Here is a 70,392-nt window from a genome sequence, read left to right as displayed (position 1 = left end):
ACTGCCTCAGAATCAAAACCAGGTTGTAGGACACCAGGTGGTCTACAACGGCCACAACGAGAGCCGACGCTGGCGATCTAACCTGGAGCTCAGCCAAGATGAGGGGGAAGTCCAAGCAGGGCAGGTACACAGACGACCACCTCGAAAAGTTCGCCACGGCCCTTCTTGTTCCCATTCCCAACCCCAGAACTACCACCAACAGCAGCACGCCAAGCACTGGCAGCAGGACTTTCAGGAAAGCGCACCTCTCTGTCAGGGGGAGGAGAGCTATGGTGGTGCTGCCCCCGCAGAGTCCGAGTCTAGCATGAGCGAGGTATATTCTCCAGCCTCCAGCTCGCTATCCAGCGACTCAGATGAGAGCGGGGGGCTGGTGTGGCCCCAGCAGCTGCCACCCCGCCTTGCTTCTACCTCTTCTTCATCCTCTCCTTCACCACAAGCCACTGCCAATACCCCATCTCAACCAAAAGCCTTTGTCAAGATAAAAGCTTCCCACGCTCTGAAGAAGAAGATTCTCAGATTCCGCTCAGGGTCGCTTAAAGTCATGACTACTGTATGAGAAACTCGTCAAACTAGTTTTAAACACATACTCGTCAGTAACTTACTTGCCACCAAATCCTATGTCAAATATCACATCCCATCTTTATATTCAATCTACAGTATGTCATAGTGAGATGCCTTTACATGTATTGGCATGAATAATGATCTATTCAAAGATCTTTCATTTGTACTATCTGGTTACATTTATCTTCCAGTTGACAACCATCAGACACAAGACTAATGGGCAGTATACTGCTCTAATGGATGACAACTGATACCAAATGACATGTACCACCTAGAAGCGGAGTGACTGAATATGCTGGCAGTTTTTCCTCTGTTTCATTTGCTCTCATCAGATAATTGTGGTTAATCAATGTATTACTGATATTTTCACCAAGTCACATTATTAGTCTAAAAACTATATCAAATCTTTGTGATACGGGCCTTAAAACATACTAGGTAAATTTGCTGTGTTCAGATTTCATAATAACCTCTGATGGTCTTTTTTAAAGATTATGCTTTTTGCTGAAAGTCATAAAGTAAACAGGAATTTCTTTTAATTCTTTGTGCTAAACTGCATTCAAACGCAAGCAAAAATCGACATATTAGCAAAAAATCTACAACTAAACTTTGCAATGCACTTGAAATGTTGGAGTTAATCCACTAGAATTGTGCGAATTAATATCTCCCTATTCCTACAAATTCACAATCCTCTGTAAGAAAGTCAAGGGAATGATTTAGAAAAGGGTTAGGATACTTTTCTGAATGTGGTATGAGTGCTAAAACTTAACTGAATAACCATGTTTAAATTTGGTTTCCTGCAGACTCAAAAATCCTGCACCAACTGTGAGTCTCTCAGCAGGGCACACCTCTGCATATCCAGCTGTTACTGAGCTCCTCTTAGTATGTCCTGGATTCACTGCAGTGAACTTCTTACTACCTCCCCTCTGCAGCCAGTGAGCATAAAGAACCAGACATCCATGTGTCAGGGATGGATTTATTAGAGGCCACACTAAGGGGCCTGTGTACATTCATGCATGCATGTTTAAACTCACAGATTCCCTGAAACACTGGGACCTACACACTGTAAATAAATATGTGGACTTGTTTGGAACAACTGTAAATAAAGAAAGCATTTCACTCAGTTTTGATATTTTAGCACTTTTTTGTTTATTCTTAAATCAAAAAAGACAATGTGTTAACAAGCAAAATGAAGGTTAATATATTCTTAATATTTCATATAATGCAAAAATTAAGGTTCTGTTTTATATGTTAAAAGTTAGAAATGCAGAAATCCTGATTGAAAACTTTCAAGAATACATTTTCCCCCCATGTGATTCTAAGCTCTCTGCTTTAACCTTAACTGGTAATCCACTGTAGGATGAGTGGATGGATGGATTTGCAGCTCATGACCAACTCTCTCTGTTGAGTATAGTATCAAAGTATCTATACAGCCAATAGTGTGTATTGAGCCTTGATATGTAATAGCAAACTATATTAATAGTTATGTAATGATGGTCAAACCCCAGATTTGACTATTTATCGTAGCTCTTGTCTCTTTCCAGTCTCTTCGCCTCAAAATACCAACATCATATAGATAGAAATATAAGTACATATATGTACATTTTTTTTACATCAACTTTCAAGATAAACATCACAAGATAATTTTTTATCAGCTGTTGTTTGAAAGAGACCACCAAGTCATTGTGATGACCAAGAGGTAGAGAGTTACAGGATGTATGTAAAAGTTCACTAATGTATGCTGGTGCTTGTCCGTGGTCAAAATTTGAATCTTAAAGTGGAGACTGAATTGAATGATTATCCAGTGCAGCTGGGTCAGCAACAGTGGGACATGAGAGTACCTGGAAGATTTAGTCAGAAGCCTTGCAGCAGTGTTCAGAACAACCTGGAGTGTTCAGAAGTGAACAATGGATTTTAATAATCCACACATAATGAAATAAATGCATGAAAAACACATTTAGTTCAGAGCGTCACACAATGGGACTTCACTTGTTTCTTAAGCAGACATTTGAGATGAACATTCAAAGTGTAAACAAAAGTCAAAAACTACTCCAAGATTCCTGATTTTAGATTTAGCAAAATGTAGCAAAGGACCAACCACCAGCTATTAATAGAATCTAAGCACCTATGGCTCTGAAACTTACTGGGGCTTAAAAGAGATATATAACTGAAAATCATAACTGTTAATAGCAGTTATAACTGGTATTAATAGTTTTGATTTATTTTCAAAGAGTTCTACAGCAAATTGAGTGTCAGTCATTTAGAGTGTGTCTCCCTCTTGTGGTCTATGAAAACAGCATGTATACAAGAAGATGTAATCAGCATTTTTCTATAATCACTGCGAAAAAGTAATCAAATCTCTATGTATTTTATTTCTGCTACCAAACTATACTAAAACATGACAAAAAGTCAGAAAATGCATCATATACATAATGCTCTGAAGTAATTCTTCTGTAAAAGCCAATAATAGAACTTTCATGTGTTTTGTTGCGTAAGACATGGATTTTTATAGAAACCTTACAGTGTAACTATCAGTTCTGCTTTTGAAATCTTGAAATTTGACTTGACTTACCACCCAAATTCACTGGAAAAAAATCTTCATAACTTGTAAAAATGAATGCACTTTTGTGTATTTGTGTTCACAGACTTAAATCCAAGCCAAAGTCTTTTGCTAAACTTCATGACAGAACTGTTTATGTTACAGCAGTCCTCCATATGCAAGAGAGTTATATTGTTGTCATTTCTTTGCCATTACTGGTGCTCTTGGTGTCCACATTAGTGACACTCTTCTTGGTGGTCGGTTCCTCGCCCATGAAGCGGAAGATGTTACGCAGGGAGCGGTTCATGCTGTCTTTGAAGCTTTGACCCAGACACACATAGAGCAGAGGGTTGAGGCAGCTGTTGAAGTAAGCCAGGCAGAGCGCTATAACGTGTGCCAGGTGAAGTTTGGGACTCACATAAGTACCCCGAGGGGTGGTCAGTATGAGGAAATCCACGATGTGCAGAGGTATCCAGCACAAGAAGAAGCTCAGCACCACAGAGATGACGACCCTCAGGGTTTTCTTGGATCCAGTCCGACTACGTGTCATTCTCCTCTGTGTGTTACTGAAAACCACCAAGTGACAAACTAGAATAACCAGGAAAGGAATAATGAATCCAATCAGGAAGCGAAAAGCAGAGACAGGCCAGGCACTGTCTACAGTGTACTCCATCCTACACTCTCTCTTCTCGTCACCTGCCACAATCTGCTTGGCGTACACAAACTGTGGGATACTGCCTATCAGGGCCAGGATCCACACAGCAACACATCCATAAGCACCCTGTTTGGGTCGCCTGTGGTTCTGACACCAGATGGGTCTAATGACCAGCAACAAACGATCCACGCTGATCACAACCAGCTGCAGGATGCTGCAGTACATCACCAGGTAAAACAGGCCTCTGATGAGCATGCAGGCCAGCGGACCGAAGTGCCAGTGATCGTCATGGACCAGAGGGACCATAAGCAAGGGGATGGAGAGGCAGCACAGAAGATCAGCCAGAGCGAGGTTGAGGAACCAGAGGGAGGTGACAGAGCGGGACATGCAGAACCCCGTCACCCACACCACCACAGCATTTCCAGGCACACCCAGCAGGACCACAAGGCTGTACATGACCAGAGCCACTATCTGGATCGGCTGAATCTCAGGAGTCACAGACTCAATAATGTCAGGAAATGTGTAATTATCATCAGGAAATGTGTAATTATAGTCACCGTAATCCATGATTCCTTACAACTGTGAAGTATAAAAAACATTTTCATAACTCACTGAAATAATATAATTCAATCAAGAAAAAATATTTATTGACTTTTAAATTAATTTTAGTAGTAACAATGATCAATTTTAGACTTTAGTATTAACTCACCGATGTTCAGCCTCTCGTTATGTTGCTCTGTCACCACTGAGAGGAAGTTGTTGAGCTGGTTTGCTTCTCAGCTTTATACTCTCACCCCACCCCACACAGACACAGTTGCACATGATCTCTGTTGAGAGTCCTCATTGTAGGCGTGAAACTGCAGTCACAAAATTGGTGAATCTAAAAAAAAAATAGTTTTAATTGCAAAAAACTCATTTCACAAGAAATAATTAGGTCACAGGCCTAATGACCTAGGTCACTTCTGTGACCTAGGTCATTAGGTCACAGAAGTGATGAGACAATTTGTAATATTTACTTTATTCGTGTGTTTTGCACCTGCAAGTACGCACGATGTAAGAAAATAATATAAAAATATACAAATTAGAATTCAGTTATTTTGAGCTGAGACCTGAAATGAATCTGCCTGAGGTTAAAATACAGATCAACAGATGTGTTTGAAGGATGTGGTCAAAAGATCATGGCAGCACTCTAGCTGCCATTTCAGTAAATGTGGGAAATGTGCAAATCCCACAAACATGATAACCTCCCACTTATTTGAATGCAAAGACTAGTTTGCAATAATAAACTTTTGTGTTCTCGTGTTATTAATATTGAATTCAATTTGATTGAGTTTGATAGTAGATGTTTTTCACCAAACAGATTTAACTTTGTTCTAAGTTACAAAAAAGAACAGTTTCAATTTCATTTCTTTTCACTGGTTGCTTATGTGGGTTATAAAAGAGAGCGAGTCATCAATTTTAATTCCTAAGTACTTGTGCTGACTGAGTTACAAGCCCTGAACTGTTGTAATACCTGAAAGGTTCAGTGGTTTAGATTTTGAATTTGAGAACATCTTGATCTGTTTAGTTTTGTCAACATTTAAAACGTTTTAAATCACAGTTAATGCTGTACTGCACTGAATGCTGGCTGGAGATGACAGAGAGCCTGATTAAGTGTGGGTGCAGAGGAGTATATGAACATGTCATCAGCATAAAAATTAAACTTTGCTGTAGTGATATTATGATTATTCATATATAAAATAAATAACAGTGGCCCTAGAACAGAATCCAGGGGCACTCCTTTGTTTCATTAAGGAAGCTAGAAGTGTTTCCTTCTACCTGTACACACTGAGACCAGCCTCATAAATAATTTTAAATTGATCCAACTGTTTGTTTGTTTTTTTTCTTTTCAGACAACCCTGCATTGACAAGTCTTTGGCTTAGGCATTTATGATCAAATGTCTTGGCTTGATTGATAAAAAAAAAAAAAAAGGCTACATAGTGTTGCTTGTTATCCACTGAAACAATGAAATCATCAGATCCCTAGCTTTAAACAAAGGGAGAACTTATTATAAGGTTCAATAAAGTTACTTTACATTAAACCTGATGTTTTAGGCACCAGTCATCATTTTACTTGCTTCTCTCTTTCACTTCCACATGCACAAAAGTGTCTCATTCTTAATAAAGCAAACAACCTTTCCCAGTTTTGTAAATATACCTATTAGGATCCCTGGCTTTGAACCCAGTTCTTCAGTTTTGTGGGTTTTTGATTTGTTTCTAGATTTATAATGTGATTATGCTTTAGCTCTTCATTGCCTAGTCCTTTGGTGTTCAGTATTTTCCCATGTGCTTCCAAGCTTATTTATTTATGTTTCTAGTTCTTAGTTCCTTGGTCTAGTTAATTCCACTTTCGTTTCCAGTCTGTCTTGGTCTCATGTCTCTGTCTCCTTCCTATAGTGTCTCCTGTAGTGAATCAGTCTTGATCTTTGTGTTAGTTTACCTAGTCTGTGTCTAGTTTATGGTTTCATTCCAAGTTCGTAATCTGTTTATATTTTCATTTTTCTTCTTAGTTTGTAATACACTCAACAAAAATATAAACGCAACACCTTTGTTACTGCTCCCATTCCCCATGGGATGGACGTAGAGACCTAAAATTCATTCCAGATACACAATATAACCATCCCTCCCAAACAGTGGTCACAAATCAGTCCAAATGTGTGGTAGTGGGCTCATCTGCTATATTGAGATAATCCATCCCACCTCACAGGTGTGCCACATCAGGATGCTGATCTGACATCATGAGTAGTGCACAGGTGTACCTCAGACTGCCCACAACAAAAGGCCACCCTGGAATGTGCAGTTTTTTGTGCTATTGGGGGTCTGGGGACCCAGAACCGGTCAGTATCTGGTGTGACCACCATTTGCCTCATGCAGTGCAACACATCGTCGCATGGAGTCTATCAGATTGTCAATTGTGGCCTGTGGAATGTTGGTCCACTCCACTTCAATGGCTGTGCGAGGTTGTTGGATATTCGTGGGAACTGGTACACGCTGTCGTATACGCCGGTCAAGCACATCCCGAACATGCTCAATGGGTGACATGTCCGGTGAGTATGCTGGCCATGCAAGAACTGGGACATTCTCAGCTGCCATCTGCCCTGAACAATGTGAACCATGATTCATCCGTGAAGCGCACACCTCTCCAACGTGCCAGACGCCATCGAATGTGAGCATTTGCCCACACAAGTCTGTTACGGCGACGAGCTGGAGTCAGGTCAAGACCCCGATGAGGACGACGGGCATGCAGTTGAGCGTCCCTGAGACGGTTTCTGACAGTTTGTGCAGAAATTGTTTGGTTGTGCAAACCAATTGTTCCAGCAGCTGTCTGGGTGGCTGGTCTCAGACGATCTTGGAGGTGAACCTGCTGGATGTGGAGGTCCTGGGCTGGTGTGGTTACACGAGGTCTGCGGTTGTGAGGCCGGTTGGATGTGCTGCCATATTCTCTGAAACGCCTGTGGAGACGGCTTATGGTTGAGAAATGAACATTCAATGCACGGGCGACAGATCTGGTTGACATTCCTGCTGTCAGCATGCCAATTGCACGCTCCCTCATTGCTTGTGGCATCTGTGGCATTTTGCTGTGAGACAAAACTGCACATTCCAGGGTGGCCTTTTGTTGTGGGCAGTCTGAGGTACACCTGTGCACTACTCATGATGTCAGATCAGCATCCTGATGTGGCACACCTGTGAGGTGGGATGGATTATCTCAATATAGCAGATGTGCCCACTACCACACATTTGGACTGATTTGTGACCACTGTTTGGGAGGGATGGTTATATTGTGTATCTGGAATGAATTTTCGGTCTCTACGTCCATCCCATGGGGAATGGGAGCAGTAACAAAGGTGTTGCGTTTATATTTTTGTTGAGTGTATGTAGTTATCTTCATCTGTGGCCCTGATCACGTGTCTGTGTTTGTTTACTCTTCGAGTTTGTAAAAGTTGAGTCTCTGTCTCTGTTTGTTTCTGATCTTATTTTGATAGTCTCTTGTGCCATGTGCTTTTGTGCCATGTGCATGGGCTCATTCGTCAGAATTAGTTTGCCTGTGTTCCCAGGTATGTGCTCCGTTTACCTCCTGTGTGTATTTAAGCCCCTAGTTTTCATCTGTTCTTTGTTGTGATCGGTGTGTCCTGTCAATTTGGAGTTTTGTAGTTAAAATGCCAAGTTCTTTGTATTCAGTGTCCCTTAAGTCCAGAAATAAAACTTCCTTTGATTTCAGTTAAATGGTTTAAGATATTTTAGTAATAATTGTTATTTAATTGTTATTTTATTGGGGTGTATGTCAGGAGTTTGTGTATGAGTATGTGTCAGGGCAGCTAAAATGGCTTATTTCTGCCTTTGTTAATATTTTAACAAAATACCTCAACACCTGAAAATGAATGCAGTCCTGCATTTATAGGAAAAAAGAGTTTATTCTTAAACTCATAACAATAATTTGACAGTAACATAACATGTCTCTCATATTAGAATGTTATTCACAAATTAACCTACTCGGAAGCTACAGCACAGTTAAAGTGTTTTTAGTGATATCTAGCTCTTGTAATAAAAAGCCACTATTGCTGCCTCCCTTTGTGCCATGCTTCACAGTGCCTCTCAAAAGTGAACTACAACCTTGTGGTAACTGCTGCCATTAAGACCCCGTAGTTAATCAGCATCTTTCACTTCCACAACTGAGAGATCAGTTTCTCAATGGTGGAAGAAAAGAGAACAACAGTTGTCCATAAACAAGGAGGAGAAAAATAGCTTTGGCATGATTTCCCAGTTTAGCCTGGTGACATCACCAAGATTAGAAAAAAAAAATAAAAATCAGGAAATGAAACACAAAGTCATCAAAAAGTTCCAAAAAAGTTAAAATAAGACTCACATTGCATAATATAGCAATATCAGGAAGCTGGCTTTGTGAAAATGTGTTTTTGCTCAACATTTTCACAGCACTGAGTGCTCAGAAGTAATGCCATTTGAAGGGTGGAGCACTGCTGGGTGGAAGTGAAGGAGGTCATCTCTGAACTCAACTGAATAAAGGTCAGCAGAAAAACAATATGTTGAAAAACGCCCAAATACTTTTTGCAATACAAAATATAGTAAGACAATAAGACCCTAGTAGAGAGAAAAGTAGAAGTATTTTGGTTGAGGAGGTTGTGGGTGCTTGCATTATGACTACACTAAGTCTTCAGGGCAAAAAAGTTGAAACCCTATTAGAGCCACTGACCGAGATCTCCCAGCATCACTGAGCTGCTTCCTGTTATTCACATTCTCTTTTCACACATTACTATTCTAATAGATAAACAAAGCCAGCATTTTAACATTATAACAATGATCCAGTCTGCTATAGCTGAAGGTTTCCCAGTTGATCTTCTTAATTTAGTGTTAGCATGCAGGTTAATGGATGACGGCGATGGGAATGTTTTGCAAATGTCATAAATGAATCAAAGTATTCATCAAGTTAAAGAAAATTTCAAGCTTAACTGTACCCCATACAATAGTCTCATGGCCGTTTTCTCAGATCCTGTCAATGAGTCGTTACAGCCATAGCATTACTTAATGTATGAGAAATTTCTGTTTTTGTCAGTTTTACTTGGAGGCAAAACAGGACTTAAGCACAGGGTTCCTCCAATACAGGGAATTTATTTACAATGAAAATGTGCAATAACTACAGTCTTGCTACAACAGGCTTGTCCACAGATGCTTGAGCTGGGAGAAATGAAAAGTGTTATGGATCTTCATATTACAGAGCAAGAGTAGATGAGCAAACAAAGGGTTAATCATTGATTGAATCGTGAAAGAGCCAGTATAATTAGATGCACGTTTCTTAGATTCAGTTCGCAGTGGGATATTTTCTGCTGATAAATCTGACCTGTTTGATAAGGTGTAGCTGAGATCCTGTGACAGTCGCCAAGGTGTTTATTCTGTCCCTCGATTTGGAGCAGAGTGGCACGGGTGGACCTCATACATGGCGGCAATTGCGAAGGTGAGGCTTGATAGAGGCAACATAGTGCTCACCTTCTATCACTGGCAGGAATGCAGATTGTATTCCTTGCTCAGGTACCAATGGACACAGACCAGTGGCTGAAGAAGTCAGATTATTGGCATACTCTATTTAGGAACGAGTGGAAAACGTGAGTGAACAAGAAATCCTCAATGCATAATGGGAAGCCCCGAAAAGCCTAATTCTTTTGCAATGTAAATAAGCGTTAGGGGGATCTCTCACCTCAAGCCCAACTGATCACGGCAGATGGCTGCCCCTCACTGAGCCTGGTTCTGCCAGGTTTCTTCCTGTTAAAAGGGAGATTTTCCTTCCCACTGTGGTCAAGTGGTTGCTCATAGGGGGTCATCATACTAAATATTAGAGATGGACCGATCCGATATTACATATCGGTATCTGTCCGATACTGACGTAAATTACTGGATCGGATATCGGAGAAAAATAAAAAATGTAATCCGATCCATTAAATATGCTCACGTGATGGAGTGGCTGTGTGTATTTGTAGCCTTGCTACCAATCCGGCATTTCATCTCCGAGGAAGTGATCCCAGAGAGAAGTAAAGCAAGTGTGTAAGTTCATCTCTGAATGTTTGTAAAGCATTCCCGCGTTAAGCTTAACAAACGATATATGGAGCGACTGCCTCTTCCCTCCCCCTCCATCTCCTGCTGCTACTTCAATCATGAAACTGATCAGTGATCAGCTGATCGGCTTTTCTGTCGCGAGTCCGTCTCTCTTGTTTGTTTATCTCCCACTTTGCACCAGAAAGAGGAAACCAGCGGCTGAATAACAGCAGCACGTTTAAGCTTGATAATCTGTTGTTAGAATTTATTTAATATTACTTTCTAGACCAGGATCCCCTGCACAGTTACCAGCCGTAGCTGACGCTGGTAACTGTGCAGGGGCGGATCTAGCAAAGTTTAGCCAGGGGGGCCGATAGGGCATTAACAGGGAAAAGGGGGCACAAAGACATACTTTTCTTTCTTATTCTCATTTAAAATGTCTAGATTTTATTAAATAATTATCTGAATCTTACACCCAAAGTTTTAATCTGATGTAAAATGAATAGAAGTCCATTACTGTATATAGTAACTATTATGTCTAATATACCCTAGCAAGCTATAGTACTTTTTCCTTTGGGAAGGTACCATCTGTGCAGTCTGCAGTTCTGTTGAAGAAAGATGTTGAATCTATTTAATTATTCTTGAAAAATAATTTATTTCTGTGCATTTTTTTTCACACTGCATCAAATTAAAGTTGATTACGTCGATTAAGCAACATGAGGTGGAAGGTGGGGGGTGGTTCCTTATTTTTTCGTTTTTTTGTTTTTTTTTGCTGGGAATTTTAGAGCCCTATTAGTTAGGGTGCTTACTCTTTAAAATACCAGAATAGGGAGGATGGAGTAGGTTTAAGTTTATTAGATTGATCAGTATTGCTGAACTATGAAATATTTTGGGTGCAGTGCATTTTTTGCATACAGGTATAACAGAATAGCTTTAGTGGGGGGTTTTTTGGGGGGGGGTTTTTAACTTGAGTATGAACTTATACAAAAAGCAGCAAGATATTAAAAAAACTGTTTTATTGATTAAAAAAACACACTATATCGGATTCATATCGGTATCGGCCGATATCCAAATTTATGATATCAGTATCGGACATAAAAAGTGGTATCGTGCCATCTCTACTAAATATCACATTTTCATAAATCTAGAGCATCAACATAATGGTAAAAAAATTCTTAATAGTATAAACCAGTATAGCTGAGCATCACAAATTTTCACAAATCAAATCAATAAAGCAAATCAACCAAAGTGGCCAGACCAACACACACATCAAGAAATTCAGTGACTGAACATAACAATTCCCACAAAGCAAGAATTTATTGCAAGCCTGTTGTATTACACCGCATTAGTTTTATTAGATTGGTAGAGCAGATTCTAAAAGCATCCTGTCAGAATTCATTTATCCCACCGTCCACACATGTTAACTCTCGTGTGTTTAGTTACCAAAGTAAATGAACTATATTCTCCACATTTAATTACATCTATTTAGTCTACTGTGCCATGTGACAGTGTAATTGAGCTCAGTTATCTTTCAGTTGTTGATGACAGGTCAATTTCCTCCTGCCAGACTAAACCTTAACATGTTCCCAACTGTAAGACACAGTGCTACAGCAGATCTCATATTCATGACAACATAAAACTATCAAACGTAACAATGATTCAGATAAGGGAAATGTTTCTCCTTTGAACACCCTTTTGAGTGTTAATGTTCAAGTTAACAAATGTTACTATGCTATAACTAGTCAATACATGTGTTGTATTTGTTCTCAATGTTAGAGGAGAATATGATGTCACACAGTCTTCCAGTCTATATTCGAGTTTTTAAATGTGTTTCAATAATTGTTGAAGCTGTTATAGCTGAAAATCCTCCCAAGACAGATCTTTTTCTTCTAATTTTGTGTTTCTGATATATCTAGAATAGAATAGAATAGGCTTTGTCAATGTGCAATACAATAGTGCACAATAGTACAAATCCAATATCACATCCACAAGTCCAATAACAGTTACTTTTATTGATGTTGACATGGCAATATGCTTCATATTTAATCTTTTCAGTCTATATATTCTCAGAACAACCCTTTCATGGCCTGGTGAGTCTCTTTTAATTGCATTTCTTGCCCAACCAAAAGTTTGTTTTCTTGTCCTTAAGACTTTTTAGTTAATACATTATTTGTAAATTACTCTAATGATCTAAGTCTTTTATTTGCAACCTCACTTAAATTTAATCCAAGCTATAAATTAAAAAAAAAATACAGTTTTGTATTGCTAATAGAACAGCAGGTGTGCAGACAATCTGAAGTATATACAGTAATTCAATAGAAAATGTTGTTGTTCATGCATTTTTTTAAACTATTCTCTGAATGGTGTTTCCATTTTAAACATTATTTCAGGATATTGGTCGCACAGTCTTCATTCGTGTTTTTATAAGTTTGACAAAAACTGATAAAAACATCTCTTAAGCAATGGCATTTATCCACCACACACCAGGTTTTATATATTAGTTAAATCTAATCATGGATAAACCCCCCATAGATTGACCCTGTACAATGTATGCAACACAGGTGTCGAACTCAAGGCCTCAAAGGCCGGTGTCCTGCAGGTTTTTGATGTCCTTGATACAGCACAGCTGATTTAAATGGCTAAATTGCCTCCTCCACATGTCTTGAAGTTCTTCAGAGGCCTAGTAATGAACTAATCATTTGATTCAGGTGTGTAGACCCAGGGTGTTATCTAAAAACTGCAGGACACCGAACCTCGAGGCCTGGAGTTTGACACCCCTGCTGTAAAACGACAAAAGAAAACCTAAACTGTGACACCTAAATTGTCAAGACCCTGTGGATGTACTTGAGTGAATTACATTTGTGGCTTTACTTGTAAAAGTCAAAGTAGGTGGTTCCACAAAGTAAATTTAACCTGGAAGTGTATTACGTTATACCAGGAAGAAAAAAAAAACTGTGTATATATTAACTTCACATATTGCTAAATGCCTGACAGGTCCCCAGAAGAGTCTTTCTAGCACAGTCTGCGAACTCTTTGTCTGATCATTTGACAACACTGCTTAGGTCTTTTACACAACTTCTTTCAGCTGCTTGCTTTAGAGGTCACCGGAGCAGAGGTCTACCACCATCTCACCATATTCCAAGCATCCGCTTCTGTCACACAAGCCCTCTTGTCCTCCTTTATCCATGAATTTGCTAGGCCTTCCGCTTCTCTTCCTGCTAGGCACTCCATATTCCACATCCTTTGTCCAGTGTATCCACTGTCCCTCCTCTGCACATGTCCAGACCATTTCAGTCTTGCCTCTCCTCCAGTCTCATTGTCACAACACACCACCATCAGAATATCTTCCCAAGGGTAACAGGCCTGAAATATAAAAGATCCTCAAGAGGGAACCAAGTAGGCTTTGAAAGGGGAAAGAGTTAAGCAACTGAGCATCAGAAGAGTGTTTCGCCCTCTTGTGATTAATGAAAAGAACACTTGCACAACTGGACGTTACTGCATTGTTTTGTAATTATTTGAAATAAGTTTAAACCTTAAAACATTCTTGAAAACATATTTACTTACCACCCAACTTAACCAGAAAAAAAATCTTATTGACTCAAAAAGTAAAGGCAGAGTATTTGCATCCACAGACCTTTTTTACTTATACACAAGCGATTTATTTTACTGTCAAATATAAGGGCTCATATCCAAGCCAAGGTCAGCAGAAATTACTTATTCTTTTGCGAAACGATTATTCTATTGCAAAAGTATTACAGTCAGTGCACAGTCATATTGTTGTCATCTCCTTGCCATTGGTGCTCTTGGTGTCCACATTAGTGATACTCTTCTTGGTAGTCGGATCCTCGCTGATAAAGTGGAGGATGTTACGCAGGGAGCGGTTCATGCTGTCTTTGAAGCTTTGACCCAGACACACATAGAGCAGAGGGTTGAGGCAGCTGTTGAAGTAAGCCAGGAAGAGCTCTACAACATGTGCCAGGTGAAGTTTGGGGCTCGCAGAGGAAACCCGAGAGGTGGTCAGCATGAGGAAAACCACAATGTGCAGAGGTATCCAGCACAAGAAGAAGCTCAGCACCACAGCGATGATGACCCTCAGGGTTTTCTTGGATCCAGTCCGACCTCGTGTCATTCTCCTCTGTGTCTTGTTGAAAACCACCAAGTGACAAACTAGAATAACCAGGAAAGGAATAATGAATCCAATCAGGAAGCGAAAAGCAGAGATAGGCCAGGCACTGTCTACAGTGTACTCCATCCTACACTCTCTCTTCTCGTCACCTGCCACAATCTGCTTGGCGTACACAAACTGTGGGATACTGCCTATCAGGGCCAGGACCCACACAGCAACACATCCATAAGCACCCTGTTTGGGGCGCCTGTGGTTCTGACACCAGATGGGTCTAATGACCAGCAACAAACGATCCACGCTGATCACAACCAGCTGCAGGATGCTGCAGTACATCACCAGGTAAAACAGGCCTCTGATGAGCATGCAGGCCAGCGGACCGAAGTGCCAGTGATCGTCATGGACCAAAGGGACCATAAGCAAGGGGATGGAGAGGCAGCACAGAAGATCAGCCAGAGCGAGGTTGAGGAACCAGAGGGAGGTGACAGAGCGGGACATGCAGAACCCCGTCACCCACACCACCACAGCATTTCCAGGCACACCCAGCAGGACCACAAGGCTGTACATGACCAGAGCCACTATCTGGATCGGCTGAATCTCAGGAGTCACAGACTCAATAATCTCAGGAAATGTGTTATTATCATCAGGAAATGTGTAATTATAGTCACCGTAATCCATGATTCCTTACAACTGTGAAGTATAGGGTATAGATTAGTGTCGTGCATAAAATTAACATTAGAATGAGAGAATGATTCATTCAACAATATCTGAACGTGAAAGTTCTAACCTACCGCCTACTGTGACGTCACAGCACGTTTTCCTTTGAAGTGTAAGATTAAAGGCATGTGAGGGCTTAAATACTCCTCAGGTAACAACCACTGCACCAACTGCACCTTCTAAAAGTCGCCTAAAGGTTTCACTATAGGTTCTTTATCATTAGGCAAGGCAACAACTGCACCTAGCGTTGAAAACAAATTTTAACAAAATTTATTGATTCAATAGGCTTCTACGAATCTCCAACCCAAACTCTCTGTAGAAATGCGGCGCTCAGTATTCAGCCGCACAACTTCTTCAGACACTGATGGCTTTGAGGAGCTTGACAGCTGTTATGTTGAGCCTGATGGGTTCCTTTTACCGATTTTCGATTCCAGAGATGAACAGTTACCCACCTCTGAAACACCTAAGGTTCCCGAAAATCCCCAACCAAATGACCAGTACAGTCATACAATTCCTTCAGATACTGATGTCTTTGATTGTACAGAATATTATTTTGAAGATGATGGGCCCGTTTTCCCGATTATTGATTCCAGAGATGAACAGTTACCCACCTCTGAAACAACTGAGGTTCCTACAAGTAGTGATGTCTGTGATAATCCCGACCCAGGAGACCAGTACAGTCATACAAGTCCTTCAGATACTGATGTCTTTGATTGAACAGAATATTATTTTGAAGATGATGGGCCCGTTTTCCCGATTATTGATTCCAGAGATGAACAGCTAGACACCTCTGAAACAACAAAGGTTCCCACAAGCAGTGAATTTGATGGATCTGAGGACAATGATAATGTTGTTAGAGGAAGTCTTCAAGAAGAGGAAGGAGAAACAATTTTTTCCCGAGCTCAAACAAGCCTTTCAGCTCTTTCTTCCTTTATTATGGTTCCAGTTGAGTCTGTGAGCTGAGGAGTAACTTATGTCACCGGCCAAATCCTTAATATTGGTCGAGCACCATTTACCTCCCCCACTAGTGAAACTGAACTGCCACCCACTTCTGAAACAGCTGAGGTTCCCACACCCAGTGTTTCTCTAAACACAGATGAAAAAGAACAATCACCCACATCAAAACAATTTGTAGATTCGAGGGACCGGTATGATACACCCGGCTGGGCATTCTTGTTTGAACCTGAAAACACAACAAGGGAACAAAGATTAAATTTGATACCTGAAAGTGAGGAAAGAAACGAACAGTCCCCTCTCTGAAACAGCTGAGGTTCCCATAACCAGTGTTCATATGAACAACTCTGAAGATGAACAGTCTCCCACCAGTGAAACACAGGTTCCTACAGACAGTGTTTCTGTAGATATAACTGAAAATGAACAGTCACCTTCTGAAACAGCTGAGGTTCCTACAACCACTGTTTAAATGAACAACTCTGATGAAGACACGTCAACTAGTGACAGTTACAGCACTGATTTATTCAATGTTTACCCTCCAGAACCTTCAGCTATTAACAGATCTGAGGAGAATGAACAAACGAGCAATGCAAGTATTTTTTCCAGAGTTTACAGAAACCTTTCAGCTTTGTATTCATTTATTAGAGCTCCAGTTGAGTCTCTGGGACAAGGAGTACTTTTCGTCATCAGGTTCATCCTTAATATTTGTGGAGTACCGTTTACCTTATTGTTCAATATGTGTTCGGCAATTACTCGGCGTATGTTTCCCCAGACCCACAGACGAATTTCATCCCTAATTCCTACACTGAGAAGATTCTTACGTGCACATTGTTGTGCAATTGTTATAATTTTTTTCTTCCATGTATTGACAATTGCACTTATAATATTCTTCGGCATGAAAAGATCTAATTAGTTCAATCACTAATTTTAGCAAACAAACACCAATTGCTATAGCAACATTTTCACATGAAATTCAATATCCTTAACATATAATGACATCACAACTATCCCCCAGCCAGTCGCAGCAGATGGCTGCTCCTATGAGTCTGGTTCTGCTGGAGGTTTCTCTCTGTTAAAAGTGAGTTTATCCTCCCCACTGTCGCCTTAGTGCTTACTCATAGGAGATCATTTGATTGCTGGGGGTTTCTCTTTAATACTGTGCGGTTTTAACCTTACAGTATAAAGAGCTTTGAAGTGCCTGTTGTAACTTGGCACTATTAGATAGACTTCAATTGGCTTCAACTGACAAAACATTGAAAAAAAACAAAAAAAAAACCAATCAATAAATAAATAATGGTGTGTGTGTGTGTGTGTGTGTGTGTGTGTGTGTGTGTGTGTGTGTGTGTGTGTGTGTGTGTGTGTGTGTGTGTGTGTTTTTAATTTTTCTATACCAGGGTAAGTGCTAAAGCTTAATGGGTTACAATTATAGCCCATAATTGTAAGAATAATATGTGGCTTTTAACAGATTATTCTTGTAACAAATGTGAATGTGCTGAGTGGCTGTGGCACTGTGCACAGGATAAAACCTCTTGATTTTAGTGTCATGTAGAACTAGATTCAGGCCAAAGATTGCATTTAAGTAACATTGGTGATTAGAAGCCAGTCTTTTGATCTTTTTGTTTTTGTTTTTTTAAAGTCTTTCTGATAAGGTTATTTTAAAGTTTGTTTTTTTAAGTCATAGACCTATTTATATTGGTTTCCCTGGTTTTAAACAGAAAATTTAAGCTCTTCATTAAAACAAATGCAGTGTTTACCTGTACGGGCACTGACAGCCACTAGAGGTCCCTTTACTCAACGTTTACATTCATCAGTAACTTCCTTCTCAAATGCTAATGCTTGCCAGATTAAATAGGCTTGTTAAGGGACAATATGTTTTGTTCTTAATATCAGATTATGTTATCTGTCTTTTTCATCATTCATATTTTATTGATGAGACTTTCGATGGAGGAGTAGCAAATACGCAAAGATTAACTGGTGATTTCTACAGGGTTTTTGCTGGCTGCATGTACAAAAACTCAGAAAGCCTTTCAAGAAGACAGAGTAAAGATGAATTTATAATACCTTCATTTAGACTGCGTATTTATCAGATTTTTGCTGACATTGACTCTACTTCAGAATATTTATATATTTTTGCGTTCAACGTTTGATAATGTGTCACGCGCAAAAGCATCAGGTCTAAGAGCCGTGCTTAGAGAATGCTTTGTAGTAAATCAGAAGAGTCGACTCCCATTGAGCGAGAGCCGGCTCCTCACTTTATTTCCTTTCGCTGCTCAGCTCCCACACAGTGGCTCAGCTATGCTCCAATCCCTCCATTTTGTGGCCAATCACATGCGAGGATATAGGATAATATCATTATCTGAAAAACAGAGAGGGTGAGAGACGCGGCAGTCAAGTGGAGTGTGCGTCTGTCCTCTCAGTAAGTGAGTGAGACAGACAGCGGTGAGGAGGGCTGTGCGAGTGCATCACAAAAACACATAAATATGCCTGACACCCGTAAACGAAGCAGCATCTGGCTGCAGTTTAAAGACTTTTTTGTCTCGGTCTCGTCTCAACTTTGTCTTGGTCTCGATACCATCTGGTCTTGGTATTGTCTTGGTCTTGGTTTAGGCGGTCTTGACTACAAGTCTAATGATCTCATCCACTTGCATATCTGGTGTGATCAGAGGTGGCAAAAGTACAGCTATTCGGTACAAGTCGTTCAGTTATTAGTGTTAAGAAATACTCCAGTAAAAGTTGAAGTATTAAACAGATTAAACTTCTTTACTCTTTGAGTACATTTCAGAGCCTCTTAAAAAGTACAGCATCTGAAATGCACTTAAAGAAAGTAAATGGGTCTAGTTTATGTTGCCTACATTGTTGAGGATGACTTTGCATCTAAACAGGAAAATGAGCACAGTCAGGGGTTAAAGTTGCATTCAGCAGGTGGGGGAACCCTAAATTTGGTTGTAATGGCTCAGTGTGGGGAAACACGACTCGTGATACGAAAAACATAATGCCACATCCAGTATCTGATTTAAAAACATAAGGACTTACATGCAAGCTTTAAATTTCCAGTTTATCAAATACCACCGAGAAGTCATTACCTTTAAATATAACCGCTCTTCTTCCTCTCCTGACCTCTTTCTTATCTTGCTCCATCTCTGAGTGAATTTAGCTCTTTCTATTTTCTTCCTGTGAAATACAGCAGCTGGAGCTTTAGCTAGCAACACACTGTGAGACAAACAGCACGCAAACAGTTTGTGTGTTTGCTGAGCTGATAGAAATGCTATCTGTTCCGATAGTAATAACTTAAAAGTAGGGCTGTCAGCGTTAAAGCGTTAATGCCCTGTTAAAGCATTAATGCTGACAGCCCTACTTAAAAGTGGAAATAAATAAATAAATTATAAAGATCAATCAATTGGACCAGTATGGCAAAGCTGTAATGTTCCACTTGGGAAAATAAATCTGTTGCACATTTTTATTGGCCTTCAGACAGGCCTTCTGATTGCTACAGTGCCGAACAACACAGGCCAAAGGAAAAAAAACTGTTGTGAGGAAGGCAAGGGAAGAGCAGGGAGGAAAGGATAACTGGAAAACCATACTATGTTGTGCCATGTTTTGATTTTCTTTAAAGGGTAGAAAACATGTTGGATCACACTACATTCAAATCTACCACAGAAATGTAAATAGCATGTTGTTCTTTACCACTGATATTAACTAAAATGACCAGTTTGCCTGCTGACCCTGTAAAGTTTACACCTGCACAGGTGCATTGTCAAGCCCTGCCTGCTGGCAGAACGCAAGTTCTGAGAAATTACCATTTCAGGTCCTCCATAAACCCATCATGGTGCCTCTTCAAAGTGATGTCTGCAGCTCTACAGAAAAATTCTGCCAGTCACCCAAACCATGACAGTACCCCCCGTCACCATGGGCTAGTATACCGTGGTGAAAGTTTGCATGACTCAGTCCTGAGTGGAATGTCCTTGCCCGCCAGCCATACGTTTTGTCCCCCCGTGTAAACTGGAGCAATTGAACAGCGTTGATAGGCATACTGGTGTTGGCAGTTGACTGACCTGAGTAGTGCTTGCCTAGTCTGATCCCAAGCTCGTCGACAACGCTGTAGATGGTGTTGAATGGAAAGCTACTCAAGTTGCAGAGGATGTGAGTGAATTACGAGCGTATTCTGCCCAGTGCAGACAGGTGGACCATGCAAGGTCATGCAGCGGAGTATGGTTTCTAATTCTTGATTTAACCGTTCAGTCTGACCGTTTGTTTGGGGATGATAACCAGAACTAAGACAAGGTTTGGCTCTGAGAGCGGTGCAGAAAGCCTTCCAGGCTCATGAGGTGAACTGCAGGACGTGGTCGGAGACTATTTCTACAGGTAGTCCTCTGAAAATGAAAATGTCCTCTGAAAAACCAGAATTTGAGTAGTTTCAGTGGTAGTGGGAAGCTTATCTAAGGCGCCAAAGTGGGCGGCTTTGGAGGACCTGTCAATGATGGTGAGTATGTAGTAGTTTTTGTCAGCTGACAGGTGACGAGCATGATACGTGACCATGGCACAGGGAGCAGTTGTAAAAGCTTAGCTGGGTGTTAAGTGTTAGACTTGTTGCGTGCACATACTGGACAGACAGCCACATACTCTCAGACATCCTTTTCCAGGGTGTCCCAATAGAAATGTCTTTTAATTAGGGAACTAGTCCTACCTCTTCCTGGGTGGCATGCAAACTTCGCCTTATGAATCCAGGACCTTAGAGTGAGCTGCAGCTGGAATGAATTGTCAGGTCCTGTGCCTGGGTCAGGCTCCATCTCCAAAATCCAATTGATTTCCTCCTCCACCTCCCACATGACTGCCCCCACCTTGCAGTTGGCAGGAAGGATGGAAGGAGCCTCTTCCGGTTCCGTGCTGTAGGCAAACTGCAGAGAGAGCGCATCCGGTTTGATGTAACGGGAAACTGGTCGATATGAAATGGAAACATTGAAAGAATAAAGATGTGCCTGATGAGCATTTACCCTCTTGGCTGAGTGAAGATACATGAGATTCTTATGATCTATCCAAATTACAACGGGATGCTCAGCACCCTCCAGCAAGTGCCACGACTCCTCCAATGCAAGTTTCACAGCCAGGAGCTCCAAGCAGGATTTGAACCTGGCCCTCCTGGTCTAAAGGTAGCTATTTAGCTCACTGAGCCAACCTCTTTCTCAGCCAGGAGCCAGGAGCTCCCTGTCCCCCACATCATAATTTTGTTTTTGTGGGACAAGGGCAGCGAGAGAAAAAGGCAAATGGTTTTAGCTTGGAGGGTGTTTTGTAAAAGCACTACTCCAACCCCAACATCAGAACCATCAACTTCTATGATAAATGGTTAATGGACATCTGGGTGAATCAGGACTGGAGCCTTGGAAAATAGTTTTTGAGTTATGCAAAAGCGACTCAACTACCTGGTTCCCCAGAAAACGGCTCTGGCTCAGGGGAAGCAGCGTCCCGGAAACAGGGCGTAAACGAAAACATGGCTGAGCCTTGGGGAATAGGAGTGGCTCTCTCTAGAAGAGGTGGCGGTATAGGTGCAGCTGCAGCAGCTTCCAATGTGGGAGCTCCACTGGGCTGGGATTCTTGGATGGCCGTAAGAATCTTAGCCTGGCTGTCACTGAGGGATTTTCACTGAGCTAAAAGGTACTGGATTGATTGCTTTTGGCTACCAAGTATCGCACCCTGCATCGTGACAGCCGTCCGGGTTGGATCTGCAGGGTCCATAGTCCATAGCCAGATCGTGTTGTCACAGCTATTTGCAAGCTTTGCAAGCTCCTTTGACTACGATGACCTGGATGACTGAGAACCTTCACAGTCACAGCTATTATTTCATACTATTTAATTATCAATAAATTTTTACAGAGAAATAGACAAAAGACAGTCTCCCTTCAGCGGAAGAATAAAATGATATGGTTTGAAAATGCCATAAATAAACCTAGGTGCAACTGGAGAGACTATTGTTGGCATTGCTGTGATTCTTATACCTGGTGCACTAATTTGTTGAGAAAACGTTTACTCTTATTCAAACTGTTTTTGCGCCTTCTCTCAGTTTAGCACTAGGTTTATGAACTTGCTAGCTACTAGATAAGAGCCAAGGCTAAACTTTTCCGGAAGGTTTAGCCGTTAGGGGGCGGGGCTTTTTTCAGTCCTTGTGAACTTTTGTAACATATGAACTGTATATTCTCTACCCCTGTATTTATTCTAATCGTTTGTGGCAGTTTTTGAACATCAGTGGCATCTGTTAATGCCAAATCTAGGCAAGGGGTTGGAGGTGTGGTGTGCTCAAAATATAGCTATTCCCCCCCCAAGTAATTCTAACATTTTTGGGGGTGCAGAAAAGGGAAAATAAGAATTTATCAGGGTTGGCTGAAGGAGAACCCAAATGCTGGACTTTTAGAATGGAGAAAACGAGTTTATTTACACAGAAAACAGTGCCAACAGTCCACAGTGTGTGCTTTCCCAATTCCCCGTGCCGTGATTCCTCTCCGTGATGCGTGGTTGTGCTTTGTCCTCCTCGATGCCTGTGTTCAACTGTGTACTGCTCCCTCCACACGTTTCCGTAATCACCCTGGAAACAAGAGATGCCACAATGAGTACTGCCCCATCCACTGGCCGACTAAACACGTTAACCATTCCAACAAGAAAGTATTGAAAACCCGAGCTCCGCACTAACTGTATTTCTAGTTTAATGATCCCGTGCCGACTGCTGCTCCACTGCTCTCTTAAGTAGAGCCCCTTGATTAGCAGATCAGCAACAGGTGAGTTATTATCACAGGTGTGGCTGGCTCCAAGGCAGGGACTCTCCAGACCTGGTGGGGCAGCAAAACTGACACAACAACACACAGGGAAACGAGGAACGAGGAGCAGATCACACCACAACCATAAATGATTAAGAAAGACGAATAAAACTCATAATATTCATTAAACTCAAAAAATAACACATGATCCCCAGGTCACAGACCCAGGCCCATGACAGAATTAATTGTTTTACTATGTGCACAAATTATAATCGTGCATTTTATCATTACTTCTATGAAATTATGGAAGCATTATGGAAGCTGGCAGCTTGGTGCTACTTGCTGTTAGAGAGGCTGGATGTTTGGATGGTTAGAGGTCAATCAACCCTGAATTAGACAAGTGGAAGAACATGGATGGCATCTTATTTTTATGTACTGGACATTTTAATAATAAGTTCCACTTTCTTTCCTAAGAGGGTCCTCTACACTTCTACACTGTAAAAAATCAAACTTGCAGTTGTTGAGCTTACAGTCATTTCTTTCACAATTCAACAATAAAAGTTCAGTTGGCCCATAAACTCAAATACATTAAGGGTTTCAACTAATCATTTAACGTTTTGGAGCAAAAGTTGGTCTCAGATGAAATTTATTGCTGGCAAAATGAATGAATTCAAGTTTTACATGAGTTGAAGCTGTTGGCGCCTTTCTGTGCCTGAGTACGCATGCGCATCTCATATTTTTGGATGCTACGGGGTCTACTTTGCGCTTTTGCAAGGACTGAAAGCCACCTGCCCGTCTGCCTTAATGAGAACGTGAGGCTAGGAGCTGGATAGATCGTTCATCTCAAGTTTCTAAAGGCAAGTAATGTTTCTTTTATTATATCAGACAGTATATGTTTGAACAGTCTCAATTTGTCTGTTAGAAATATCACAACTGAAGTTCTTCGTATTTTTCCGAAACTTAGCATAGCATTACTTTCTTGGCTAAGAAGCCTTGTGGCTTATGGGTATGTGTTTACTATATCATTTAAGATTCCATGTCACAAACTACGTGCCATGTCACAAAGCAATGAAAATCCGACAAACTTCGCTACTAAAGAGGCGCGCTCATATCACTGGTGTCAAGCCAGCCTCCAATTCGAGACTTGCAGTCAAGCCAGCCTCCAGTTTGTTTTACGTTCCCTGTGTATTCAAAGTATTACGGGAATGGATGTGGAAACCGGATTTCAAAATAAAAGCCAACTTCGAGTGAATTAACAGATATGTTAAGAACATAATAACATATAATTTAGGCTTCTTTTTTTTTTTACAAACTCTAATGTTAGATCTATATGACACAGCCTTGTACCCTAATTGTGCCCTGTCACTATCAAGGCCATCTTATTTTGGATTTCAAAGTAAAAGCCCTGTGAATCTTCATTTTTGAACTACTCTTTCAATGACTTAATAATGCTCTTAAAAGCAAAAGTCGTATTTCCAAATACTATTTGAACTTTATATCAACACTTTCCAACCACAGTCTTTTTACAGTGATACCATATCAATATCAAGTCAGTCTGATTTTGCCTTTCATAGTAATGGCCCTTTGAAATTGTCCATAATTGACTTAATCTTCTAACGATTCAAAATGCTCTAAAATGAAAAATTCTTGTTTCCACAGGGTAATTCCACCTTAGATCAACAGTATACAGCCCCACAGTGATACCATATCAATATCAAGTCATTCTGATTATGCCTTCCAAAATAAAAGACTTTTTAAATTGTCCATAATTGACCTAACTTTCAGTGATTTCAAAATGTTTTAAAATGGAAATTTCCTGTTTCCACAGGGTAATTCCACTCCAGATCAACAGTATACAACCTCACGATGTTACCATATCAATATCAAAACATTCTGATATTGCTTTAAAAAATAAAAGCATTTTCAAACTGCCCATATCTGAGTTGCTCCTGGAACAATTTCAAAATGCTCTAAAATGGCACATTCCTGTTTCCACAGGGTAATTCCACTTTAGATCAACAGTATACAGCCCCACAGTGATACCATATCAATATCAAGTCATTCTGATTTTGCTCTCAAAAATAAAAGCCTTTTCAAATTGTCCATAATTGACCTAACTTTCAGTGATTTCAAAATGCTCTAAAAAGGAAAATTCCTGTTTCCACAGGGTAATTCCACTTTAGATCAACAGTATACAGCCCCACAGTGATACCATATCAATATCAAGTCATTCTGATTATGCCTTCCAAAATAAAAGCCTTTTTAAATTGTCCATAATTGACCTAACTTTCAGTGATTTCAAAATGCTCTAAAATGGAAATTTCCTGTTTCCACAGGGTAATTCCACTTTAGATCAACAGTATACAGCCCCACAGTGATACCATATCAATGTCAAGTCATTCTGATTTTGCCTTCCAAAGTAAAAGCCTTTTCAAATTGTCCACAATTGACCTAACTTTCAGTGATTTCAAAATGCTCTAAAATGGAAATTTCCTGTTTCCACAGGGTAATTCCACCTTAGATCAACAGTATACAGCCCCACAGTGATACCATATCAATATCAAGTCATTCTGATTATGCCTTCCAAAATAAAAGACTTTTTAAATTGTCCATAATTGACCTAACTTTCAGTGATTTCAAAATGTTTTAAAATGGAAATTTCCTGTTTCCACAGGGTAATTCCACTCCAGATCAACAGTATACAACCTCACGATGTTACCATATCAATATCAAAACATTCTGATATTGCTTTAAAAAATAAAAGCATTTTCAAACTGCCCATATCTGAGTTGCTCCTGGAACAATTTCAAAATGCTCTAAAATGGCACATTCCTGTTTCCACAGGGTAATTCCACTTTAGATCAACAGTATACAGCCCCACAGTGATACCATATCAATATCAAGTCATTCTGATTTTGCTCTCAAAAATAAAAGCCTTTTTAAATTGTCCATAATTGACCTAACTTTCAGTGATTTCAAAATGCTCTAAAATGGAAATTTCCTGTTTCCACAGGGTAATTCCACTTTAGATCAACAGTATACAGCCCCACAGTGATACCATATCAATGTCAAGTCATTCTGATTTTGCCTTCCAAAGTAAAAGCCTTTTCAAATTGTCCACAATTGACCTAACTTTCAGTGATTTCAAAATGCTCTAAAATGGAAATTTCCTGTTTCCACAGGGTAATTCCACCTTAGATCAACAGTATACAGCCCCACAGTGATACCATATCAATATCAAGTCATTCTGATTATGCCTTCCAAAATAAAAGACTTTTTAAATTGTCCATAATTGACCTAACTTTCAGTGATTTCAAAATGTTTTAAAATGGAAATTTCCTGTTTCCACAGGGTAATTCCACTCCAGATCAACAGTATACAACCTCACGATGTTACCATATCAATATCAAAACATTCTGATATTGCTTTAAAAAATAAAAGCATTTTCAAACTGCCCATATCTGAGTTGCTCCTGGAACAATTTCAAAATGCTCTAAAATGGCACATTCCTGTTTCCACAGGGTAATTCCACTTTAGATCAACAGTATACAGCCCCACAGTGATACCATATCAATATCAAGTCATTCTGATTTTGCTCTCAAAAATAAAAGCCTTTTTAAATTGTCCATAATTGACCTAACTTTCAGTGATTTCAAAATGCTCTAAAATGGAAATTTCCTGTTTCCACAGGGTAATTCCACTTTAGATCAACAGTATACAGCCCCACAGTGATACCATATCAATGTCAAGTCATTCTGATTTTGCCTTCCAAAGTAAAAGCCTTTTCAAATTGTCCACAATTGACCTAACTTTCAGTGATTTCAAAATGCTCTAAAATGGAAATTTCCTGTTTCCACAGGATAATTCCACTCCAGATCAACAGTATACAGCCCCACAGTGATACCATATTAATATCAAGGAGGATAAGAAGCTTCAAAACCAAGCTCTTAACCAAAGTCTAACCTATTTGACAACATGTTCAACTCAAATGCAACTTGTGTAAAACAGAATGGCAATTTGTTTTGATTTACTGTTTTTGGGTATCGTGGCAAGTTGCTCTGAAAAAAGTTAATTTCTGTCTTTAAGAAAACGGTAAGGTGCAGAAAGTTCTGAATCAATGTCTTCTGTTCTAACTTTACTTAATGTAGCTTGCATGGCTGATTGCAGATTTCATGTATAACATGTTATTATAAAATGTTGAAAGGTTTTATTCTAACTTGAGCTGTTTTAAACAATTTTTATAATCTGGTTTTAGGTACATTTGTATTAGTTTTATAACAAATGTGGCGCGATACTGAACTTCACAGGAAATTGGAGTGTTGATACCATTACTATTAAAAGACAAGTGGTGGAAAAATTTGTTTGAAAGTTGTTAGCTGTATGGAAACCAGGAAGTTGTTCACATCCTGCCATCTGATGTTTTGAATCTGTTTGTTAGTGACTATCTATCAAGATAGGTTTGATATTCTGTCTGACAACACCACCTTTAAAATTGGATGAGTAACATTTGTTACAAAAATTTGACTTTTTTTGTGTTTTTGGAAGGACTTTATTTGTGGCTGAATGTTGTCAGTATGTTAAAAATGGCTGATCTCAAAAGTCAACATTGTCAGTGGTGCAGTTGTGTTTGAACACAAAGTTATTTGAAAATCAACTGTGTAAACATTCATTGGTACAACAGGGAGCACCTCATGAAAACTATGAAAGATACTTTTTCTAAACTTTAGGAAATTGATTGGCAAAACAAAAAAAAATATGTTGTGTAAACTTTAGGAAATACGTTGCCAAAACTAAAACTAATACCTTGTGTAAACTTTAGGAAATACGTTGCAAAAACAATAAAATATGAGTTGAGAAAAAGGACAATTATTAATTTTGTCAACACAAAAACATTAGCTAAAGCAACTTATCACCTAAACTTGAAATTATAAGTTATCCATCAGAACCTAAAAACGTAAATGCAGTCGGTTGCCTTGAGTTTTTAAGTTTTAGCAACGTTTTTTTTTTTTACAGTGTATACAAATCTAATATATTCATATGTATTATTCCTTTCAACTTAATAATTTGCATTTTGTATAAGTCTTTCCAGTTCATTAAAGACTTGCTAATGTTTGTTTTAATCAGCTAGTTGTTATTAAATAGAGACAGGCAGTTCTGCATTTTGCAGCTGTTTCCTGCTTTTTACACAGAAACTACCAGAGATATTTCCAGGTAAGGTCACACTTCTTAATAGGTTATTAATGTGTTATTAAATGGAAACAGGCAGTTTTACATTTTGCTGCTCGATTTTCTGCTTATTACAATTTAGCAGGACTTGAAATGTTTGTCAGTGGGTAAAAAAATAGTATTATGCACTCAGAAAACATGCTTGAAACATGTTTGAAACATGTTTGTCCTACAGCAGCCACAGTAGGCCACATGTAGTGTCCAATACACTTATATGATTCAGGTTATTAATCATAAGGTCCACCTGTTTTTTAACCCTGAGAAATGAAGCTTCAGAGATGTAAAGTGTGTCTTCCTCTTGTGGTGTATGAAAATAACACTTACTGCACCTTTCTGTAATTACAGGTGTGAAGAAATCAAACTTCTGTGTATATATTTTATTTCTGTCAAACAATTTGAACAAAAACATGACAAAAAGGCAAACGATACATGATAAAAAACAAATACCTTAATAGAATCTAAAGTATTCCTTTTGTGAGAGAAAAAACTAGAAGTGCCAAGAATTTTGTTGCATAAGACATGATGTTTCACAGAAATGTTGCAGAATGAGTAACGGTTCCACATTTGAAACCTCTAACGATTCTTTAAAACATATTTACTTACCACCGAACTTAACCAGAAAAAAATCTTAGTAGCTCATGAAAAGTGAAGGCAGGGTATTTGTATCCACAGACCTTTTTTTGCTCATATAAATCAAGTCAAATCTAATGGCTCATATCCAAGCCAAGGCCAGCAGAATTTACTTATTCTTTTGTGAAACTTCAACTGTGATGGAAATTGTTATATTACACCAGTCCTGTCTGTGTATTAGAGTCAGTACACAATCACAATCATAGGAACCCTAACTCAATGTTCCTCACATCAGTGGAGGAAAAAGAAATAATTGACATTGTACACATGTGTAAATATAAAACATCCACTGATTGTAATGATATTGACATGAAAATCGTCAAGAAGGTCATTGAAGGAATTGTAGGACCTCTAACATATATTTGCAACTTATCATTTCAGACGGGAAAAGTGCCAAACAAAATGAAAATAACTAAAGTTGTGCCGCTGTATAAAACCGGGGATAGACGCCACTTCACAAATTACAGGCCTGTTTCTTTACTACCACAATTCTCCAAAATCCTAGAAAACCTGTTTAATAAACGATTAGACAAATTCTTAGATAAATATAAATTACTCTCTGACAGTCAATATGGATTCAGATCAAAAAGATCAACATCTCTGGCATTAATCGAATCAATTGAGGAGATTACGAATGCTATAGATCAGAAACAGTATGCAGCTGGAGTATTTCTGGATCTCAAGAAAGCATTCGACACAATCAATCATGACATATTAATTAATAAACTGGAACGGTATGGGATTAGGGGGGTTGTACTGCAATGGGTGAAAAATTATTTAAGTGACCGGAAACAATTTGTGAAGCTGGGTGTCCATTCCTCATCATGCTTGGACATTGCTTGTGGTGTTCCACAAGGCTCTGTACTGGGTCCAAAATTATTTATTATTTATATAAATGATATTTGTAAGGCATCTGATATATTAAAATTAGTATTATTTGCAGATGACACAAATATTTTTTGTTCTGGGGGGAATCTAAAGGAGCTGCTGGATACAATTACTTCAGAAATGTGCAAAATTAAAAAATGGTTTAACAGGAACAAACTATCACTAAATCTAAGTAAAACTAAAATTATCTTATTTGGGAATTCCCTTAGAAATGCACAAGTGCAGATTCATGTAGATGGTGTGGAAATTGAAAGAGTACTTGAACATAAGTTTCTTGGTGTGATTATAGATGATAAATTAAACTGGAAGTCTCATATAAATCATATACATAACAAAATTTCAAGAAGTGTCTCAATCTTGAGTAAAGTAAAACACATTCTGGACCACAAATCACTCCACATTCTCTATTGTTCCCTGATTGCACCGTATTTGAATTACTGTGCAGAGGTTTGGGGCAATACTTACAAATGTTCGCTATCATCAATCTTTATATTACAAAAAAGGGCCATAAGGATAATCCATAAAACTGGTTACAGAGATCATACAAATCCACTATTCTTAAAATCAAAAATTCTAAAATTCACAGATCTGGTTCATTTTCTCACAGCACAAATTATATATAAAGCAATAAATAACCTGCTTCCTGACAATATTCTAAAAATGTTTTCTAAAAGGGAACGGGGATACAATTTGAGGGGGGAATTAAATTTAAAACATCCTCGTATCCGTACAACATTAAAAAGTTTTTGCATCTCTGTGTGTGGAGTGAAGCTGTGGAACAGACTAAGTAAAGATATGAAGCAATGTCCAAGCATGGCGCAGTTTAAAAAGCGGTTTAAGGATATGGTTTTTACAGGGTACAGGGAAAAGGTAGAGATTTGATAGGGTGTTCTTGTCTAATATTTTCATGTGTGTGCGCATGCACGGGTTTGTTGGTATGGGTATATATGTATGTGTATATGTATGTATGTATGTATGTATATATATATATGTGTATATGTATATGTATGTATATATATATATATATATATATATATATATATATATATATATATATATATATATATATATATATATATATGTATATGTATATATATGTGTATGTGTGTGTATGTATGTGTGTATGTATGTATATATATATGTATATATATATATATATATATATATATATATATATTAAATATATATAAAATTGTAGGTTGTGTATCCTTCAGGTGTTAATGGGGTTATTGAAAATGTGTATATGTGCGTATGTGTGTATATACGTAGGTATGGATAGATAGAAACATATATGTGTATATATTAAAAAAAATAAAATAAAAAAATAAAAAAAATTACACATAACATATAATGTAATTACAAGGAGGTATTTCTGTAGTCTATTGATACTAGATAGTGGAAAAGGGGTGGGATTAAATAAGCTTATGCTTCTTCCTGCTCCTTTTTGAACATGGACGTTATTTGGAGTTGTGGTTGCTCGTTTTCCTTTTGTTTGCTTTGTTCATTTGTCTCTTTTAATTCTATTTTTTTTTTTTTTTATACTTTTTCAACATGTTCAAAATAAAGATTCAATCAATCAATATTGTTGTCATCTCCTTGCCATTACTGGTGCTCTTGGTGTCCATATGGGTGATGCTGATCTTGGTAGTCGGGTCCTCGCTGATGAACTGGAGGATGTTACGCAGTGAGCGGTTCATGCTGTCTTTGAAGCTTTGACCCAGACACACATAGAGCAGAGGGTTGAGGCAGCTGTTGAAGTAAGCCAGGCAGAGCACTATAACGTGTGCCAAGTGAAGTTTGGGGCTCACAGGGGAAGCCCGAGGGGTGGTCAGTATGAGGAAATCCACAATGTGCAGAGGTATCCAGCACAAGAAGAAGCTCAGCACCACAGCGATGATGACCCTCAGGGTTTTCTTGGACCGGGTCCGACCTCGTGTCATTCTCCTCTGTGTCTTGTTGAAAACCACCAAGTGACAAACTAGAATAACCAGGAAAGGAATAATGAATCCAATCAGGAAGCGAAAAGCAGAGATAGGCCAGGCACTGTCTACAGTGTACTCCATCCTACACTCTCTCTTCTCTTCACCTGCCACAATCTGCTTGGCGTACACAAACTGTGGGATACTGCCTATCAGGGCCAGGACCCACACAGCAACACATCCATAAGCACCCTGTTTGGGTCGCCTGTGGTTCTGACACCAGATGGGTCTAATGACCAGCAACAAACGATCCACGCTGATCACAACCAGCTGCAGGATGCTGCAGTACATCACCAGGTAAAACAGGCCTCTGATGAGCATGCAGGCCAGCGGACCGAAGTGCCAGTGATCGTCATGGACCAGAGGGACCATAAGCAAGGGGATGGAGAGGCAGCACAGAAGATCAGCCAGAGCGAGGTTGAGGAACCAGAGGGAGGTGACAGAGCGGGACATGCAGAACCCCGTCACCCACACCACCACAGCATTTCCAGGCACACCCAGCAGGACCACAAGGCTGTACATGACCAGAGCCACTATCTGGATCGGCTGAATCTCAGGAGTCACAGACTCAATAATGTCAGGAAATGTGTAATTATCATCAGGAAATGTGTAATTATCATCACTGTAATCCATGATTCCTTACAACTGTGAAGTATAGGGTATAGATTAGTGTCGTGCATAAAATTAACATTAGAATGAGAGAATGATTCATTCAACAATATCTGTGACAAATGTTTCATCGAAAAGATTTTCATGATTCACTAAAATAATACAGTTCAATCCAGAAAAGCTAATGTTTGTTTTTTAAATTCAAACTAATACTTTAGTATTAACTCACCAACTGTTCAGCCTCTGTTTGTGTTGCTCTGTCACCACTGAGAGGAAGTTGTAGAGCTGGTCTGCTTCTGTGCTTTATACTCTCACCCCACCCCATGCAAACACAGTTGCACAAGATTCCTGCTAAAAGTACGTCCTCTGCATGTGAGTGTACATTTGATGACTGCAATCAAAAAAATTGGTTAATGTAAAAATGCCGTTTTTATGTCAAAATTTAGCTGTAACTTCACAGGAAATAATTAAATCATAGTTCATACACTGAGAAAAAAAACAAAACAAATGGAAGCTGACCTCGACTACTTTGTCGTGCTTGCTTTATTCACCAGTTTACTGGTAGTGCTACAAATTATTTTTCCCTTATTTCAGTGCTCACTATAAAATAAAAGTCTATTGATATGTCAGGATCGGTAATTTTAAAAATAATTACTTCAAATGTCTATCTTGTCAAAATAAAAGTCTTAATAATCGTGTTTAAAGTATGAATACTAAATGTCATGGAGTAGCCCTGTGACGTCTAATCACACAACACAGCATGCTGGTACTGTAGCCTTGCCACACGTGAAATTCTAGGAAATTAAAAGTGTTAGAGTTTTAAAATATAAATCTCAGTTGTACTCCCAATTGCAAATGGTCGGGGTTTTTTTTAGACCTTTAAGCCTAGTGTTATAGTCATTAGGGGGATTTAGTCAATGTGCTATAAAGGAGCAAATAAAGTTTTTGAGATGTTTACAGCATGATTTCATTGTATGTGGTTTCAGATAGCTAGATATGTTTCCTACTTTTACCTAACACCTGTCTTTTGATAATGGATTAAGCAATGTTATAAAATAATTTAGTATTTAATTGTTATTTTTTTTGGATTATGTGGCAGGAGGTTGTGTATCATTGTGTATCAGGCCATGGTGCTAAGGAGGCCACAGTGGCTGTACTCCCAGGACCTCCAGCTGTAATGAGTCACAGCCTGGTCCAGAATGGCTTCCTCAGTCAGTGTATTTAGTTTTGCATTGGTGTATTGTAGTGCCAATAACACTGAACTGTTCAACTGTGTGAAGGCCTTTTTATTTTCTGCAGTAATTAATCATTTTGCAAAAACACTCAAAAATGATTTCCTGTTTCAACGGGACAAAAGACTTTATTGTCAAACTTGAAACAATAATTTTACAGTAACACATCATCTTTATCATATATACATATTATTCACAAATTAGCCTACTCACAGCCTATAGTACAGTAAAAGAACTAGAGTTTCAGCTGTGGTAATAGAAAACAAGTAGAGCTCCCTTTGTGTTGATCACCATGCATCACATTTCTGCAACCTTGTTGAAAATGCTGATATTACACAACAGCAGTGAGCATCTGTCACTCCCATGATGTAGCTGCCTCATAGACGAGTTTAAATCGAACAATATCATGCCTGAATTTTAACGCAAAGTAGGTTTTTAAAAATGTGATTCTCCAAACATTCAAGACATATCAGAGCAGAACTGCATGTGTGTCCAGAGAACAGCCAACTCAGTTTACAGTACTGTAACACATACTACATACTAAAGATATGACTAGGTAAATATCCTCAAGAAGACTGACTGTGGGACAGAAAAATGAATTAAAGAGACAGAGAAACACATTTGCATAAACATAAATACATGTGAGGAAAATTGAGTGGCAGGATTTCCTGTTTTTAACAAAATCAGGAAATAACAAAGAAGATCAAACACAGAGTCAGCAAAATGTTCTCTAGAAATTCTAAAAATTGCTGACTTTGGAAGAACGTGGGTTTGCTTCCCGTTGCACACGCAGTCTTGTCATAGTTCACCTCTTATTGTGCGCATTGGTATAAAGACGAACATTAAAGTCCCAGCTGGCATGGAGTTGTTACCGTGTAAAACACATTATCAGTACAGTATTTGTTTAATTTTGTCATAGTTGCTGTCATAAGTACATATTGCGATGCTTCCTCGCTGGTTTCTCACAGACGGTGAGTCCTCAGAGGTAAGCTCAGTTGAAGGCTGGAGCACTGCTGGGTGGAAGTGTAGGAGTGTCATCTCTGAATGCATCCGACTGAAGGTCTGCAGAAAAAATAGGGTGAGTTTGAAAATTAAATTTCAGTGTAGAATACTTTCACCGAACAAGTTATTTTTTCATACCGCTCTGGTGCCTTAAACATGATGAAACGTTTTTTCCTACTCTTTCTTTTTATAAATTTAATGAATGCGTATTTTCCAAAATAAAAACCAGCAACAAGCGCTTCTTAATTCAGTTCAATTCAATTTTATTTATACAGCGCCAAATCACAACAACAGTCGCCTCAAGGTAGACCCTACAACAGCACATACAGATAGAAACCCAACAATCATATGACCCCTTAAGAGCAAGCACTTTGGCGACAGTGGGAAGGAAAAACTCTTTTAACAGGAAGAAACCTCCAGCAGAACCAGGCTCGGGGAGGGGCGGCCATCGGCCGTGACCAGTTGGGATGAGGGGAGGAAGACAGGACAAAACACATGCTGTGGAAGCGAGTGGGAGATTAATAACAAGTAGTGATTCAATGCACATATTAACACATAGTGAGTGAGAAAGGACATATCCTGGTCAAAAAAGACTGAAAGATTCCTCACAGTGTCACAGGAAGTCAAGGTAATGCCATCCAGAGTAAGTATCTGGTTAAATACCATATTCCTAGGACTTTGTACAAGTACAATAACCTCAGTTTTATCTGAATTTAGAAGCAGAAAGTTAGAGGTCATCCAGGTTCTTATATATTTAAGGCATTCCTGCAGTTTAACTAATTGGTGTGTGTTATATGATTCAAACCACTGCAGTGCAGTATCTGTAATACCTTCAGGTACTGCACTGCAGTGGGTACTGCGCATACCTTATCATTAGCTTAGATGTCTCCTGAGTAGCCGAAAAGTAAGGCAAAACATATTAAAACATTTCAAATTATATTCCAAATAAACAAGCATTGACTTATTAATCCTTTACATTAACTATATAATACATACTACTGCATTTCATTAACCGCTTCGACACTGGCAAAGACTCACACACCTTGTAGTCTGTATTCTGTATTTAAAAACCTTCTCTCCTTTGTCTTTTTCAGTCATTCAGAAGCTTTCCCCAGTCCTTAATCTTGTGTCCAAAGTTTAAACCGTTTAAACAGTTGATTGTTTTATGTTTTATGGGACAATTCTCCATAACTTTACCTCCGTCTGTAACTCTGCATCAATTAGATGTAGCAGAAACCTCTACTCTTCTCCATGTTTCCTAATAGTAATGTCCCACAGGCTGTGAAGTAAACCACAGCAGCAAGTCACCACAATAATGTTGACGATTTTGTTTGCCAGGCAAATCCACCTTGTTTGGATTTTTGTGTATGCACTCCCTGACAGAAATAGTTTAATACTAATACCATTTTGTACCTACATGTTAGGTTACATCTTTGAGTATGTTAGTGGCAGAGGGGTGGTGGTTTTTCCGTCTGAATCATCAGGCTTTACTTCCTGATTTGGAGAGCTCTAATGCTGAGCTCTCAAAAATGCAACAGGAAAAGGATGAGATGGATGACTTTGTGGGTTGCCAATCCAACTGAAAGTTAGAAATGGTACTAGTACCTTTGGTTGTAGCTCCAGCTAGTACATCCACTTTTACACTTTACACAGGATGGTCTTGTTTGAATAATGACTGTGTGTCTGGTATTTCGTTGTGAAGCACTTTGTGATGTTTATCTCAAAAACTGCTATAAAAAGGAAATTATACTGTCATACAAAATACAGACATTGACTTGAGAAATGAGAAACCTTTTGTTTACCAATGTATCTAAAACTTATCAAAACTTTCTGTCACCTGACTGCCTAATAAACTGATCCCGTAAGCTTAATTTCTATATAGGAATTAATAAAAACTAAAGTGATTAAAAATAAGCGGTACCACAGTGAGTATAGGGGCAGCAAACAAAATTTCATGTTTATGGTTTCACATGCATATGTTTTCTTTTTTTCCCAATTTGTAATAAAACAGCATTTGAATATATGCGACTACCTTATGTGCAACTCACCAATGAGTGTCAAGCCTTGCTGCTGATTCAGTATAACCGATGTCTCCTCTTCCTCCTCCTCTTCTCCCCAATCTGCAATGTTGGCCGGGGGGATGCACTGCTCCAAGAACAGGTCCTCCTCATCTTCCTCCATGTCCATGTTCTCTGGAGGCCAACGCAGCTCTCCACTCTCCACCTCGCTCACCTCAGTTGGTTCCACAACAATAGAGGGTAGACGTTTCTTCTCGTGCTCGTGGCCCAGACAGTTCAGAGAGGTCTCGGGGTCCAGGACAACCTCAACAGGGTCAGGAAAGATCTGGGGGAAGAAGTTGATTGTGTCATGAGCAGTATATTGAATTAAAACTCTGTAGAAGCCTGTAAATAAACTTAATTAGGAATTCTACAAATTGTTTTATGTTTTTCCTTATCTATCCCAGAATCACACACACATGCACACACACACCTACGCAATATCGGGGCCTTGGATTTTGTGTACTTACTATTATTCGGGTTTTTAATCCTTGTTTGTGTCTGCATTTGAGTCTCTTCAGCTAAGCATTTCAAGACATTTTAAAGTATCAACTGTAACACAGAACTCCAATCACAACTAGAAAAATTTGCATTTCCTGCGAAAATACTGTGTGGATGCCTTAACGCTGAAGAAAAGCGTTGCCCTGAGCAGGATTCAAACCTGGCCCTTCTGGTCTCAAGGCGGCTACCCATCTCACTGAGCCATACTCATTCTCACAAAGAAGAGGTGGAGAGACTGTGAATTGTGCTGAAATGAGCAGAAGCTGCTGAGAATTGTGCTGATAAGAGGTGAAAAGGCTAAACATTTTGCAGAAAAGAGGTGAATCAGCAGAATTTCTGCTGAAAAGAGTTTTTTTCTGAAAACAGCTGAGATTTGTGCTAATAAGAGGTGAAAAGGCTGAAATTTTTGCAGAACAGGTGAATAAGCAGAATTTGGGCAGAAAAGAGGTGAAAATTCTGAAAATTCTGCTGAAAAGAGTTCAGTCAGCAGAATTTCTGCTGAAAAGAGGTGAATGAGCAGAATTCTGCTGAAAAGAGGTTTTTGCTGAAAAAAGCTGAAAAAGCTGCTATTTGTGCTGAAAAGTGGTGAAAAAACTGAAAATTCTACTGAAAAGGGCTGAAAAAGTTGAAATTGGTGTTGAAAAGAGTTAAAAAAGTTTAACTGTTAACTGAAAGAAATGTTGCCATAAGCGGGATTTGAACCGGGGCCTCCCAGTCTGAGAACGGATGCTCATCTCACTGAGCTAAAACACAGGTCAACCCGGCAAGGAAAACCAGTGAGGCCACTGATAATATGGCAGAAATGGGCAAAAAATATTGCAAAAAACATTCAATATCTCAAAAAGTATAGAAGTTATGAGCACCAAAAGCCGACATTAGCAGAAAGAGCAGAATTTTCTGCTAATTTTCTGCTAATTTTCTGCTAATGTTATAGTTGTGTGGATGCCTTTTCAGGCATCCACACAACTATAACTCAATCAGACTTAGCTGCTATGCTAAAAATATTTGACAGAGATCTGTCGCAGTATGATTCTAGGGTATTATGTTACCTGGATTGGCAGTCTTTGGTCTTTACTCTGCATGTCTTCACATTCTGGATTCTGACCACTCATCTCCTCCATACCTCTGCAGGTGAAACAAATTTATATCAATCCTACAAGAGGAATTAAAAAAAAAAAAAAAAAAAAAGCATGCACCACATTTAGCACGGACTAAAAAATTCTTTCTAATACTGCAAAAGCACATGAGTGTGTGCATGTTTACTTTAGAAGAGTCCAGAACCCCGATTGAAGTGCAATCTAAATGTCAGCTTAATGTAAAGTGCTCAAAGGAAATTCATGATGCTGCTGACACAGCTGTGCAGCCCCCACTGCTGCGTGCCAATCGAACTACAAATTGTGTCGTTTGGTTTTCCATGAAACAGCATCATTGCCGCTTGTGTCATTGCTGAATTACACTAGGATCACATTATCCAACATGCCCGGCTTTTCATTCGTCAGAGATTTCCTGCCCTACATCATGCTGGCTAAAGCTGGTCCGACCATGCACAAATATGTGCATCTCCTAATACATGCAAGCACTCTCTAGATTAGTGCAGACCTCAAATGGGGTTTGATACAAAATGGATTATGTAGTTTGGCGATCATATTTTATTTTCTGACAGGAAGCCAAGCATCCTGTTTTGGCTTGCGTCCCTCACACCCCCCAATCTGCCTCAGTTATCAGTAAAGTTTTTGTTACATAAAAAAATATGTTTACATGACCGTCATCAGACGTCTAGCCGCCAGCAGCTTTGATGAAGCCATTTGTTTCAGTTACATGGATAAGTCTGTGTCCATAGCCAACTTTAGTCTGTTTACGTTGTCTAGAAAAGCAGACGAAAGGGATTAAGAAGGGCTGAGGATCCATCTGAATCCTCTTTTTATCCCTCTTCCTTGCTTCCTTGTCTCTATTTCTCAGTATGTCTCAGCGTGTGTCCTCTCTCCATAAGTACCAGTCACGGTTTGTTGCCTGGTGTAATGACACAGTCTGCTCAGTCTCGCTTTGTGTTTAATGAAATTTCCACTGAAAGACAGATCTAATCTACTTTTTGGAATTTGCAGTCACATGTCTCATCAAACTAAAGAGGCAAATCTAATTATTTTTACATAGAAGCCGAGAAGATGAACGGGACCTTTTAACCTCTTCCTGAGATATGCAGCACTCAGACCCCAGTTCTTCACTCTTGCATCAAGTCAAAGCACAAAAGAGAGCATAAACAAGCCAATGCAAATGTCTGCTCGGAAGCTTTCAAAGGCATTTCCAGCCAAAATTAAAATGCATGAGGATCAGTGCTTTGGATCAAGAGCATTAAGGATGGTCTGAGAATATGTAAAAAATATTTGAAATCCAAAAATAATTTGTTTTCTTTTATTTTCGTGTGTAGCCTGAGACTTCCATCAGTTTGTTTCCCTCTTCCTCCCTCTCTCTCTCTCTCTCTCTCTCTCTCATTGAATCATTTTTTAATAGCTGACTTCAGTCGATTTGTGATTTTCCTATTGACATGCTCAAAGTTACATATTGCGTGACTACATGCAACTGAAGAAACGCTAAGCCAGTTTGCACAACTTGCAAAATGAGGACATCGTGTTCTTCCCCAAATAGGATCAGCTTTGGGAGTACTCTATCTTTTTTTTTTTGACCCACTTGTGAATGTGCGCGGCCCTACAATTCAATTTCTGATATTGTGCTGTTGACAATTGTGCTGCACTAAGCTGTTTGTGTGCCACCTGGGGTTGGAAACTATTATGATGAATGAGCTTAACCCCCATGTAATCCCTCTCATGTACACTCGCTCTAAACACCTGCACGTTTTAGCACGGTCAACAATCGGGCTTTGTGTGCCTTGTGCGCTGCATTTGGCTGTTAATGCAAAAGTATGCTTTATCACTAGCAGACATTTAGGCTTCTTTTATGCGCACAGGCCAGATGATTAGTTTTAAAATATGCATCTAATATTACTCAAGTGTTAGTGTTAAACCAAGCCTGAAGTTTACACCTAAAGGTGAAGATTTGTGTCACCAGAAAGAGGAAGCTACAGGCGCTAAAGAGCCGCACCATCGCAAAACGTTTGATCATTAAAACGATAAAGTTTTATCTCATTTCCTGTTTCTCTCACATTTTCCTGTAGATGTTTCATTTTTCTAACTTCACACATTTACTTTTTTTTCAGGTCAGAGGCCACATAACTGGTTCACAATCTGGCCACAGCAGTTACACTATAAGGTGCTGCGGTTGTGCAATAAATGAAAACGTACTGATGAAAACATGAGGAAAGATTGCAGCAAACTTTAAAACGTTCCTATTTTATTGTTGCTATTTTTTATACTTCCCCAGCATCACTACACTTAGATGTTTCTGTAGTTGAAAATGTGAGATGGGAGGTATGAAATGGCTCATGGCCTCTGTTTGCTCTTGACCTTTCAAGACCACAAAAACATTCAAAACACGCAAAAAGTAAGAAAAAAAAAAGGAGAAAAGCGTTTTCACTTTTTACAAACATACAATAAATAAGACTGGATCCTGTGAAATCTCCAACATGTACAATATATGCCAGTTAAACCTTTTATAGGTCAGGCCAATATCTAGTTTTGTCATTTCTAATTAATTTTTTATTTTTATCTAATTTTGACTTTTTGTTTTTGTGGATCAGTTTTGTTGTATTTTGTTTCCAGAGGGGATTTTCTTCTTTCAGTTTAGTTTATATTCTTTGAACTTGTTTATTTTAAGTGTATTATTTGTTAGTTTCATTGTCGGTTTTAGCTTTTCTAATTATTATTGTATGGTGGGAATATCTCAGAGGCAACATTTAGGAAAAACAATAAAAACAGAACTTGAAACATTTTTATTTTATTTTTGTTAGTTTTCCCGAGTTCACAAAATAGTTTCAGTTTTGTTTCAGTCTAATTCATATTTTTAAAGATGTCGAATACTTTGTCACAATTTTTGTCTATGTTAATCTGGGTTTATTGTTTAACCTCCAGAAACACTATTGTGTAAAGCTAGTTATTAATGGTCAGTGGACCATGTGTTACGACTGTTTCCATATTTGTGACTTGGAGGAAGTTTTTAAAGTTCACAGGGTTCATGGATCCATCTGCTATCACAGCTGCCCACAAGGACCAAAAAGCTTCAGAAAAAGTTGCTGAGGTGACCTAAGGGTGGAATGAGTTTGTCATCAAGAGTTATATGTTTCCACAGCGTGGGTCTTATTTCTGATAATGGCACAATCTGCTGCTTGACTGTACATGACTGTATCTTCCTGACACTTCTGCTGAGTTACTTTCAGAAGATGCACAGTGACGATAAGATCTTAAAGTGGAACCTGAGGGGGACTTGCAGCAGTTTTCAATTTAATTGTTATCCAAGAATTAAAGTGCACACAGTCACACGACCACAAGGTTCATCACCTCTTACCCATCAGTTGCTGTCAGGCATATGTCCTCTCCATCTTGGCACAGTGTCACAGTGGTGAAGCTCGGCTCATCCGCTGGTGATACGAGAGGGGTTGCAGGGGGAGGTGAACAACTCCCACAGCAGTCCCCCCCTGCAGGACCCTCAATGAGGTTTTCAGCCTCCAGGGCGAAACCTGGATGGGGAGGGCTCCAAACTCTCAGGGATCTCAGGTGTTTAGCAGATGGTGAAGGAGGTGGCTCGACTATTCAGGCAGGAGAGCACCCGTGTCTCACTTCAGTGCTGAGTTCGCTTGTCCAAAGCGTACACGCTCTCCGCCGTCTCCCGTATCCGATTTCCTTCCTCGTGTCTCTGTCATTATCCCTCCCTGTCCCACCCTGCTGCCAGGCTTTGGAGAGGAGCAGGATTAACGTCTCTTTTGATTACGGAGGCTGCATGGGTGACGTCAGGCAGGCTTGACAGTCCCCTCTGATGAGTTGGCACACTGGGTCGCTGGTGCATCTGGACAGAAACATACAAAGGGCACACAGATGGCCTGTGGTCGTGCTGTTGGCGGATGTTTAAATCAACTTGCCATGGCCACAACTGCACATGAGACGGACATGCATTTGCATGTTTTATTACGAAATCCTTTCTATCCCTCCCATTCTGTCTGTTTCCCCATCATGACTCTGTGTGTGTCGTTGCTCCATCAGTGGATTTAGATTTGGACGATTCATGGAATTAGCCCAGGGATCAAGGGCTCGGGGGTGGGAAGGGGATACAGTGTATATATATATATAACAGGCAGCAAGTATTGCAAAACAGGCAGCACACTAGTAACATTAGTGTTTAATCCCCTTTGCAGCCTAAGTCAATAGGATAGATATGGGACGAGGAAGGAAAGGAGCCTGCGCAACATGAAAGGCATCCTTCTTCTCTAGAACCTGGATGAATTTTTAGTTTAAGAAATCAGGGAACTCCACCCGTGATGTAACAGCTGAGACTCCTCCGTAAGCAGGACAGTGCTTACCCTATTAACTCGAGTGTCAGTTATACCATCTCCGATTCATTTGTTTTAAAAATGGACACACCATGCTTTTCTTTATTTTATATCATATGTCTGTTACAGTGGTGGGTGCTCATATTGAACATGGCCAAGCTGGTTACAGCTAATGAAGTCAGCACTTGGCAAACATACACGAGCCAAAACTTAAGCTTAAGACTGCTCTAAACACTCACTTTTCTTTCTTTTTCTTTGGCTCTGTATGTCAAAGTGAAGGGACATCTTTAATATAATGGTCTCAAACTCATAGCATGCTTGCTTGCTTTGCTTAAATGTAAATCAGTTCTCTTTCCGAGCCTTAAAAAAAAGATACAGTACTTTATAATTTCCAAGTCTGCTGTCAATTTGAATTAGGGTCTCATTGCTATGCTTGCAACAAAATGCACACAGATATTAAAATAATTTGATTAGGTTGTGCAAAATAAAATGTCTAAACGTTTTATGTGTTTTATATTTGCACAACTATATTTTTTTAAATGGAACATTTATTGAATCTTCTGACAATTTAAAAGTCCTATTTGCTACGTCCGGCATTTTTTAAGCAATTTATAGCTTAAAATGTATTATGCAATTTATCTGTGCTTACAGGGGGAAAAGGTTACACTGATTATGTAAAAGTCTAAAAAACACATTTAAAAACTTTTTAAAAAACTGTATGTATCAAATATGTTACACGAGGCAATAATGGGTTAATAACATTGTAATAATAGCTCTGTTTTCTTCAAGTGTCCAACAAGACATGGCAGTGCTAATTGGCTGCGCACAATATCAGGGCCATCTGTGTGCCTGACGATAATGACTGACTTAACCAAGGTTAATTCGGATTAGTGACATTAGTGTCAAAATGTCAATTAGATTTTGACTGGGTTTGTCTTTATATTACACGGAGCTAGTACCACACAGATGAGGACCAAAATAACATGAAGACCAGTCATTTAAGCCAATGCAACATGAATCTTGAAGGTTTGAATAGGATTGGTTATGAACAATATGGAGTTTGGGTTTTCTGTGTTTTTATGATGACTGGTCTGTGTGAAAGCTGTTCTTACCACAGGCTGTTTAAAGAGATAGATGTAGTGACTATGAGTTTACGCACTCAATTTGTGGGTTGCTATTTAAAAACTTCGAGTCTAGCATCATTGTCGTCAACTTTTTGTCATTGCTTTGCTTTGTTTCTTAGACACTAGTTACCAAATTTGGAGGAGAGGGTGGAATTGCTTGGTGACAACACACACTTGCACAATACAAAACAAAAACCTTAGAGCAATTCTTTTTTTTTCTTTTTTTAGTTCAGTTCAACTTTCTTTATATACTGCAGCACCAAATCACAACAACATTCACCCCGAGGTGCTTTATATTGTAAGGTAAATACACTACGGTAATGCAACAATAACCAGAAGAAGTGGAAATGTGTGATGTTTTTAAAATAAGTCTACTGGGTTCACTCATCTAACCTAGACACATGCAAAATTAAGTAAGCAATTTAAACCCTTCGCTTGTACATGCATTGCTTCACTTCTGTGCATCTTTTGACTAATATAACAGGTCTGCAAATGTGTATCAGTGCCTATTCTGTCCTCCAGCCATTTGTAGGCGCTATTTGGAAAAAAAGGCAGAGCCAAAATCGTTTACGCATGCGCATATGGTCTGTTTTTAAACTTGAGGAGTGAGGCGGTAGACATTAACAACATTTGAAATTAATTGAGTTCATTACTTTTGTCCACAATAAATCGTTTCTCTGATGGATTTAGACGGTGGGACGTACGAGCCGGGATTTGTTGGCATACGGTTTTGTCAAGAATGGTGAGCGTTTGTCTGTTTTAGAGGACGTATACGTTGACGTAGCCGGCTAGCTAAAATAAGCTAGACGCACATTAACATAATATTGTATGAACTGAAGGAATACGTACGCATAATTGAAATGAAAACCCATTAACCACTTGGCTTTGTCTTCCAGTAACAACATGTTGTATCCTAAAGAAGACAAGGAGAACCGCATCCTGCTGTATGCCGTAAGTTTGTGCTCCTCACGTGTGTGTTAACCAATAAGTATTAGTGCTACTTTCTTTTAAGTTAGCTAATCCACGATACAGCAACACTCTTCTAACAGTCCGGATTATAAAACGAATGGTTAAAATTACAGCTTTAGTTTTAATTTTCCATAGTTTGCTTATTTTACACCCCTTATGTTACAATCGGTGAATACAATCAGAGTTTATAGCACATTAAAAACTAGTTGACCAAAGTGCTGTAGACGCTATACAATGAATATATGTGTGTGTGTGTGTGTGTGTGTGTGTGTGTATATATATATATATAAGAACTGAATAGCTGAATCCTTTGATTTTGGGACAAGGTTAACAAGCATCACTCACTTAGAGATGAAAGGGAAAGGAACCTTTCTGTCATGGTCAATAGTAGTGAGTGGAAAGATGTATGAAAATATGCTTTATCAGTTTGTTTGTAATCATCCCAAACCAATGCAATTACAGATTTTACACAGAATAATCTCAACCATGGACATAGTTTCAACCCCAGTCTTTTGCTTGAAATGCAAGGCAGAAATTAGTACCCTAACTCATTGTGTTTGGTGTTGTCATAAGCTGCAGACGTACTGGTCTAGTGTATGATTAGAAGTGAAAAATACATCGAGGCTGAAAACAGAATATCTTATGTTCATATCACGTTCAAAAGTCCAATGCTTTGTAAAACTTTGGAACCCTGTTTGATCTACTTGAAAACTGATGTCTACGATCTTGGTGTTGGGATTTTTTTTCTAAAGGTTGTGATAATGCTGGGCTGATTATTGCATATTATTGTTGCAGTTGCTGGTGTTTTATGTGAGACTAAACTAAATTAAATAATTTGATATATTACAAAATATAAGAAATAGCTCTAATATATACAAATAGCTTAATTATAAAAATCCAGAATATTACAGAATTACCGAATTTTTAAATGCTGCAAAACAGCTGTAAAACTTTATTATTTTCACTGTAGAGGATGTAACTATTGCACGGTGTACTGTACATTAGTTGGAGGAGTTGTACAGGCAGGAGTGATTTCCTCTAGGACTGGGTATCATCACTGATTTCTAGAATCGATTCGATTCCGATTCACAAGGTCCCAATTCGATTCCATTTGATTCGATTCAATTTAAATCTGGGAAATTTTGCCTCAGACAGTCAGAAATATTATAATTCAGATCAGTACATTTACATATTTTTGTATCTATAAAAAGGAAACTGACACTCGCAAGACTTTATCAAAGGTGTGAGCATCACAGCAGATGCCTTTGTGTCAAAGTAACTGAGGATAAAACACAGAAAAACATGAGGGTGATTTTCCTGGCCTGGGATTTTATAAAAATATTCTGCAGTACATCAAAAACGAAAGAAAACCATTAATTAATGAACATTACCTCTGAAGTTACAGCGGTTTTATTACAGACACAGCTAAACGTTTTGCATTTTGCATAATTTTAAAAAGTTTACATTTGTTCAGAAGCCTATTGAACAGCAGAAATTAGGTTTTCTTTTCGGAAGTAAGTAAAAGGGAAAAAAACAGCGGCCGACAGCGCTGTAAACAACGGTAGACTTGTGCGTAGCAAGCAAGCGAATAATGCAGAAAACAGATTTTTAGACGGGAAACTGTTCTTGAAGTACGGAGAGAAAGCGAGAGAGAGAGAGAGCTGTGCATGAAGTGTGGTGGAAGCAAAAACGGCAAAAGTCAGAGGGAATTCATGACGATGTTTTTGTGAAGCGTAGTTTGGATCTTCCTTTGCTGCTGGTTCAGTCAATATTGTTTGGAGAGAGATAAAACTAACAGCTTTAGAATCAGCGCAAAAAGGGCGTAAACACAAAGCGCGGACCTGCCGAAACATCAGAATCAGCGAGCTGTCGGCTTTCAGCTCGTGTCCGTGCCGTCGGGTGAGAAAGGCGACATCTCACTGATTCTGATCCGTCGGCGGGTCCGCGCTTTGTGTTTACATCTTTGTGCAGAATCCGTGTTCCTGCTCTCAGTTACTGTTTTAGCTGTTTGGTGGTTGTTGAAATTTAGTGAGGTTTAACCTGAGATTCTGGTGTTTCGGGCAAAATAAATTAATATTAAAAAAATCGGTTCAGGATTTTAATGAATCGATATCACGTTATCCAAGCTAGAATCGATTTTAATCGATAAATCGATTATCAAAACCCACCCCTAATTTCCTCTGTTGTTCAGTGGTGCATTTGTCTCTAACTAAACATTCTCCTGTTACTGGCCATGTCATGGAGTGGGTGCCAGGTATTGTTCAGCACTGGGAAACAGTAAATATAATTGGGTTGAAACAAAACAAAACAAAAAAACAACGTCATGTGGAGGGAGGTACGCCTTCACCTTACCAAGGAGCCCTCATTGAAAAAGGCTTGTCTTAACAGCAGATCTAAAAGCACAGTCAAATATCACACCAAGATTCCTTGCAACCAGGTGATAGTAAAAAGCTCAAAGACTGATGGAGCTCTCCTTTCCATCTTAATGATTGGGATGCCCAGAAAAAAAAAAAAAATTAATTCTGGTTCGTTTTTGTTTTTTGACAAGTTTATCTCCATCTATGATTGAACATCACTTAGACAGTACTACCAGAGCCTGAATACAAGCTAATTATCTGCAAAGCAATGAAAGTCGATGCTGTACTTTTTAAAAATGGGTTCCAAAAAGAGAAATATATAATGAAATGGGACCTAATACAGAACCTTAAGGTACCCCAAGTGGTTACATAGATGATAAATACTAACCTAAGTGGACAGAGAAACTCCGGACTGACAAATAGTTATTTAAGACAGCGGTCACCAACCTTTTCTGCACCACGGACCGGTTTAATATCAGACAATATTTTCACAGATCGGCCTTTAAGGTGTTGCGGATAAATACAACAAATAAAATGACACAAAAGCTGGGTTATTTTGTAAATATAATAATTAAATGAGGATTTACTGTGTAATTGTGTAACTTCATTAGCAGCGTCCTCCTGAAATGGGCCAACAACATTGAGAGTGACGTCCTCCTCTCTGCCCCTTAATGCTCTCTGTTCGCTATGGTAACGTGTAAATATTGCTTTCAAAATAAGACACACAACTACAACACGGGAAAAGATCTGGGGAAACCAAGTTAACGATAAAAATCCTGAAAACTCTAAATTTCACACCCGAGCCTCAACTCTCGCGGCCCGATAATAAACGACTCCAAACGACCTCTGATTTAAGACATACATTTTATTGTAATGTATTGTATAAAACGTTGTAAAACCATATGTAATGGAAGAGTTTAAAGGAAGATTGTTGTGATACAAGAAGAGTACCACAATAAGTCTGTAATTATTGTACTGAATGTCCTGCTCTTTAACAAAAAAATATCTTGATCTCAAACAGTGCAGGAACTGTGACTACCAACAAGAGGCAGACAACAGCTGTATCTACGTCAATAAAATCACCCATGAGGTTGAGTAAGTAACCACAATACAACATAAATTAGCAAATGTTTTATTTCCTCAATTTGAATAATTCGTCATTTTCCATTACAGACTGAGTCACACATTAAAGTGGGCGATAACTTCCTATTCAATCACTGCAGCACTTCTGAATGCAACCAAAACTGTTATGACATCTAGGGTTAAATGCGCTGTGTAGACCCATTCAGCCACACAGATTTGATTGATTTCTCCAAATATGCACAAAAGATTTTCTGTGTACAATTTCAGACAGTACAAAGCAGTGTTTTTATGTGTACTCACACATACTGAATGGTAGTGGTGCAACGGATCACGGTTGATCCGAAATCCGAACCAATCCCACTCCACGGTTCGGTACGCACGTGATCCGAAGATTCGAAAAAGAAAAAAAAAAGTATGTGTATGGTGCGCATGGTCAGTCTGTCAAGCGGTAGTTATGGCCAGCGCTAGCGGTCCAAGTAGCGGAGCAGAGGAGTTTGTGGCATTTAAGCAGCCCTTTGCTGCCCAGTCCGACCGGGCTAAAGCTATTACTAACGCTAATGGGCTTTTTAGCTGCAGACGGGAGGCCGTCGTCTGTTGTGCAAAACAAGGGGTTTAAACTGTGATGAACGTGCTTGAGCCACGCTATGATATCTCGTTGCGCGTCCACTTCAGTGACAAGATCGTTCCAAGCATGTATGAGCAGGAGAAGTTTAAAGTTATGGCTGAACTGTCCCAGGCATCTTCTGTTGCTCAAACTACAAATGGGTGGAGCTCCAGGGCAACGGAAAGTCACGTGACCGTGACCGCTCGTTATCACAGCGGAGTGGTAGATACAAAGCCCTGTACTGCCCTATAGATTACATTAGATTAGATGAAACTTTATTTATCCCTCGGATGGGTTCCTCCGGGAAATTCAGTTTCCAGTAGCACAGCACCAACAGAAGTTGCAGAATGTGAGCAGAAATATACCATATATACACATTTATAAATACAGAGAATACAAAAGGGATAAATAGGAATTAGAATACAAGGGAACGGCACATTTTAAGTATTGTGAGTCTATTACACTGTTGGATATTAACAAAAACTATTGCACGGTGAAAAGGCACTACAGCTACTTGTTCCCCCCTCCTCTGTCCCCATTTCCCCTCCAGCGAGGAGTTAAACAGTTTGTTGGCGTGTGGGACAAAGGACTTTTTAAGTCTGCTGGTCCTTGACTTTGGGAGAAGCAACCTGTTACTGAACAGACTCCTCTGGTTGTTTATGGCTGTGTGCAGAGGATGCAGAGGCTGCCCAGCATGGTCCATAATGTCCATATTGCACCTTAATTTGTTTTTATATAAGTGCGTGGAATGAGTCTTCAGTTGAATGTTTTTTAATAGGGAAAATATACTTAAATAAGTAAACGGCGAGTAGAATTTTTGTCTTTTTTTTTCTATTTTTGCCGATCCGAAAATTGATCCGATCCGTGACTTTAAAACCGTGATCCGATCCGAACCGTGAGATTTTTGATCCGTTGCGCCACTACTGAATGGCTAATCTTTAGGAAAAAACATTAGCATTTTTTGCATGTGGGCTTCCTTTTGTAGTGCGCACAGTACTAGAATTTTAGATTGCATTCATAGGTCATGTCAGTCGATGAGCTCTAAACCTCATGCTTTCATTTTTTTCCCAGTGAACTCACACAAATCATCGCTGATGTATCTCAGGACCCAACACTGCCAAGAACAGAAGACCACCCCTGCCCTAAGTAAGTTTTACCATACCTACTGACCTCCCTCAGCGCCCATGCTTCACCTCCTGTTGATGTTTTTAAGGGTTTTAAGGTCATTATCCTCTTCCGTTGTGAAGTGCTGTCCAATCAGTTTTTCAGGATTCAGCTGAATCCGAGCAGAGACTATAGCCTTGTTTGCTTAATCAATAAATTGCAGTGATCCAGTTCCACTAGCAGCTTTACATGCCCATGCCATAACACTGCCTCCACCATGTTTGACAAATAATGTGATATACTTCAGGTCATGAGCTACTACTTTTCTCTTCCCGTCATTCTGGTACAAATTCATTTTGGTTTCATGTGTCCAGATACTTTTTTTCCCTGATGTGAGTGGGCTCTTTTAGAGCGTGTGGCAAAATCGAATCTGGCTTTTTGCTTTTTGAGTGTAATCAGACGTTTAGACCATTTTGTGGAACCTCTGTATTTACATTCATGATAATAATCTCATGATCTTCCACTTTAGTTCTGACTGTATAATTGACCACCTGGCTGCAAAAATGCTTATCCAATTTTGGAGTAATTATGTTTTGTTGTTGTTTGTGTTTTTTTTAAAGGTCTGTAATTCCTAAGTGCTTCTACTGCAAAATATTTATTAAAAGGCATCATGATTTGTAAAACGGCATTGTTACCCATACACTTTTTAAGTAGCAAGTGAAATGTGTAATTCTAAAAATAAGTGCAGAGTCAATAATTACTGACACAGCATACTTCCTTATTTAAGCAGCAGAGCGTTGTTTAATCTGCATGTCGTGAGACTAACTGAGCGTATGGTCATGCAAAACGGATGGAGCGTAGATTACATCACTGGGGTCTCAGCGTAAAAGCATTATATTTAACCACATCCCTGCTCTCGTGTGTCTACATTTTATAATTACTTTATGTCTCCTTGAGGCACACTAACAACATATCAAGTAATTATTTAGACGGTCACCGTAGACAGAGGAAATCTGGATAAAGGTTCAGCCTGCCCTGAAATAAACTGTTGGTGGTCATTGTAGGTTTCCACAAGCCATTTCAACTTTAATAGACTGTGGAATGAGATGTTGTGGCTCTGATGGTGGTAACACTTTTATAACGTTTTTCTTTCACCGTTTCTCTTCTCAGATGTGGTCACAAGGAGGCGGTGTTCTTCCAGTCTCACAGTATGAAGGCTGAGGTAATTGCAACCTATGCGCTTTCTCTATATCTGCACAAGCTGATATATATATATATATAAAAATAAAATATAAAAAAATCTTTCCCCATGTCAAAAATACAAAGCTAATACATTCTTCTTAGCCCCTGCTTTTCAGAAGGCACCACATTATTAATCCAGAATATATATTTGAGAGAGGTATTTATTAAAATCGTTTGTTTTGACTGACACATTTTTGTGTGTTTCCCCACACAGGATGCTATGCGACTGTACTACGTGTGCACGGCGCCTCACTGTGGACACCGGTGGACAGAGTGAAGCCTTCTGATAATAAAGAGGTCTAGCACTTGCTTCTATGCTGTTGCTGTCAGCACTCGTACAGTATCAATCTGGGTCTGTGTCTACAGTGAATGCATTTGGCTTTATAAAATAGCAGCATTGCTGACCCCTCTGTTATTGTTGTATGGACACTCATATCTGTCACCATGTTGTGAATATAATGTCATCAGTTTTGCTGTTGTGCTTTTTAGCGCTTGTCATTTTCAAATGTGTATTGTTAGATTAAAACATGTTTTCAAACATCTCTTGAGTCTTAATAATTGTGAAACTCTTCATGCACTCCATCTCTGAGTGACACCCTGGCTACATTTTGAGAATCTTTTGTATAATAATAGTTATTTCGTTACATAATTAAGGTTATATCAAGACTAAGTAACACATAAATGTAAAACCAGGATACAACAGTTAATATAAAAGAGTTATTAGAGTTTGTTTGTTTGTTTTTAATGAATTACTCCTGATTTGGTCTGAGTCACTCAATCAGTATTTCTGGGTTTTTGAGAATAGCAAGAATCAGTGATCAGATAATGCTCCTAAATATTTTTAACTATAGGCCGGGAAACCTCGCCAACTCGCACACAAGTTCACCTTCAAATCAAACCAACTGACTTCCAAGTAGAGAAGTCGGTATAGATATTCACTTCCTGTTTCCAGCCTAGACTGTTAATGATTAGTGGGGGTTAAAACCATGAAACACAAGACTGGTTGTGTGTTTTCCTTTGAGTCACAACAGCTGAAAATTTAGACCACAAATCACATGTAACCAGTGCACATCCCCAATATTCACAAAATGTCTTGAGACTGTAGCTGACTCATTCGCTTAATGCTGAACATATTCGCAGCAGAGATGAGCCAAATAAATGTACAGTTGGCAACTTTAATAAGAATTTGATAATGTAATCTACACGTCTTGTTATTTGGTTACAAACTCCATGTGGTTTTACCCATTATGTTATATATGTGTGTGTGTGTGTGTGTGTGTGTATCAAGTGTGTTCATCTTTGGTAGCGATGAAAACCTTTGATTTCTGTCCACAGTCTTGTTGTTGACAGAAATCCTAGGTTTCTGTTGTTGTTTTAAAGTAATTAAAGATAAATGGTGTACAATCATTCCACCCTGGAAAAAGAACAGTCCAAAGAAGTCATTCAAATCCCCAAAATTCCCCTGAAATTCATGGCAAGTTTTGGATTTAGAGGGTAATTTGCAATGAGTGGATACAAACTTCAGACCCGAGCTGTAGCTACAGGTCTGCTCTCAGTCCAACTGGGAAATGCATCTAATACATTACATTAACAAGTAAACGGGAGTAATTTTTGATGAGTCAAGTCAGTTTCTTAAAGCACCAGTGACACTTCATGGACTTTCTCAGTTTTCAGACTACTCCTAAATTTGAAGATCATGACACGGCTTGTCTTTTTTCCTCCGTGCTACTGATTTTGTAATGTTAGTTAGTAGTTATGCGTGTGAAAAATCAGAGGTTTTCTCTAGCTGTGCAACATTCAGGAAATACTGTGTTGTACTTCCTTCTTTTTTAAGCACGTATATTCCAGACATCTTGTTGGGCAACTGTAAATTATTGCTCGGCTGGTAAAACTAGTGGGAAAATAACTCGTGCTCATTAAGTACATAATAGGTGTACTTCCCAAAACCACACCCCTTGAAACAGGCTCTTTGATAAAGGAGCTGCACTACTTGCCACGAGTTAGTCTGCTTTGTGGGACGCCATGGACCGACAAGGTATGGAAACAGACAGCTTTGCACTAAGGATGGTTTCTGGTTTACTAATTAGATTTTCTTTTATGAATGCTGAGTATCAATTTGATTGATTTCAATCTGTTTCAGTGAGCATTGTTTCAAGGCAAGAGTGGGGAGCAGCCGCTGCCAAACAAACCAAGGCTCTGAAAGGACCTGCCCGAAGAGTTGTTATCCACCACACTGCCTACCCAAGCTGCAAAGGCCTGGCTGAGTGCAAAGCCAGCCTTGTCAGTATTCAGAGATACCACATGAAAGACAGAAAGTTTGATGATATTGGATACAAGTGAGTTTCTCTGTTAGTGCACAAGAACTGTGTGCAAATGTTTGGTTTTGTTATCAAAGCTTACCTGTACTTCTTCAATGTTTAGTTTTCTTGTTGCTGGAGATGGGACTGTGTTCGAGGGTCGTGGCTGGGGTGTGATGGGCGCACATGCCAAGGACCACAACAGTGACTCACTGGGAATTGCCTTCATGGGGAATTTCAACAGTAAGCACTCCTTATTTTGTGTGTATCATATACAAGAGCATGTTGTTCAGGGTGTAGACATAAAATGATAAGGCTGGGCCTGTGTGTGCAATACAAACGTTAATCTTTATTTAGTAACCGCACCTTGTATCATAGGAAAAGATCATAAAAGCAGGGTAATTTTAATACAACAAGCACACACACACATTGGATATTGCACATTATTCTCCATATAATGATAAAGCTACTTCTTGTTTTCATTGCAGATGAGACGCCGAGTGAAAAAGCAGTCGTTGCGGTGAAACAGCTGCTGCAGTCTGGAGTTTCCGCAGGATTTCTACAGCCTGGGTTTGGCCTGTATGGACACAGAGATCTGGGAAACACAGCGTGTCCAGGAGAAAAGCTTTACGCCGCACTGCCACGACTGAGGAGCACGTCGTGAACCTCGCAGACGATTTGTCAGTGTTTTGAGAAATTGCACCCCTTCCTTAAATTGCACACAGACCCCATGACCAGCTTCTGTGAAGTAAGCAAGGTGTTAGGAGGAAGAAGCTTTCTAGATCCGACACTAATGCTCAGGTTTCTTTTTTCCTCGTCACATTATATGCATATTATTTGCACATTATTATATTTTTTATTATCTGTTAGCAGGAAGAGTCTGTTTTCACAGCCTGTCAGAGCTTTCTTTTACAGCAGAGGGAGCCGTTGCATGGGATGAGAATAACGCAGGCTTTATCTGTTTAGAAGTGCAACTGGAAACTCAATGATTAATTGGTTAAGAATTGACAAAAAGTCTTATAATTTAAAAGCTATGATTCTTATAATTGCTGTGTGATGTCAACATATAGAAAGCACCGTAAAGATTTCAAATTGTGTCACATTTGTTGCATCTTCGAGATCAGCAGACTAAGCTGAAGATCAAAGTAAAAGAAAATTCTATATAGAGCTATTTAAAACTTAGTGCTGACAACATATAGGCATATAGGGAATAATATATGGGGATTCTAAGTTATTGTGGACCTCTGACCTCTTCTACAAGGTCAAATTTTTATAAAATGTCTTGTATCTTTAAAGTTGTACTTAAAATTCTGCTGCCTTTGTTTGTATTGGCAACAATCAGGAAATAACTCAGGTGTATGGGGATTCGAAATATCACATTATAGTTTGGCTTTTAAATTTCACATCCGCCTTTCTTTTATGCTGACCTCAGAAATGTGTTTTATATTTAAAGAGAGAATTGAGACAAAGACAATGAGCTTCCTAGTTAGTTAGAAATATATTGTAGTATCCTATTATATAATAAGTTATTCATGTCCCATTATTTACAAATCAGTACCTATTATTCATTATCTACTTCTCTAAAATGTAATGTAAATGTATAAAGTAAACATCTGTCAAATTTCTCTTAACTAATTTTTTCTTAAAGGACGTTTAAAAAGAACAAAGAAAATAAAAAGAATACAATAAAAACACAATATTGTTCCTTTAAAAGTTAAAAACACACAAACTGAGCTGTCTTGGCAGAGGTTTGCAGTCTCAGAGTGCTTCTTTTTATTACTCGATTCATTGTTTGTTTGATTTTTTTTTTACGTATGCGAGGAATTTTCTCTTTTTCTCTATCACAAACACCACACAGGGTGAAGGGGTTTTTTTTAGTATGTAGTTAGAAGAGTTAATGATAATGATATTATCACAATATCTGTAAGAAATTCCAAGAAGCTACTTGTCTAAGCTATCTTTTAGTTTGTTTATTGAGTGTTTTGTTTCGTTTTTGGCAAACAGATTAAAGTTAAAATAACAGTTGCAGAAGCCCGTGAGACTGTAGCCATAACTGTGCAAAAAGAACAACTACACCTCAAGGTAATGTAAACTAAAGGTGAACAAGACCAAACATCTGCCACTCAGGTGAAATAATCACTTGCAAGAGGCAGAAAAAAGAATGTTTGTGTGCGAGACCACGGGCTCACAAAAATAGAATATGTGTATTATTAAAATAATAATAGAGTTTTTTATCACAGTTAGCTATGCTGGCATATCGCAGCAACACTTGTTAAACCGCAGAATAATTATTAAGTATATTATTGAACAACAAACAATCTTTACAAGTCCTGTTTTCTCATGCAAATGTCCTTCAAATATCTCTGCAAAAAACACTGTAAACAACACAAGATATGGAATCAAGGGCATTGTAAGTGCTGAAACAACAATGCATGCTTTCTGCAGTGCCAGAAACATTCCCAACAAGTGCTCACTTGTGCAGCACACAGATTATGGAGGAGGGCCCTATCAAACAGGCTAAATGGCAAAGGTATTAGACTGTATGACTAATCCTTGTCTTCATGACTAATATATAGTAGACTTTATTGTTGTCAATGATCAGTGTAACTGAACAAGATGCTAGGGCACAGCTACAGTGAAAGTTCAATGTGTTCAGACAGGGAAGGGAAGTGCTGTGTAAGTTCTAATAGATTCATCAAATTAAATGGATTTCTTTCTTCTGTGAGAAGAATTTGAAACAATAATCCAACCAAGAAGCATGTATATTATTCTTTTATTATTATTACCTTGTCATTGTCGGAACAGATATTAGATATCACTGCACTGGCTATACATGAATCTTTTTAAATGTTTGTTGAGCAACAAACTTAATAAACTAAGTCAAAGTAACGCAAAGGCATTGAGTTTGTGTGTCACCCCTTCCAAGTGGTGAAAAAACAGATATTAGATATTAAATTATAAAACCTGATATGAATTTGCAGTGTGTGTGTGTGTGTGTGTGTGTGTGTGTGTGTGTGTGTGTGTGTGTGTGTGTGTGTGTGTGTGATGACCTTTTGTTCACTCCTGCTGCTGTTTGTAGAATAGAAAATAACACAAGGCTATAACTCATCGCCCCTTAGGCCCTGCTTCACTTTCTTGTGGTTGAAGGAGTGCCCACATCACTCAGGAACCTCACGTGAACTTATCGTTTGTACCGGTGTGACATGGAGAGGTGAAGGCCTTTCAGACAATAAAACAAGCAGGAAAAACTCATATCCCTGTCTTACATTCATTTACACCAGATCTATTTCATCCCCTTTCTGATGGAAAGGCATCATAGCAGAAAGTTATTGGCAGGATTTATTGACAGTCACATATTTAGAGTGAAGAAAAGCAATCTGACTTCTGCTTGGAGAGGAGAGCACAATGTAAAATATAATGATGTGGTTTTCTTTAAATGATCTATTCCTCCTTAAGTAGGAATACATACATCTGGCACTGCAGTAACATGCAAGTAGGGCACGTGAACTTGATGTATCGTGCCAAAGCGTGCTCAGCTTAATTCTAACTTAAATGCATTTAAACCAGGATGGTGTAGGTGCCTTAAAAACAAGTGAACTCTGATAATGAGTTTATGAGCAGCCTAATGAATTTATATCATTAGGAGTGCTTGTACACACTATTAACATTACATGTTTCGTCATTTATGACCCCACAGGCTTCATTGCTACAGGACACTGCTTTAATTAGGTGCTATTTCAACAACAGCCTAGGTCATTAACGGGGCTGGAACTCATTCGTTGCCACCGGAGTCTCAGTCATGGTGGCCTGTTGCCTGCTGAACTTTAACACTGTTCTCAGCGACATGAACACTCCAAAGCATGTCCACAAAAAATCAAAACCTGGATACGTCATGTCTGAAATGACTGATGCATTATCACTAAAATAATCAATTCAAGCGAAACCTTAACGTGTCGACACATTTATCTGCTTTCTTCATCGGTGGACAACTGTTCAAACTAAGAAAAGTCAAGGTTAGCATTATGTAGCAAGTAACCGAGAAAACTCACTGTATTAGATTTAAGAGAAGCATGGATTAAGTCAAATACACTGTTTAATTTGAAGTAAGGAGGCAGTTTTCAGTTACAGAGAATCTCTGGCTACTGTTTATTTAATTTTACCACATTTTTGCCCAGAAATAATAAAAAAGTTTGCATCATAAAAGCTTGCAACTCAGAGCTGGTATAAATTACGAAATAACTGGTACGCGTAATAATCTTGCCCTTCATTCTGCGTTTTAGCCTGCTCGTCTTTGGCCCGTTATATACAGGATCATTCGGTCTCTACAGCGTCTTCATTCTCTTGATCGGCATTTTGCCAAATTGGCTCCTATGATGTCGATTAAGGTGCGCAAAGAGAGAAAGCAGAGAAGAAGAAAAACGAGAGAGAAAGATGAGGCCAGCCCAGGGGGTGAGGCGCGTGTGAGAGTGTTGAATTTCATGAGTCACGGAAGTGTTATAATTGCACCCCAGAGTTCACTGATCAGTCACATAGATTGACAGCACATCCATGTCATCCCGGGTTCAAGCCCGCCTTGGCACAGTGTGTTTGGTATCATGGCACATCCTTTCATTCTCAAATTATTATAGATTTTTCTTTGGGGGGGTTGATAGGTGCTTATGGGGAAAAAACATCACACGAGTCATATTTTAGTGCGTTGCTTTGATTTTATGGATAAAAGGCGTTTAACTCTTCACTGGAATAAATGAATTATCTTTTTACTAAAATAGAACCACTTGACTCAAAGTACGGACACATGCGCACAACACGTCCCAGGATGATTCTCTTTTATGCGCAGTTACAAAGTAAACACCAACGCGAGTCGTTTTGGAGGTAACGAGTCCTGAGCTGCTGTGATCATGCGCATTTGTTGTCACGCTGTCTGGCCCGTGCGTCTTTGGCTCTTTACCACTTTGAGTCGACGCATCTTTGCTCTGTGTGTTCAGCGGTGCGCTCTCCTGTGATCTCCGGACAGCTTTGAGAATTTCGAGAGTGTTTTTTAACCTTTGGGATGGAGATTGAGGATGTGAAAACTTCAAGCCGATTATTCCACAAGTCTTCATTCAGCATCAGCAGCCTGTTGTGGAGACGAGAAGGAGTGATGGGTGACCAGGAGTCTCCTTCTCAGTCCCAGAAAGTGCGCTCTAGCCAGCTTGCAAAAGCCAGCCATGATCAAAACTTTGAAAAGTCAAAAGAATGCGCCAAAGTGGAAACCAAAGCGGGGACTGTAACTGGGAGACGAGAAGGAAATAAGGAAGAATCGAGGAAAACCGGTGGGGCAGAAGAAAGCGTCAAACCCGAAAAACCGCCTTTTAGTTACAACGCGCTCATCATGATGGCGATCCGCCAAAGTCCCGAACGACGGCTTACGCTCAACGGCATCTATGAGTTCATCATGGAAAACTTTCCGTACTACCGGCAAAACAGACAAGGGTGGCAAAATTCAATCAGGCACAACCTGAGCCTAAACAAGTGTTTCGTGAAAGTGCCGCGCCACTACGACGATCCCGGCAAAGGCAACTACTGGATGCTGGACCCCTGCAGCGAGGACGTCTTCATAGGTGGCACATCGGGAAAACTGCGCCGCAGAGCCGCAGCTGGCTCCAGGACCAAGCTCGGGCTGAAGAGAGGAGGCGGTCGTGTGATGCCCTCGGGCACTGCAACCAGCGTCACTCTGGCCGCAGCCAGTTCGTTTTACTGGCCGGTTCCGCCGTTTCTACCTCTCCAAGCGCCGGTGCGCACCCACCTTGGCGCGGGGACATATCTGAGCGCGCACCCTCGCTTCTCCAACCACGCCACGTCAGTGGTCTCACAGCGGGCCCGACTGAGCGCAAACGCTGCGGACGCTGACCGGTTCTTGCAGACGCACCAGGAGATGTCTTACATCGGACTCAGTTGCGCGCAGTCCCGTCGCCACCAGATCGGCGCCGCGTGCACCGCCTTCTCCGCCTCCATCCCCGCGTGCACGCTGCCGCTGACAGACCCGTGCTCTTTTAACATGATCTCCGGACAAGCCAGCTACTTTTACTCTCACCACATACCGTGCGCCGCCACGTTTAGTCAAGAGGAGTGCGCCACCTCCAAGACACCAGCGGCGACGTTTTTACCCAAGAGCGGTCATGCAGACCTCGGAGGATGCTGCGGTGACTTTTCAAATTATTGCCCTCAAGTCAGCCCGAGCCCGTCGTCTTGGAATATAGAGAAATAGATACAGTCCCGACAGCCAGTGTGTGAGATTTGAAACATTGCTGTAGATAGTTTGCTAATTGTTGGAAACAAAAGGCAAAGCCAAAGAATCCCGATGAATGATAAAAATCCTGCAATATTTACCCAAATGTCTGCGTCACAGTGGATGTATCTAAGTAAAAAAAAAAAAAACGTTAATAGACTTGGATTATTTCTCAGAGTTGCAAAGTTTAAATGACCAAAAAATAAATGACGCGTGAACTATAAGTCTTAAAATACTTCCTCTGACAAACACATTTCCGAAAATGAGCAAAAAACAAAAGTGTATTTGCGTATATTGTGAATCCTAGGTTATGCGCGGATATGCGCAGATCATTTTTTAATGCAATTAACGTTCACCGAGTTTGCATCTGCTTCTGAAATTGTACTAGAAAAAATATTATCCTTTGTTAACTTTCCTCATCAATGATTTCCCACATGTGTGTCTATTGGTATCAAAAAGTGAAGGGTTTTTCGGCGCATGTCACCAGTTTTGGGTTGAAGGGAGATGAGAAGAAAACACGATTTTAAACATGAAATAAAATCGAAAAGTATAAAACTCTTGATGAAGGGAATCGCTTTCCCCAGCATGGTATCCAACACATTAAAATATTACTTTGGAAAGGTTCCAGCTTAATTTTAAACGAACGGGTGGAACCGGGGTTTTTTGTTTTTGTTTTGTTTTGTTTTGTTTTGTTGTTTTTTTAGTCCGGGGACTTTTTAAATTATGAGTTTTCAGTTTGGGTGAAAATGTGATGTGAAAATGATACTTAAACTGCTCATTTGCTGCACTTACTGTCTTCGATTTCGTTAATGTTGCAACCATATATATATTACATTCCCATTTTAATGACCTTACATGTAATTAAACGATAAATAATGCATTTTTAATTGTGTTTTCTTTTAACCTCATTAAAAGCTACAGTTGTTGATTGTTCTTATTTGGCTGTGTTATTAAATGTTTCACCCTGGAGATTTGAGCCCGCACAATAAGAACTATATATAGACTGGATTGAGTGTTTTAAGGAAAGGTTGTGAGGCACAGAGGCCTCTGTGCTCTGAGCCATTCTTTTTTCTTTTTTTTTTTGTTTATGAACAGTTCCACTAAAAAGGTTTCTCGAGGAGATATCGTGTGGAAAGGGTTGTGATGTAACCTCAACAGGTAGACGTGGCATTTCCAGTCGCGCAGATCTTATTGATCTGTCTTCTGTTTCAACCTGCGCTGACATCACTGCCTGTTAAACTTTCCCTCACCTCTCCTCGCCGCTGCCCCCTGGAGATATAAATTAATAGATGTATGTGGATGCAGATTAGAGCAGATGTCTCTTTTAAACAAAGGGTTCTTTATCAAAAACATAAATAGAAAGAAAGAAAAAACCTCAGCCCGCCACCTTTCCAAAGCCAGTCACATCCTCAGTCACGTGTGGTTAAAGCAGACCGGGCTGGATCAGGTAACTTCACTGTTGCCAAACTCACCGTCTAGATAGATACAAAAGATAATATTTACACTTTGGCATGAAGGACTGTGGTGTGCAGAGCAGCAAGGGGGGGGGAGCTTAGCTGTGAAGCAACAAGCTTTTGGTGCAAAGTAGACTTTTGTATCCTGAGGCAAGAGTAAGAAGATACTGTTTGCTGTTAGTGTAATAAATAACATGTTTAGTTTGACAGCTCTACTAATAACCATAGAGCTATAATTCACCCTGCTACAATAAGGTTTAGCTGGTTTTTGGTGTGCAGGAGGCTGCAGAAATCAGGATGGCCTTTTCAAAAATCAACCAGAAGTTTAAAAAAACCTCTTTAGTTATCATCTCTTTCAGTTTTTTAGATACATTTTTTAAAATGTACAACAAAATGTAAAGTGGGAATAACACGTTTGTTTGTTCAGTTTTATTTGGGTGAGAAGGAATAGGCCTTTGAACACCCTCACATATCTGCATTTGTTCTTCCGTTAAAATTAGGTTGGAATTCAGTTGCTGAGCATGAAGCAGTCCATGCCAGACCTTCGACGTCTCCCTCCACATCATTTCTGTTTGGAGAAACAGATCAGCTCTTTAAAGCCACTGAACATTCTGCATCAGTATGTCTCAAAGTGCACCTGTTTGAGCTTGTTTCTCCCACGCTGCAAAAGTTTCAGGCTCTGTTTATGCTCCAACATTTTCTGTCAAAAAGAAACCTTGTTACCACAAGCTACCACAAATTCTTATTATTATTATTATTATTATTATTATAAATCAAACAGATTAAACAGATTTTTGTTGTGCACTGAAAAAGAGCTTAAAAAACACTTATGGGAAAGGGTGGCTATCACTCTGTTCCTGGCATGTCCTTGTTCAGTGTAAGGTGTTGTATAGGTTCAGTTTCACTCACATTAGACACTCTAAATCCTTTCCAAATGTAGAGTCAATCTGTCATACCCACACCTCTTTGTAACACGCTTTCTGGAGGTGTCCCAACGTGTTCACGTGTTTGAACTCAATCTTCAAAGTGCTGTCAGATATTTCTTTCAGACTAGTAATTCAGTCTGACTATTTCACCATATTTGGGATTTTGGGTAAGAATAATAACCTTCCTGTAAATGAAGTCAAAATAACAAAAGTTGCCACCTTGTGCTGCTTGAGGGAGATGATGCAAACTTGTACTTGCCTGCTCTCTTAACTGACCAAAGTCCTTTCAGGCTCCCACAGTTCCGTTTCATGTATATGAGCTCATTTTACACCACAGTTTAGGATGCAAGACTTTTGGCTGAGCTAGGTGTGCTCCATAAAGATGTACCCCAGCAGCGCTCGTAATCGATCCCAGTCAATCACACTCCCCTCCTCAGCAGCACACAGGCTGCCATTATCTGCAGCAAGTGCTTTCGACAGGTAGATCTGCAACCACTGAAACAAGGTGGGTGGGATGGACACCTATAGGCGTCTGTCTGTCTCTTGTCAGAAAGCCAATCTCCCTCTCTCAGACATAGACGTGCTCTTTTTACTCGTTCTTGTTGTACCGAAGAGCAAAACAATGACTTAACTGTTTGAGTCTGCATATCAGTTTGACTGCTCTCTGATTTATTTCCTTTATCCTATAACATCTTCTTAAGAACTCTGAGTTATATTGAGTCCCATGGTGTTAATATTATTTTTATTTTATTTTATTTTATTTTATTTTATTTTTAATTATTATTAGAGCATGTTGTTTCAGTATTCTTTGCAGAAAAAAAACATAAAATTACCACAGTGTAAAATTGCTCTATTCCCTATAATAAGTAAAATAATAAGTAAAATTATGCTTTCAAACTGAAAGACAATTTGAGCATGCTTACATAAGAATTTATCCTGTATTTAATATGTTAACAGCAATGTCAATTTTATATGTATATACCATATTTTACTACGCGTAATCTCATGGGTTTACCATAAAAGTTAAAACCATTGAAAGCTTTATCAACTAATAGAAAGATTTATAGTTTATCCTGTACTCAACTGGGAGCCAATGAAGTGACTTCGGCACTGGAGTAATATGTTTAAATCTTCATGTATGTGTGAGGACTCTTATCAAAGTATGTGATTACAAAAACTGATTATCCAAAAAAAATATTCTGTCTCTGATTTTCTGGACTAAAAATAAATATTTCTGTCTTACCTCTTAAAATTCAGCAATTAATGTGTCATTACTTTGTGAACAGGATAGATCACCGGAGTAGAATAATAAAATCATATCTAGTCAGCTTTTAGAAGCAGTCTATTGAATAAAATGTAAAATATAATGCAATTAATGATGGAAACGTGTGTTTCAGATGGACTTCTTTGTAGCGTTTAGTGAGCCTGTAGTAACCCGGTAGTTGTAGCGGCGTTTTTGAAGCGCCTTCAAACGACCCGGAAGTAGTTTGATCCACGCGAGCCCAACGGAATCGTTGCAGAGCGAGCTGAAAACGACCGAATTGTTACAGAGTGAGCTGAAAACGACCTAAAGAAACCATGTAAGTGTTTGTGATGATCAGCTGCTGTTATGAGAGACTGGTTATTCTTTCAGACACTGAAATCCGCTAATAGCGAGCATTTAAAAGGCTAACATTGTTAGCCTTTCTGCTACCCGGGCCGGTTAGCTTGATGCTTTTTAGACGATTTCGGAGCTCTGCCTTTTCATAACTAGCTGTGTTACAGATTTGTTGTAGTTATATCAAAGTAGTTCGTACATCTGGTCTTCTTTGTTGTAAAGTTTCAAAATACTGATTCCGAAATCAGACTATAGCGTAAATGCTAGTTTTCTAAATGCTAACAAGAGACAATGTGTGAGCGTGCGTTTTCATGCTGGTAAATAATTGCGACCTGTGGCAGTCTAGTGACGTAAAAATTATTATTTTAAAATAGTTTAGCATAAAGGTCCCCAAACATGTCCCAAAATATGACTCACTGAAGCTTTTAAATGGCGAGGTTTAAGCTTCAGCGTGTTGTCTGATAAATGCATCTCTGTGCCCAATACCTATTTTTTTTACAGGTGTAGTGAGGTACTTTACTTTGTGTACTGTGTACAGCTTAAGTTTTCCACTTAACTTTTCTCAGTAAGTAGTCACACAACAAATAATGAATGAATTTTTGCGAAATGTCATAATAATTAAAAAAAACATCAAAATGTATAATCGGGCTATCTGTACCTGAGCTGTGTCAACGCACAAAATTCCCTGTTGTAGGATCAATAGTCTTGTTTTATCTTAGTAACAGAAAACCTCCAATAGTGCTACTTTACTACTTCAAATATGCCATTGTCATTGTCACACTCATTTATTAGGATACTGTTATGATGTTGTTTCATTGTTTCATTTGCAGGAGCCTCTTAACAAAGCCCAAGTCAGAGATGACCCCTGAAGAGCTTCAGAAGCGAGAGGAGGAGGAGTTCAACACCGGCCCCCTCTCAGTCCTCACCCAGTCAGTGAAGAACAACACGCAGGTCCTCATAAACTGTCGCAACAATAAGAAGCTGCTCGGAAGAGTTAAGGCTTTTGACAGGTATTGAATCAGACACTTATTTAGTATTTAACACTCTTGAGGGTATAATGTGAGACTTACTTGTATATATCAGTGTGTTTTTTTTTTATCATGTTTCTTTTGTCTGTTTTCTTACATTTAAGCCTTTATTTCATTATTATTGCTAGCCAATGGTGATAACATGCTATCGCGTCACTTTGGTCCCTTTTTAGTATTCACTCGTTTCCTATTTTTCTCCATTGGAGTCACATTTAGCACCTTTACTTTGTTATTAAATATTGCCCTCTCTCAAAGGTAAAAATAACCAAACACATTTAGTTTGTTATTCTTGTATAATGTAGCTGGAACATCATAATCCTCAGGCACATTTGATCATTTTAATTAGCTGGTTTACACACCTAATGAGTGAAAGATCTGCCAGCTGAATCCCAGAGGAAATGCCAACTCCTATTGGTGTTGCGTCAGAAAAATCTGTTATAGAAATTGAAAACATGCAGAACTACCCACCGGGATAACCCACTGTGAATGAGGTAGCAGCTAAAAAGTACTTTTTGTTTTGTTTTTTCCATTATAGGTGTGATATTTATTTATTATTTCTTCTGATACTGCAAAAGATTTAAAAAAAAAATCACAGAACATGTAAATGCATATGTATGAGTACCTGAGTAAGATCACAGGGCTTTTATTTATGTATGCATTTATTTTCTATAAATTACTAACATTACATCACCATCGGCATTTCAGGCATTGCAACATGGTCTTGGAGAACGTGAAGGAGATGTGGACAGAAGTTCCGAAGAGCGGGAAGGGAAAGAAGAAGTCGAAGCCCGTAAATAAGGACCGCTACATTTCTAAAATGTTCCTCAGGGGGGATTCTGTCATCGTGGTGCTGAGAAATCCTCTGATCACAGGAAAATGAACTCTCTGAACCGTTCACCTATTCTTTTTTTCTTTTTTTTCTTACACTTTCTCAAGGCAATTGATTGTAGTTGCCGTAACCTTATTTGTTTTGATTTTGATGTTGGATCACTGAATTCACTATTAAGACAGAAAACATGTCATCAAAAATATGTTTCTCCCATTTGACGGTCATTTAAAATGTTAGGCACGAAAGTGACCAATTTTTTTCTTTGTCTGTGGAGCTTTTCTGTCTTTTTCATTTTCATAATAAAAGTGATGAAGAGATGAAAACATTGTGCAGATATTTTTATAGCTTTTAGAGTGTATGTAGTTTACATTACACAAATGTAGACTAGTCTTTATATTATTAATTTTTCTGACAAAACAATGGTTTTATGTTTTCAGATTGTCTGTTTATCCCATTCTCAAGAATTCAATATTTCAGCTTCATCACATTTGGTACATCTATTTATGTTCACTTGGGCTAAAAATCAACATCCCTGACTTCAAAAACCATTTTGGCTCCAACTAAAGAATTAATTTAATAATCACTGCACGCTTTCACACAAACATCTGACTGGGTCTTTAACTTTACCAGTAATTAAAATGATGATGTGATAAACTTGAATAACCATAACATTTACAGTGACATAACGTCTCACCAACAAAGAAAAAGAACTTTGCTTATTATTCAGGGCCAGAACTCAGAAACAGACAGGACTTGTTCTGACACAAAAAGGTGACTTTAATCTTTGCCGCCCACTTGGAAGTCCCTAAAAGTCCATTTTACGTATCAGTTTGGACGGATGTTACTATAAAGTTCAACTTCACTAATCGACGAGCGCATACGCTCATGAGGTTGTACTTGGTGGTATTTTGTAGCGCTCGCTCAGTGCAGTCATTGAAAAGTTGTTTCTCCTTGCCAGCCTCCCCCTCCCCTTCTCCTCCTCATTCTCCTCCTTCCACTGTCACCCTTTCACTCTCCCCTGACAGCATCTAAGGTGTCGGGCTTGATTTCAGTCAGCAGCGCTCAATAAGCAACAAACTGCCGTTTAAAGGCCCACTGCATTATTGATGAGACCAGATGTGCTGACTGTCACTTCACACCCTCATCTCTCTCCATTTCGAGCCGTTCCCTCTCTGCCGCTCGGCCCCTCCTGACCACTTTGTTAATTGTCTTAATAGCTCGACAGCTAGTGTCGCCTTACTTCTCCCTACCAGTTGGCATCTAACCTCTGCTCTGTGGTGCTCTCATATTCAGTGGTTACGTAGATGAAATGCTTGTTTGTGTATTTTATAGTTTTCTGTGAAGGGTGGGCGGGCGGGTCGTTGAGAATTGCATGCCTCTGATTTCTGAATCGTTCCTCTTGTTTTATCTGATGGAACCTCATGAAAAAATTGCTAAATATGTTTACAGAAGTATCCTGAATTTTCTGCTGTCATCTTAACATCTTGACCTCTGTTTTATAATTTATGTCACATTACACTCTCACTGTTAACCCTGCGCCTATCAGCCCAGCACCTGTGGAGTATCTGTGTGAGGGCAACAAGTCGTCACTGATTTACAGCTCTCAGGTGAAGCCTGCTGGGTGAGTCAACGGGAGAGTCGGGCTTAGCGCTTTATGTGAAATGTAGTGAACTTCTGTGACTGCTCTAATAGCTATTGCACTAATGCTTCTGGCAAATCCAAGTTTGAGATCATGTTGCGGAGGCCGGAAAATAGACGAGTTGTTTCATAGTCAGCCCAAGGGCACACAGCAGCTGTTCAGGGCCCTGCGGCAACCAGGAAGCCCCCAAAAGATCTGATCCTTTTTCTGTAGTTCAGATTTACCCATGTTGTAGATCAAGTAGTAAACCATCCAAAACAAGATAGGGACACTTTCACTTAGAAATCAGTTTGATGTGAGAGTCGGTAATCCACACATCAAACATGACAGATAAGGGATTTTTTATTTTTCCCTTGTTGTTACCTTACCCATATTTAAATCCACAAAAAAAAAAGATTTTAAGCATGAAAATAAATAAATCAGCTCATTTTCATTCACCCTCATTTATTTTTTGTGGGCCAAATCTAATGGTTAACATGGTGAAACTGGAAACATTATATCAATTTTTATTAACGTAATAAATAAAGAATTACTACGACGGTTACAGCAGCAACCCAGAACAGTGACCCTTCTGTTTAAGCTGAGAATCTGAGTGAAAGACCTCATTCATACAGACTAAATCCATGGCTCTGTGCTATATGCTTCACTTCCACCAGTTTAATTATGCTCTTTGTCAAATATACAAGGCGTTGAAATGTATATGCTTGACAACACACTTGAAAACAAATATTTCAGCTCTATTTTTAGCCTGGTGCTAGTAATGTGACGACAAATAGGGTCACAGCAAGAACAATCAGTTTTGCCCTTTTGCACAAAGTAATCAGATCACCTTTGTAGTGCGACCTCTTTACATTAAAATGAAATTTGACTGAATTTGACCAGGACTCCTGAGCAAGAAGATAACAGACAGTTATGAAATATGAGCTTTCCGGTGTTACCCGGGCATTCCAGTACAGGAGTCCAGTTTCACCTTCAAATTAAGGTGGTATGATTGCCTTCCCTGACCACTTCGCATTGCAAGATTATAATCAATTAGACAATATACTGAGCATTGGGCACTTTTTAAGTATCCCCATTGACCAAGAATGCCAATCATAACACTTAACGGCCACTCCTTTCTAAATATAAGTAACATTTCTTAGGTCAGTTCTTCAGATGTAAATGTTAATTTCAGACATGATGCTAGAACTAGAGACAACTTACAAGAGCCTTGAACTAAGGACTCCATGCACACTTACAATCTGCACCTCTGCACTGAGATGTTAATTGTATTGTATCTACTTTTTGTAATACCAACAGAAGCTAACAACAATAATCAGTGAAATCAATATTATAAACAGTTGAAAAGCCACAATCGCGAAATACATCATTCTTTTTTGGTAACTATTTTGAACTCTGTTCATTCTGTTCCACTCATTTCCTTCAGATATTATTTCCTTTATGACTTTCATGCAAAGGTGAGGGGTCAGATTCAGCATCAAACAGAAGGAAGCTTCGTTGCAGGGGCGCTCCCACTGAGGCAGCGGGCCCTGGATAGGAGCAGATCACCACTCCTTAGACTCAGTCTGTGATCGTTTTTTTTTTAGGCACAGTGAGAGATTGTCCCTTTTGCTATAAAAAAGAAAAACCCCTCAACTGTAAAAACTGACACTTTATGTATACATTTACCTCCCTTACCAAGGGTGTTTCCAGGTTTTCATCTTGAACTTTAAAGGTAAAATGTTTTGCAAAGTGGGAAAAAAGTATTTAGACTATTTCCTTACCTAAAAGTTAAAAACCTTAAGTAGTTTAAACCTGCATTTGATTCTATCATGTTCCAGCTGTTGATTTTAATAACTTACATATTGCTGGTCAGCTTGATCTCAGATAAGTCATTTAATTTATCTCCAAAATAATTAGTGAATAAAGCTTTAAAATAAAAGGTACATGGTATTATATTTTCATCCAAAACATAATGGAGTAAAATAGAAAAGTAGTATTACATGGAATTACTAAAAATAAGTTACTACAGTTACATTAAACTTGTACTTCAGTAAAGCACATGAGTAAGTCCTATCCATGATCTCATCCAATGGTATTGCGCATTGTGAGACATGTACCTGAGCCCCACCTGGGTTAGTGACACTCATGAAGTAAAAAAATTTTTTAATTTAAACATAAAGTAGAAAAAGAGGACGTTTCTTACTATGACTTGTGTTCTTAGGTGAACATATAAAATACATGGTGACAACATATTTGCCTGCTATTGTATATGAACACCAGTCTTAAATAATGTTTTGTTGATGGCCAGGACTAATGCTGTCTTTAAAGCTGGTATAAAAATTCTCTAAAGGTGAATTAGTGAGCTTTACGGTGGCCCTGAGCATTCAAGTGCTCTTCCATTTAAATAAAGAAAGGCAAAAAAAACCCAGCAAATATAAAAGTTCAGCAAAAGCATGCCAGGGGCGCCACCATTTTTGCTACTGTACCTTTGCACTGTCCACTTTCTGCTGTGACAAAACAAATTTCCCACATGTGGGACTAATAAAGGTTATCTTATCTTATCTTATCTTATCTTGTCTTATCTTATCCTATGAGGGGCACTGGCCACCCCCCAATTCTGGGAGATAGCCAACTAGAAAGACGGTGTAATAACTTTAATAAACGCGAGCACAGGAGAGAGGGAGACACCCTACAATGAGTTGAAACATTATTGTTATTTAAAACTGATTATTTCAGATTTCAAAATCTTATTTGGTTTTCATATGTGCCCATTTTCTGTGATAACAACAACAATTAGCAAGAAATTACCTAGACATATAATACTTTTCTTGCAATAATTTTTGCCATATTTTTCAAGTAACCTATATCTGACAACAGCATAATAAAATTGGTAATTATTTTTTGGGTGTGCCCCAGCAATATTTTTAGTGGCCCCTACATGGCCACCCCTCTGAAAAAAATCTGGAGGCGCTCCTGACCCAAACAAAACACCATCACGTGTTAGTGAGGTTGAAAAGGTCAAAGTCTAAGGCACACATAATCTTTTTTATTAAAACCTGTAATGACCAGTTGAGCGTTCAGACACAGACTCTAATTTCATTTCACTTCATTTTATGCTATCGGTTAATAAGGTTAAAAGTACTATTTCGGTGCCGGTTTGCGCTTATTTTGGCTGTAGCTAAGTAAGCACCTGCCTGGGCGCCTTAGTGTCACCCCCGGAACCTGAAGGTAGTCTATAGATTATAGAAAACCAAGTTCAGTCTCCCTTTTATTTACTGTGACAAACACGAGCGACCTATCACAAAGTGTAAATCTACAGCTTGTTTAGGATCAAATAGCATCTCTCAACAATGAAACTCAGCTGCAGCATCGTGGGACAAAGCCCTGTCACATAGCCGGTGGGTCTATTTGGAGATGCCTCGGATAAAGACAACTTTAGGGACCTGATTTGTCGGGTATC

The 70,392-nt window shown here is 39.2% G+C and overlaps 9 protein-coding genes across 9 annotated transcripts in view; 5 read left to right on the top strand and 4 right to left on the bottom strand.

Moving 5' to 3' along the window:
• The window catches only part of dact3b (dishevelled-binding antagonist of beta-catenin 3b), a 10,285-nt gene extending 8,621 nt beyond the window's left edge, over positions 1-1,664 (top strand). Inside the window, exon 4 of the mRNA XM_086262795.1 lies at positions 1-1,664. This exon is cut by the window's left edge and continues 955 nt beyond it. Within this exon, the coding sequence (XP_086118921.1) occupies positions 1-556 (556 nt within the window). The 3' untranslated portion in view covers positions 557-1,664.
• Positions 1,665-1,737: 73 nt separating this feature from the next.
• LOC147314350 (C5a anaphylatoxin chemotactic receptor 1-like) lies at positions 1,738-4,628 on the bottom strand. Its single transcript, XM_086261227.1, has 2 exons — positions 4,462-4,628; positions 1,738-4,331 (listed from the first exon to the last, which is right to left on the bottom strand). The coding sequence occupies exon 2, from the start codon at positions 4,317-4,319 to the stop codon at positions 3,285-3,287; it is 1,035 nt and encodes a 344-aa protein (XP_086117353.1). The 5' UTR covers positions 4,320-4,331; positions 4,462-4,628; the 3' UTR covers positions 1,738-3,284.
• Positions 4,629-14,103: 9,475 nt separating this feature from the next.
• Positions 14,104-15,189, bottom strand: LOC147314349 (C5a anaphylatoxin chemotactic receptor 1-like). The gene has a single exon (XM_086262794.1). The coding sequence runs from the start codon at positions 15,133-15,135 to the stop codon at positions 14,104-14,106; it is 1,032 nt and encodes a 343-aa protein (XP_086118920.1). The 5' UTR covers positions 15,136-15,189.
• A 15,602-nt stretch (positions 15,190-30,791) lies between these two features.
• c5ar1 (complement C5a receptor 1) lies at positions 30,792-32,472 on the bottom strand. Its single transcript, XM_086262793.1, has 2 exons — positions 32,433-32,472; positions 30,792-32,239 (listed from the first exon to the last, which is right to left on the bottom strand). The coding sequence occupies exon 2, from the start codon at positions 32,225-32,227 to the stop codon at positions 31,184-31,186; it is 1,044 nt and encodes a 347-aa protein (XP_086118919.1). The 5' UTR covers positions 32,228-32,239; positions 32,433-32,472; the 3' UTR covers positions 30,792-31,183.
• Positions 32,473-33,524: 1,052 nt separating this feature from the next.
• On the bottom strand, positions 33,525-41,824 carry lbhl (LBH regulator of WNT signaling pathway, like). The gene is made up of 4 exons (XM_086261225.1): positions 41,451-41,824; positions 38,045-38,120; positions 36,486-36,780; positions 33,525-34,497 (listed from the first exon to the last, which is right to left on the bottom strand). Exons 2-4 carry the CDS (start codon positions 38,114-38,116, stop codon positions 34,427-34,429), a joined length of 438 nt encoding a protein of 145 aa, XP_086117351.1. The 5' UTR covers positions 38,117-38,120; positions 41,451-41,824; the 3' UTR covers positions 33,525-34,426.
• A 2,291-nt stretch (positions 41,825-44,115) lies between these two features.
• Positions 44,116-51,454, top strand: polr2i (RNA polymerase II subunit I). The gene is made up of 6 exons (XM_086261226.1): positions 44,116-44,295; positions 44,450-44,504; positions 47,901-47,974; positions 49,638-49,712; positions 50,841-50,892; positions 51,127-51,454. Exons 1-6 carry the CDS (start codon positions 44,234-44,236, stop codon positions 51,187-51,189), a joined length of 381 nt encoding a protein of 126 aa, XP_086117352.1. The 5' UTR covers positions 44,116-44,233; the 3' UTR covers positions 51,190-51,454.
• Positions 51,455-51,591: 137 nt separating this feature from the next.
• On the top strand, positions 51,592-56,581 carry pglyrp5 (peptidoglycan recognition protein 5). Its single transcript, XM_086261224.1, has 4 exons — positions 51,592-52,947; positions 53,053-53,248; positions 53,334-53,452; positions 53,698-56,581. The coding sequence occupies exons 1-4, from the start codon at positions 52,935-52,937 to the stop codon at positions 53,871-53,873; spliced, it is 504 nt and encodes a 167-aa protein (XP_086117350.1). The 5' UTR covers positions 51,592-52,934; the 3' UTR covers positions 53,874-56,581.
• Positions 56,582-57,820: 1,239 nt separating this feature from the next.
• Positions 57,821-60,368, top strand: foxg1c (forkhead box G1c). The gene has a single exon (XM_086262792.1). It carries the CDS (start codon positions 58,260-58,262, stop codon positions 59,454-59,456), a length of 1,197 nt encoding a protein of 398 aa, XP_086118918.1. The 5' UTR covers positions 57,821-58,259; the 3' UTR covers positions 59,457-60,368.
• A 2,949-nt stretch (positions 60,369-63,317) lies between these two features.
• snrpd2 (small nuclear ribonucleoprotein D2 polypeptide) lies at positions 63,318-65,634 on the top strand. Its single transcript, XM_086261223.1, has 3 exons — positions 63,318-63,437; positions 64,285-64,464; positions 65,188-65,634. Coding segments are annotated over exons 1-3 (357 nt in total). The 5' UTR covers positions 63,318-63,435; the 3' UTR covers positions 65,363-65,634.
• Positions 65,635-70,392: the final 4,758 nt, after the last annotated feature.

The sequence above is a fragment of the Aulonocara sp. 'chitande type north' Nkhata Bay genome, linkage group LG14 (genome assembly GCF_057382095.1).
Source record: "Aulonocara sp. 'chitande type north' Nkhata Bay isolate Kocher_YH1m ecotype deep benthic linkage group LG14, A_spYH_male_GT1.1, whole genome shotgun sequence".
NCBI classification, from domain to species: Eukaryota; Metazoa; Chordata; class Actinopteri; order Cichliformes; family Cichlidae; genus Aulonocara; species Aulonocara sp. 'chitande type north' Nkhata Bay.
This window is presented reverse-complemented; position numbering and strand designations above follow the sequence as displayed.

Bases quoted from the DNA above. Each gene is read 5' to 3' on its own strand.
- LOC147314350 (XM_086261227.1), bottom strand. From the start codon at position 4,319: ATGGATTACGGTGACTATAATTACACATTTCCTGATGATAATTACACA.
- LOC147314349 (XM_086262794.1), bottom strand. From the start codon at position 15,135: ATGGATTACGGTGACTATAATTACACATTTCCTGATGATAATAACACA.
- c5ar1 (XM_086262793.1), bottom strand. From the start codon at position 32,227: ATGGATTACAGTGATGATAATTACACATTTCCTGATGATAATTACACA.
- lbhl (XM_086261225.1), bottom strand. From the start codon at position 38,116: ATGGAGGAGATGAGTGGTCAGAATCCAGAATGTGAAGACATGCAGAGT. The intron at 36,781-38,044 runs GTAACATAATAC...TTCTTCCCCCAG, and splicing joins ACCAAAGACTGCCAATCCAG to ATCTTTCCTGACCCTGTTGA. The intron at 34,498-36,485 runs GTGAGTTGCACA...TTTTTTCTGCAG, and splicing joins GCAAGGCTTGACACTCATTG to ACCTTCAGTCGGATGCATTC.
- polr2i (XM_086261226.1), top strand. From the start codon at position 44,234: ATGGATTTAGACGGTGGGACGTACGAGCCGGGATTTGTTGGCATACGG. The intron at 47,975-49,637 runs GTAAGTAACCAC...TTTTTTTCCCAG, and splicing joins AAAATCACCCATGAGGTTGA to TGAACTCACACAAATCATCG. The intron at 50,893-51,126 runs GTAATTGCAACC...TTCCCCACACAG, and splicing joins CTCACAGTATGAAGGCTGAG to GATGCTATGCGACTGTACTA.
- pglyrp5 (XM_086261224.1), top strand. The intron at 53,249-53,333 runs GTGAGTTTCTCT...TTCAATGTTTAG, and splicing joins TTTGATGATATTGGATACAA to TTTTCTTGTTGCTGGAGATG. The intron at 53,453-53,697 runs GTAAGCACTCCT...TTTTCATTGCAG, and splicing joins CTTCATGGGGAATTTCAACA to ATGAGACGCCGAGTGAAAAA.
- foxg1c (XM_086262792.1), top strand. From the start codon at position 58,260: ATGGAGATTGAGGATGTGAAAACTTCAAGCCGATTATTCCACAAGTCT.
- snrpd2 (XM_086261223.1), top strand. The intron at 64,465-65,187 runs GTATTGAATCAG...TCGGCATTTCAG, and splicing joins AGAGTTAAGGCTTTTGACAG to GCATTGCAACATGGTCTTGG.